At 48.6% G+C, this 72,089-nt stretch overlaps 1 long non-coding RNA gene across 1 annotated transcript; it reads right to left on the bottom strand.

Moving 5' to 3' along the window:
- Positions 1-29,232: 29,232 nt before the first annotated feature.
- Positions 29,233-42,372, bottom strand: LOC140904872 (uncharacterized). The gene is made up of 3 exons (XR_012156666.2): positions 41,808-42,372; positions 40,429-40,578; positions 29,233-29,422 (listed from the first exon to the last, which is right to left on the bottom strand). It is a non-coding gene; the product is annotated as an uncharacterized LOC140904872 (long non-coding RNA).
- Between the last annotated feature and the right edge of the window lie 29,717 nt (positions 42,373-72,089).

Below are 72,089 nucleotides of genomic sequence, written 5' to 3'. Positions count from 1 at the left end.
GCCCGGATACGTGAACGGACTGAGGATTGGAAAACGGCCCCACAGTCACAGGAAACTCCACTGGCCAACCTCCTCTCTCTGGTTTTATAGATGGCCGTTTTAGGAAGGGCCAGGAGGCGGTTAACTAGGAGATACTGTGACTTTGTGAGTCCACGGATGGGGAGTGCATAAATAAAAAGGTGAGGGAAAAATGCAACCAAAAACGTAATAGGAGATGTGTGAGGAGCCGGAAGAGGGGCTGCAGCCTGGCACACTCCAGATATACATGTGCCAGGGTTTTCCTCACACCACAAAAGGGACAAGTATCTGGGATGAGGGTGAACCGCGCCAAGTACATGCCTGTGCTCACAGCTCCGTGAAGGAGCCGCCAACTGATGTCCCTGATGGGCCTAGGAACCAAGGTGGTATATAGGCTGGCCCACTGGGGCCGCTCACCCTCCAAAGGTGGCAGAAGGTCTCGCCACTTTGTGTCAGGGTGGGACACTACGGTGAGGGCGTGAAGGGTGTGGAGCACGAGCGTGTATAGATGTTTCCTTGGCGCAGTTTGGAAGCGTACCGGCTGCAGTTCATGCAGCCAGCTCACAGTGAAGGGGTGAGGGGGTTGATTAAAAGGTCCAGCGGACCTGGGGTAGAGGGTGGGTGGGGTGTGCCCTCGAGCAGGACTCGCTCGTCAGAGGATCCAGCCAGTCTCCCCGGTCGTAATCCAGGAGGTCTCCGACTCTCGTGACTTCTGCCAGGATCAAGCTCTGGTGCACCAAGCGGGACTCCTCCACCTGCACATGGAGCTGGGGGCTGTGTAAGAGGGGATCCAAGAGGAGACCTAACCCCTCGGTGGCCGCCACGGACCTGGTCGTTAAAAACAGTTTCCAAGTCCGGAGGAGGTCCTGATAGAAGACCGGCAGCCCAGAGAGGTCTCACGGAAGACCTCCCAGACGGAAATAAAAGAGCTGCCAGTCATATCAGAGCCCTCGGATGAGGCGCAGGATAACGTGCGCCAGTGTGCTCCACGCCGAACTGCCTGAGCCATAGAGGAGCCTCTGTAGGGCCCGGAGGCGGAAGACATGGACCTGCGCATGTAGACACTTCAGGCCCTGTCCTCCTTCCTTCAGGGGTAGATGAAGAACCCCTACAGGGGCCCAGTGAGTTCCTGACCAAAAGAACCCCAGAATCGATGTCCGCAGGTTGGTCAGGAAACCCGTGGCCGGGACCAGGGTGTTGAGCCGATACCAGAGTATGGACAGGACTAGTTGATTAAGCATCAGCGCTCTCCCTCGGAGGGAGAGACATCGGAGTAGTCGCGTCCATTTCCGGAGCCGCTCTATCACCCCTCCCTCTAAATTTCCCAGTTCTCCGGCAGAGAGGGATGCGTGGCAAAAAGGTAAACGCCGAGGTAGAGCAGTGAACCCGCGCTCCACCGGATGGTCTGAAGCACGGGTGGGAGGGAGTTCGCCTGCCGCCAGTCTCCTACCGCCAAGCCAGAGCTCGACCCAGTTGACCCAGATGGAGGAGGCTGCTGAATAGATGGCCTGGCAAGCCTCCACCCGCGCCAAGTCACCGGGGTCCTGGATCACGAGGAGCATGTCATCAGCATACGCCGACAGGACCAGCTGCACCTCCAGCTCCCGCAGCACCAACCCTGTCAACCTCCTGCGGAGGAGACAGAGGAAGGGCTCAATCGCCAGAGCGTACAGCTGGCCAGAGAGGGGACGCTCCTGCCGTACTCCTCGCCCGAAGCTGACCAGTTCGGTCAGGGTCCAATTGAGCTTAACCAGACACTCTGCGGAAGTGTACAGCACCCGGAGAAAACCCACGAACTGGGGTCCAAAGCCAAACGCCTGCAGAGTGCTCAGGAGGTACCCGTGGTCCACCCTATCGAATGCTTTCTCCTGATCTAGGGACAGGAGGGCGAACAACAGACCGTCTCTACGCCCGAGTTCCAAAAGGTCCCGAACCATAAATAGGTTATCAAAGATACTGCTGTCCGGGACGGTGTAGGTCTGGTCTGGGTGGATCACGTCTACCAGCATAGACCCTAACCGGATCGAGATTGCTTTCGCTACGATTTTGTAGTCCGTGCTAAGGAGAAAGACGGGACGCCAAGTTCGTAAATTGTGGAAGTCCCCCTTCTTCGGCAATAAGGCGAGCACAGCTTGCCTGCACGAAAGAGGGAGGACCCCGCTCTGCAGAGACTCGGACCAGACAGTGGCTAGGTCTGGGCCGAGGACGTCCCAGAACACGCAGTAGAACTCCACAATCAGCCCATCCATGCCTGGAGACTTATTAGTGGGCATACGACGGAGGGCTTCCGAGAACTCGGCCAGAGTGAGAGGCAACTCTAGCCGGTCTCGGTCGCTCGCGCTGACCATAGGGAGCTCCTCCCAAAGCACTCTGCAAGTGCTAGGATCGTTCAGATCCGGGGAGAAAAGACTTGCGTAGACAGCTCGGGCCCTCCCGCACATCTCCGCCGGTTCCGTGAGGGGGGTGCAGTCTTCTGCCAGGAGGCAGGTGACGTGTTTCTTGCCCCCCCCTCATTTTCTCCAGGGCATAGAAGAAGCGGGAGCCGCGATCCATCTCCTGAAGCAGGCGGATGCAGGATGGAAGAAAGGCGCCCCGGGCCCAATGGTCCTCAAGGGCCAGGAGCTCCTCCCACTTCTCCCAGCATGCTCCGCAGAGGAGCAGGTCCTTGGGGCTGGCGGCCAGACGCCTCTCCAGCTCTAAGACCTCCTGTTCTAACTGCTCTATCGCCGCATTTCTCCATCAGCTGGTGCCCCGGGTGTAGTAGCGGCAGAAAAGACGGGCGCACACCTTCCCCAGGTCCCACCATCGCCGCGCCAAGGGAAAGGCACGCCTCTGACCTTGCCAGGCCAGCCAGAATTCCCGGAAGGACGTCACGAAGCCTTCACCCTCTAACACGCTGTTGTTAAAATGCCAATAGGCCGGCCCCAGCCTCTCCGTACAGAGGGAGGCTGTTATGGTGGCTAGATGATGGTCAGAAAATGGGGCCAGCCGAATGCTGGAGGAGTGGGCTCGTGAGAGATGGAAGAGTAATAAATAAATGCGGTCCAACCGGGAGTGGCTCGACCGATAGGCTTCCACCTGGACAAAGGTGAACGTGGAAGTGTCATCCAGGTGGTGGTCACGCCAGATGTCCACAAAGGAGTGGTGTTCAACTATCTCCCAGAGGGTGTCTGTGGCAGCCAGGCTCTGGTCGGTCCCCAAGCGGTCTTGCTCCTCGAGGGTGGTATTAAAAGCCCCTCCCAGGACCAGGCACTCGTGAGAATCTAAGGTGCCAAGGAAGGCGGACACCTGCTGATAGAATTGGAGCCGCTCCGGGCCCGATGTCAGGGCATAGACGTTAACAAAGTTAACCACGAGCCCCTCTATATGGACCCGGAGGTGCAGCAGGCGACCCGGCACGGCCTCGGCGACCCCTAGCACCTCGGGCCATAGGTTGGGGGAGAACAGGGTCACCACTCCAGCCTGTCGAACCGTGGAATGGCTAAAGTAGACCCTGTCCCCCCACTCCAGCCTCCAACTATCTTCGGCGGTCGGATCCGTATGGGTCTCCTGCAGGAAAATCACAGAGTACCCTCCCTTCCGAAGGAAGGAGAGCACCTGGGACCTGTGGACAGCCATCCTACAACCCCAGGTGTTCAACATTGCGATGGTGAGAGGTGTCATGGGGTGAGCTGGGGGGGGGATCCTCACTGGCAGGGATGCTCGCATCCCCCAGCGGGCAGCGCAAGAGTCCTTGACCCATCCCGTAGGTGAGTAATTGTTCACGGAAGACGCGGACCCGCCAGTAGGCTGCAGCATCCTGCTTCCCCGTCCCTTTACCTTCCCCCATGAGGGCCCTTGTGGCCCAGAGGATTTGAAAAAAGTCCCCCCATCGCTGGAGAGCAAGCTGTACCTTGTTGCAGGAGCCATGGACATCCTCTAAAAACTTCCGCAGGTTTCCTCGCAGCCCATGTGGGGGTTGGGTTACGGTTTCTCAGTTGTTACCCAGCGGGGCCCTTGGTGCAGCCCCGTGGCCCACTAAAACGGCCAAGCAGGGTGCAGACCCCCGACGGGGTGCCTGATGGAGCTTCAAGGAGCTTCTAGGCCCGCCTCAAGCCCTGGGGCGATAGGGGGCAGTGGAGGGAAAATAGCAGCCTCTAATGGGTCGGGGCAGGAGAACGCAAAGGCTGCTCCCTGGGGGTCATCAGTTGGAAAAGGGAAGGAGACAGCCCTGGGGGTGGCGATAACATCGCAGGAGATAGACTGGATAGGGGCAGGGGCAGGAGTAGAGGTGAGGTTCTGGATTTTGGGAGGCAAGCAGCTGGATGGTGGCGCCTCCCGATCAGGCTCAAGGGTTAAGGGGGTGGGGAGGGAGCTCTCAGTGATACCGGGTGCGGGCTCTATGGTGGATTTAGTGGCCACAGCATCAGGAGGTGGATTATCTTCTGTTGGGTCCCCACCCGGGAAGGAATTTGATTGCTCTGCACCAATCGGGCGTGCTCCTGGCGACTCATGTCCCGGCCGCGTGGCACCGGCTGTCACCTGAGCAGGCTCGATGGTCATCAGCGGAGTGCCATCAGCGGCCGGGTCGATGAAGGAGTCCAGCGGCTCCTCGGAGGTGGGAGCAGAAGTAGCAGTTAGGGGGAGGGAGCATGGGGAAAAGAGGGGTGGAGTGAGGTCGCCCAAAACGAGGTTTGCTGGCAAAAGGTCGTCCTCTCCCTGGGCGACCGGGAACAGATCCGCCTTGATCTCCTGGAACATGGAGGAGAGGACACTTTCCATTGCCCCAGGGTTCCCCCCGCTGGCACCCACCACGATGGTTGCCTCAGGTTTCACAGGGGCTTTGCGTAGCGTCAGGACAGAATGGTCCTCAAGGGTCTCGGAGGGGAGGGTCTCCCGTGGAGGGGAGACACTACCCTCCGGTACTACCACGTCTTTCCTGGCTGACACTGGTGGATGGGATGCACTCGTGGGCAAAGGAGAAGGTTTGGCATCGGTGCCCCCCTTCCTGGTCTTCCGGGGGGCCTCCACCTCGGGTAGATGAGGCGGAGCTCGAGCCTTCCGCTTGCCTCGCTTCCCCTGGACTAGGGCCCAGCCCTCCATGGCATCATCTGGGAGCTGGTTAGAAGGGGTCGTGTCAGGGGTAAAGGCGTTGGCTCAGGGGTTTGGGGGGGGGCGGTGGGGCAGCACAAGGGAGGGAGGATTCTCCCTGGGGCAGGCTCTCTCCCATGCTTGGTGTTACCTCTGCCACACCCTCCTCCATAGGCCCCGCCAGATAGTCAGGAGCGAGGGCGGGGCTCTCCCACTCGTCTGGTCGTTGTAGGGGAGGTGCCCCTTGGGCCTGAGCGGGAGAAGTGGTGGTCCGAAGAGGAGGGGGGGCGGGTTCAGGTACTGGGCGGCCAGGGGCGTCGGCAATGACGGGGCCGATGTCCTGCCGGGTCTCGGGGATCCCAGGTGCCCCTCCTTGCCGGGCTAAGGGGCAGTCCCTCCGGACATACCGCGAAGCCCGGCAGAGGTAGCACCGGGCTTCCCCCGTGGAAAAGTACAGCCGGTAACGGGCCCCCTGGTGGGGGACTAGGAAGGACCCCTCGAGAACCTCTCCGTCACGCGCCGCCAATGGCAGTAGAAGCTGCACTTGCTGGCGGAAGGAAAAGATGTGACAGAGGGTGGGGTCCTTGCTGCCCAAAGGGAGAGGGCTGATGACAGAAACAGGTTTCCACCTGCCCGGGTGGAAAGGGCAGGTAACAGGCCAGCATTGAGGAGAAAAGGAGGGACAGAGGTCAGGACCAGGCGGATGCCCAGGTCCTCTAGTGGCTCTAGGGGGACAAACACCTCCCCCACCGCCAGGCCCCTCTCCACTCCTTCCTGGGCGGCAGCCTCCGATGCTAAGAAGAAGACCACATTCCCATATATTTTGGAGGCCGCCACAAAGGCCGAGGGCCCCACCACCCTCGCCAACGCCCGCACGTAGGTCTCCACGTAGGGCGAGGCAGGCACCATAGAATCATATTATCATAGAATATCAGGGTTGGAAGGGACATCTAGTCCAACCTCCTGCTCAAAGCAGGACCAATCCCCAACTATATCATCCCAGACAGGGATGCTTTGTCAAGCCTGACCTTAAAAACTTCTAAAGAAGGAGATTCCACGACCTCTCTAGGTAACCCATTCCAGTGTTTCATCACCCTCCTAGTGAAAAAGTTTTTCCTAATATACAACCTAAACCTCCCCCACTACAACTTGAGACCATTACTCCTTGTTCTGTCATCTGCTACCACTGAGAACCGTCTAGAGCCATCCTCTTTGGAACCCTCTTTTAGGTAGTTAAAAGCAGCTATCAAATCCCCCCTCATTCTTCTCTTCCGTAGACTAAACATCCACAGTTCCCTCAGCCTCTCCTCGTAAGTCATGTGTTCCAGTCCCCTAATCATTTTTGTTGCCCTCCGCTGGACTCTTCTCAATTTTTCCACATCCTTCTTGTAGTGTGGGGCCCAAAACTGGACACAGTACTTCAGATGAGGCCTCACCACTGTCGAATAGAGGGGAACGATCACGTCCCTCGATCTGCTGGCAATGCCCCTACTTATACATCCCACAATGCCACTGGCCTTCTTGGCAACAAGGGCACACTGTTGACTCATATCCAGCTTCTCATCCACTGTAATCCCTAGGTCCTTTTCTGCAGAACTGCTGCCTAGCCATTCGGTCCCTAGTCTGTAGCGGTGCACTGGATTTTCCCGTCCTACGTGCAGGACTCTGCACTTGTCCTTGTTGAAACTCATCATATTTCTTTTGGCCCAATCCTCCAATTTGTCTAGGTCCCTCTGTATCCTATCCCTACCCTCCAGCGTATCTACCTCTCCTCCCAGTTTAGTGTCACCTGCAAACTTGCTGAGGGTGCAATCCACACCATCCTCCAGATCATTTATGAAGATTTTGAACAAAACTGGCCCCAGGACCGACCCCTGGGGCACTCCACTTGATCGGATACCATGCTTCCTTGTCATGGTGGGGAAGGGGCCGCTGTTGATGATGGCAGGGGTGGTTGGCAGGAGAGATGACGAGGCGGCAGGCAGGGGGGCTGCCACCGCCTGGGCATACGTCCTGGGGAGGTGAGGGAGGGACAGCCACAGAGCTGGTGGAGGGGGTAGTGGGGAAGGACACCATGGTCTGTGGCGGGGCCGCAGCAGTGGGGGTGGCCCCTGCCACGGAGGGCCTCATCATTTTAGCGGGGCCCTTCCCCATCTTCTTGCTCTGGCCTTTCCTGCTGGCTGGCGGGGGGGCTCCCCTACAGTCTGCCCCGGTGCCCTCCACTGCGGATGCCCCAGAGGGGGCGGTGGCAGGTGGGTAACAGGAGTTGGGGTCAGGTAAAAATAGACAGGCTGTGGGACAGGCACTTCAGGGGGGGCACATGAACCACCGTACGCTTGTCCAGAGAGTCCTGTTTGGTTCACTGGTGCTTCTGGCCTACACGGTGGAATCAGTGCGAGCACCTAAGTCCAGAGGCAAATGTTAAACAGCAATGACGATGGAGTGGGCAGTGAGGAAGATCATAGTGTGGGGGTTGGGAGGACACAGATGGCTCGGGGGGCAGCTCCGTGCCACACCCCCATATACCTACAAACAAAGTCAAGACACAGTCAAGGCTTCCCCCCACATGAGAGCACAGTTCAAAATTTACTCAATTTTGGACCCCCTCCATGGCGACTTGTAAATTCCCCAGGCACTGTTCCTCCGGTAGATGGCTGTTTCTCTTTCTCCCTGTTCCGGGCTTTCTCCACAGCTGCAACATTCCAGGGATGCCAGAGCAGATAATAAAAGTTTATCTCGGCCAAATACAGGTCTACAAACAAACAGCAAATGGTTGGGTCCCTCCACTCCCCCACTCCAGGGAAGCAGGCCAGCAGCCCCCCCCTCTTTTGGGGGGGCGGGTTTCAGCTGGAGCGGCAGCAGCATCCAAGGGCGGGGGGGGGGTAACAGCTGGCCAGCAGCTAGCCAGCACTCGAGCAACAGCAGAGAAAGAAAAAAAAACAACAAAAAGAAAAGAAAGCCGGGAGAATGTCTGGCCCAGTTGGCGGCGGGGCGGGAAGCTGATAGCAGGGGCAAAAAGCAAGGAAAGCCCAGGCCAGAGGGCATCAGCAGGAGAGTAGGCTCAGTAGGTCCCTTTTCCCTAGGTAAGGTAACAGGGAAGTTTTTTTTAATCCTTAAAACAGGTTTTATAGTTTAAAAACAAGGATTTTCTGGCAAGTCTGGCAAGACATGCAAAGAAAACACAGATATTACACATATTGGTCATTGTCACACATTTGGATTGCTTTTGTCAGAAACAGGCAGGCTTAAGGGTTGTCAGGTATCATGACAGGGTCAGGCCACATGGTTACAGGAGAGTGACAGAAGGCAGATATATTAGCCCCAGGTTGAGTAGGTCCCTTTTCCCTGGGTAAGGCAACAGGGAAGGTTTTTTTTTAAAACAGAAAAGAATTTTATTGTGTAACACTTACAAAGAGTTACCAGAGAAACAAAAAAAACTATGCAACAAAAAAACGCAAACAGAAGGTACAACACAGCAGCTTTCAGGAGGGAGAAGTGTTCAGGCTAGCCTGGGCCCAGAGCGGGGAGGCTTCCTCGTCACTCGTGGTCTTCCACCCCCTCGAGTTACCTAGTGCCGCGCCCAGTGTCACCGATCCTCCCTCTCCTGAGAGTGCCCGGCAAGATGGGCACGGCTGCGGGGTGGGTGGTTTGGGGGTGGGGGGGTAGACACCCTTGTATTATAGGACCCCTCCTAGATGACAGGAATGATGGTATCCACAGCGGCAACGGCTGGGGCTGGCGTCTCTCGCTCTTCCCCTCAATCAAAGGGTCAGAAGGAGGGAACCAGACGGGGTCACCAAGCAGAGAACCCCGGACAGCGCCCACTGCTCCTCGAAGGTGTCAAGGGAGTCAGTGGACGCTGCCCAGAGGAACTCCACCTGGATACATGAATGTGCTGAAGATCGCAAAAAAGGCCCTACAATCGCAGGACGTTTCATGGGCCAACCTCTTCTCTCTGATTTTATAAATGGCTGTTTTAGCCAAGGCTAGGAGGAGGTTGACCAGGAGATCCCACGAGTTTGTGGGGCCATGGATGGGAAGTGTATAGATAAAAAGGTGAGGGGAGAAATGAAGCCAAAAGCACAATAAAATATTTGTGAGGAGCCAGAAAAGGAGCTGCAATCTAGCACACTCTAAATATATGTGCGCCAGGGTTTCCTTCACATTACAAAAAGGGCAAGTATCCGGGATGGGGGTAAACCGTGTCAGAAATACGCCCGTGCTCACAGCTCCGTGAAGGAGCCGCCAACTGATGTCCCCGACGGGCCTCGGGACCAAGGTGGAATACAGGCTGGCCCACTGAGGTTGCTCACCCTCCAAAGGTGGCAGGAGGTCCCGCCACTTTGTATTGGGGCGGGGCAGCAGGGTGTGGGCATGAAGGGTGTGAAGCGTGAGTGTGTATAAATATTTCCGTGGTGCAATTTGAAAACTGACCGGCTGCAGTTCATGCAACCGGCTTGCAGTGAAAAGGTGAGGGGTTTGTTGGGATTGGCAGGGTAGGGGCCCAATGGAAAGGTCCGGCAGGCCTGGGGTAGAGGATGGGCGGGGTGTGCCCTCGCGCAAGGCTCGGCTGACATAAGCCCGAGCAGCGGGGGTCAAGGTGGCCCTCACCTCCTGAAGTACGCGCTGGGGGGTACGGGGGCTGGAGAGCCCCATGCGCCGAGCGAGCGTCAGGGGATCCAGCCAGTCTCTCCGATCGTAGTCCAGGAGGTCTCCAACCCTCGTGACTTCCTCCAGGAACAACCTCTGGCTCACCGAGCGGGACTCCGCCACCTGCACACGGAGCTGCACATGGAGCGGATCACTTCTGGATCCGTTCTATCACCCTCCCCTCTAAATTTTGCCAACTCTCTGGCGGGGAAGGATGCATGGCGGAAAGGTAAACGCCGAGATAGAGCAGTGGACCCGCGCTCCACCGGATGGTCTGAAGCGCGGGTGGGAGGGAGCTTACCTGCCGCCAATCCCCCACTGCCAAGCCAGAGCTCTTGACCCAGTTGACTCGGGCGGAGGAGGTTGCCGAATAGATGGCCTGGCAAGCCTCCACTCGCGCCAAGTCGCCCGGATCCTGGACCACGAGGAGGACGTCATCGGCGTACGCCAACAGGACCAGCCGCAGCTCCGGCTCCCGCAGCACCAACCCTGTCAACCTCCTGCGGAGGAGACAGAGTAAAGGCTCAATCGCCAGAGCGTACAGTTGGCTCAAGAGGGGGCACCCCTGCTGCACTCCTTGCCCGAAGCTGACCGGTTCAGACAGGGTCCAGTTGAGACTAACCAAACACTCCGCGGAGGCATACAGCACCCGGAGAAAACTCACAAACTGAGGTCCAAATCCAAATGCCTGCAGAGTGCTCAGGAGGAACCCATGGTCTACTCTATCGAACCTCGTGATCAAGAGACAGGAGGTCGAACGACAGACCATCTCTCTGCCCGAGTTCCAGAAGGTCTCGGACTAGAAAGAGGTTGTCAAAAATGCTGCGACCCAGGACAGTATAGGTCTGGTCTGGGTGGATCATGTCCGCCATCACGGATCCTAGCCGCAGCGAGATTGCTTTCGCTATGATTTTATAATCCGTGCTAAGGAGTGAGACGGGACGCCAGTTTTGTAAATCGCGGAGGACCCCTTCTTCGGCAACAAGGCGAGCACCGCTCGCCTGCACGACAGAGGGAGGACCCCGCTCTGCAAGGACTCAGCCCAGATAGTGACCAGGTCTGGGCCGAGGATGTCCCAGAACGTGCGGTAAAACTCCACGGTCAGCCCGTCCATGCCCGGAGATTTATTGGTGGGCATGCAACGGAGGGCTGTCGAGAACTCGGCCAGGGTGAGAGGCAGCTCTAGCCGGTCTCGGTCCCCATGCCGACAGTGGGGAGTTCCTCCCAGAGCACCCCGCAAGCGTCAGGATCGGTCGGGTCCGGGGAGAAAAGGCTTGTGTAGAAGTCACGGGCCCTCCCACACATCTCCTCCGGACCCGTGAGGGGGGTGCCGTCTTCCGCAAGAAGGCAGGTGATGTGTTTCTTGGCCCCCCTCGTTTTCTCCAGGGCATAGAAGAAGCGGGAGCCGCGGTCCATCTCCCGAAGGAGGCGGATGCGGGATCGAACGAAGGCACCTCGGGCCCGGTGGTCCTCAAGGGCCCGGAGCTCCTCCCGCTTCTCCCGGCACGCTCCGCAGAGGGACGGGTCCTCGGGATCGGCGGCCAGGCGCCTCTCCATCTCTAAGACCTCCCGTTCCAGCTGCTCTATCGCCGCATTTCGCCGTCGGCTGGTGCCCCGAGTGTAGTCACGGCAGAAGAGCTTGGCGCGCACCTTCCCGAGATCCCACCATCGCCGCACCGAGGGAAAGGCACGCCACTGCTCTCGCCAGGCCAACCAAAACTCCCGGAAGGACATCACAAAGCTCTCGTCCTCCAACAGGCTGTTATTAAAGTGCCAGTAGGCCGGCCCCAGGCTCTCTGCACGGAGGGAGACCGTTATGGTGACTAAATGATGGTCGGAGAATGGGGCCGGCCGAATGGCGGAAGAGTGGGCCTGTGAAAGATGGAAACAGGATAAGTAAATACGGTCCAACCAAGAGTGGTGTGACCGATGGGCCTCCACCCGGACAAAAGTGAACGTGGAAGTGTCATCTGGGTGATGGTCACGCCAGACGTCCACTAGGGAGTGATGTTCGACTATTCCTCGGAGAATGTTCCCGGTGGCCGGGCTCGGCTCGGCCCCTGAGCGGTCCTGTTCCTCGAGGGTGGTGTTAAAGTCCCCTCCCAGGACCAGGCACTCGTGCGAATCTAGGGTGCCGAGAAAGTCGGACACCCGCTGATAGAATTGTGGCCACTTTGGGCTTGTTTGCAGGGCATAGACGTTAACAAGGTTGACCACAAGCCCCTCCATACGGACTCAAAGGTGCAGCAGGTGGCCTGGCATGGCCTCAGTGACCCCTAGCACCTTGGGCCGTAGTTTGGGGGAGAACAGGGTCGCCACTCCAGCTTGCCAAGTCGTGAAGTGGCTAAAGTATACCCCGTCCCCCCACTCCAGCCGCAACCTGTCCTCGGCGGTCGGGTCTGCATGGGTCTCCTGCAGGAAGACTACAGAGTACCCCCTTCCCGAAGGTAAGAGAGCACCTGGGACCTGCGGAGAGCCATCCTACAGCCCCTGGTATTCAGGGTTGCAATAATGAGAGGCGTCATGCGGAGGGCTGGGGGGGTGGGGGTTTCTTATTTGTGGGGGTGTTTGTGGCCCCCGGTGGGTTGCACAGCAACCCGTGACCCATCCCGTGGATGAGTATATCTTTTTGGAAGCCGCGGGCCCGCTCGTAGGCCGCAGCACCACACTTTCCTTGCCCCCTGCCCTCCTGTATAAGGGCCCTTGTGGCCTGGAGGATTTGGTCAAAGTGCCCCCATAGCTGAAGAGCCAGCTGTACCCTATTGCGGGCGCCACGGGTGTATTCTAGGAACTTCTGTAGTGCATGCCGCTGCTCATGGGGGGGTGGGGTTACGATTTCCGGGGTGTTCCCTGGTGGGGCTCTTAATAAAGCCTTGTGGTCCGCTAAGGTGGGTAGGCAGGGTGCGGACCACCGGCGGGCGTCTGACAGGCTGGGGTTATTAAATCCATTTCATGCCTTCGGGTGGAAGGGAATGGCGGAGGAAAAAGTGCAACTCCTAATGGGTCGCAACTAAAAAGTGCAAAGGCTGCTCCCTGGGGGGGGTCTACGGAAGGCGGGAAAGAAATAACCCCAGGGGCGGCAATAGCATTGCAGGAGGAGGTGAATTGGGCAGGGTCGGGGGGCGGGGGGGCAGGGGAAGGGGCAGAGGTAAGGCTCGGGACTTCAGGAGGCGAGCAACTAAAAGAAGGTGCCTCCTGAGCAGAGTCGAGGGTTAAGGGGTAAGGGAGGGGGCTCCCAGTGATGCTAGGCGCTGGTTCCGTGGTGGTCTTGGCGGCCATGGCATCAGGTGGTGGACCACCTTCTGCGGGGTGCTCGCCTGGGAAGGCAATTAGGGGGAGGGAGCATGGGGAAAGGGGGGCTGGGGTGGGGTTACCCATATCGAGGCCAGCCGGCAGTAGATCATCCTCTCCCTGGGTTACCGGGGTCAAATCTAGGGCCTCAATCTCCGCATACACGGAGGAGAGGCCAAATCCTGCTACCCCGGGGGCCTCTCCTCTAGGGCCCACCTCAACGGTCGCCTCGGGGTCCGCGGGGGGTTCGGGTGGTATCCGGGCAGAAGGAGCTTCCTCAGGGGTCTCGGAGGGGAGGGTCTCTCATGGAGGGGGGATTCTGCCCTCCAATGCCAGTCTGTCTTCCCCTCCCGACACCAGCGGATGGATCTCGCTCGTGGCCATAGCGGAAGGCTCAATATCAGTGCCTCCCTTCCTGGTCTTCCGGGGGGCTTCCACATCGGATGGGTGCAGCGGAGCTCGAGCCTTCCGCTTGCCTCGCTTCCCCTGGATTAGGGTCCAGCCCTCCATAGCGTCGTCTGGAGGTTGGTTAGCGGGGGTAGTGTCGGGGGGTGGAGGCGATGGTTCAGGGGTTCGGGGAGGGGTAAAGGTAAGGCAGCATGAGGGACGGGGGGTTCTCCTTGGGGCGGGCCATCTCCTATACCCGGTAATATCTTGGCCACACCCTCCTCCATAGGCTCCGCCGGATTGGTAATAACAACGGCAGGACTCCCTTGCTCGCCTGGGCGTTGTAGGGGAGGTGTTTCTTGGGCCCGGATGGGAGCGGCGTCGGGTTGAGTAGGAGGAGGGTTGGTTTCAGGTGCCGGCAGCCGGGGGCGTCGGCAGCGACGGGGCCGATCTCCTGCCGGGTCTCGGGGGTTTCGGGTGCCCCTCCGCCCCGGGCCAAAGGGCAGTCTCTGCGGACATGCCCCGCTGAGCGGCAGAGGTAGCACCGGGCCTCTCCGGTGGAGTAAAAGACCCGATAGCGGGCTCCCTGGTAGGGGACTAGGAAAGACCCCTCGAGCACCTCTCCGTCACGCGCCCCTGGCGGCGGTAAAAGCTGCACTTGACGGTGGAACAAGAGGACGTGACGGAGGGTGGGGTCCTTGCAGCCCAACGAGAGAGGGCTGATGACAGAGACAAGTTTCCCCAGAGTGGAGAGAGCAGGTAACAGGGCAACATTGGGTAAAAAGGGAGGAACGGAGGTGAGGACGAGGCAAACGCCCAGGTCTTCTAGTGGCTCTAGGGGGACAAACACCCCCCCCCACCACCAGGCCCCTCTCCACCACCTCCTGGGTGGCAGCCTCCGAAGCTAAGAAAAAAACGACCTTCCCATACATCTTGGAGGCCGCCACAATAGCCGTGGGTCCTACCACCTTTGCCAACGCCTGCACGTATGTCTCCATGTGGGGCGAGGCAGGCACCAGGAGGCAACGGACACCGTGCCTCCTGGTCAAGGTGGGGAAAGGGCCCCGGCCGCTGGTGATGGTAGCGGAGGCGGGGGGGGCGAGATGACGAGGCGGCAGGCAGGGGGGAGCCTGTCACCGTCCGGGCATACGTCCTGGGGGCTAGGGGAGAGACAGTCGCAGAGCTGGTGGAGGGAAACGCAGGGAGGGGCGCCACGGTTGATGACGAGGCCACAGCGGTGGGGGCAGCTCCTGCCATGGAGGGCTTAGTGGTTTTAGTGGGGCCCTTTCATTTCCACCCGCCCTGGCCCTTCCGGCCAACCGGGGGTGGTTTCCTAGAATCTGGGGGGGCGGTGGGTGCAGCAGCAGCAGCAGCAGCAATCACCCTGGTGCCTCCTGCTACCGGTGCCCCAGCAGGGGGGGTGGCAAGTACCTTAACAATAGTAGTAGGGGGGGGACCTTGGGGGTTGGGCAGGGGTGGTGGTGGGGAAGGGACAACTAATTTTATTAAAGCAGTCTCGCCCCTCTCGTTCCCCGCCATTGTGAGCAGGGAGAGACAGGGAGACACCGGAAGGAGAAGGTGGGAGGGGGACAGGAAAAAAACCACTCCTCCCTGCTAGGCTGCAGGCGGGGAGGGGGGGAATGCCGAGGCGGTTGGACTGGGAGGGGGGGAAGAAACAAAATCGGGGTCTGGTAATAGGGGCAAGCTGTGGGATAAGCAATCCGGGGCGGGGGGTGCAGACCCACACACGTTTGTCCAAAGAGTCTCGGTTGGTCGGCTGTTATGTCCGGTCCAGAAGGCAAAATTCAAAGCGAACAGCTGGATCCGAAGGGAAATGGCAGGTTGCCAGCAGGGACAGACGGCGGGGGGGCCGTGACAGTTGTAATAATGATGGGGGGGTAGGGGCACCGATGGATCAGGGGTGGGGGTCTCCACGCCACACCCCCTGTGCTGCCACAAATGCAAATAACCGCAGTCAAACTCCCCCCCACGAGAGTATAATTCAGAAAATTACTCAGTCTTACTGCCCCCTTCACGATGATTTATAGCTCTCCTGGATTATTTCTCCTGTCTTCTGAAATCTTCTTCTCCGGCTGTGTTGGCTGTGTTCCAAGGCTTCCGGCATGCTGAGAATGTTGTAAAGTCCGAGCTGCTAGCAAAATGGCTGGGTCTGGGGGATTCCACTCCCCCCTCCGGACAGCAAAATCAGCAATCTTCCCCCCCCTCCTCCGGGGGCTCAGCTGAGGCAAATAGCTGCGCCCGAAAGCAGGCGTGGGGGGGGGTGCTGGCGGCAAGCTGAGGGCCGAAGCATGTAGACGGGAAAAAAAACACAAAAAATGAAAAGAAAACAAAAAAAAGCGTCTGGCCCGGTCGGGGGGGGGACTAAGGCAGGTTCAAAAAGTATGAAAAATCCAGTCCAGGGGGCTTTAGGAAAGAATAGAAAGCAGATAGCTGAGGAGCAAGCAAAGGACGTTCCGTTTCCCAACAGGGGCGTTTTTTTTTTATTTATTTTTTTTTTATTTTTGAAACAGAAAGAAAATTTATTGGTAACGCTTACAAAATTACCAAAGAAAACAAAACAACTATGCAACAAAACAACGCAATCAGAAGGTATAACACAGCAGCTTTCAGGAGGGAGAAGTGTTCAGGCTAGCCTGGGCCCAGAGCGGGGGGGCTTCCTCGACACTCGTGGTCTTCCACCCTCCTGAGTTACCTGGTGGCCTAGAGCGGGGGGGCTTCCTCGACACTCGTGGTCTTCCACCCCCTCGAGTTACCCAGTGCCGCGCCCAGTGTCACCGATCCTCCCCCTCCTGAGAGTGCCCGGTAAGATGGGCACGGCTGCGGGGTGGGCAGGTTAGGGAGGGGGGGGGTAGACACCCATGTATTATAAGACCCCTCCTAGATGACAGGAATGATGGTATCCACAGCGGCAACGGCTGGGGCTGGCGTCTCTCGCTCTTCCCCTCAATCAAAGGGTCAGGCGGAGGGAACCGGACGGGGTCACCGAGCAGAGAACCCCGGACAGCGCCCACCGCTCCTCGAAGGCTTCAAGGGAGTCGGTGGACGCCGCCCAGAGGAACTCCGCCCGGATACGTGAGTGTACTGAGGATCGAAAAACGGCCCCACAATCGCATGACGCTTCATGGGCCAACCTCCTCTCTCTGGTTTTAAAAATGGCTGTTTTAGCCAAAGCTAGGAGGAGGTTGACCAGAAGATCCCGCGACTTTGTGGGGCCACGAATGGGAAGTGTATAGATAAAAAGGTGGGGGGAAAAATGAAGCCAGAAGCGTAATAAAATATTTGTGAGGAGCCGGAAAAGGGGCTGCAATCTGGCACACTCTAAGTACACGTGCGCCAGGGTTTCCCTCACATTACAAAAAGGACAAGTGTCCGGAATGGAGGTAAACCGTGTCAAAAACACGCCCGTGCTCACAGCTCCGTGAAGGAGCCGCCAACTGATGTCCCCGACGGGCCTTGGGACCAGGGTGGAATACAGGCTGGCCCACCGAGGTTGCTCACCCTCCAAAGGTGGCAGGAGATCCCGCCACTTTGTATCGGGGCGGGACACCAGGGTGTGGGCGTGAAGGGTGTGAAGCGTAAGTGTATATAAGTATTTCCGTGGAGCAATTTGAAAGCTAACCGGCTGCAGTTCGTGCAGCCGGCTTGCAGTGAAAGGGTGAGGGGTTTGTTGGGATCTACGGGGTGGGGGCCCGATGGAAAGGTCCGGCGGGCCCGGGGTAAGGGATGGGCGGGGTGCGCCCTCGCACAAGGCTCGGCTAACATAAGCCCGAGCAGCGGGGGTCAAGGCGGCCTTCACCTCCTGAAGTACGCGCCGGGGGGTACGAAGGCTGGAGAGCCCCATGCGCCGAGCGAGCATCAGGGGATCCAGCCAGTCTCTCCGGTCGTAGTCCAGGAGGTCTCCGACCCTCGTGACTTCCGCCAGGACCAACCTCTGGCGCACCGAGCGGGACTCCGCCACCTGCACACGGAGCTGGGGGTTGTGTAGCAGGGGCTCCGTGAGGAGATCTGCCCCCACGGTGGCCGCCACGGACCTGGTTGTTAGAAACAATTTCCAGGTCCGGAGGAGGTCCTGGTAGAAGACCGGCAGCCCGGAGAGGTCTCGCGGAAAACCCCTCGGAGAAAGATAAAAGAGCTGCCGGTCATATCGAAACCCTTGGAAATGGCGCAGGAAGGCGTGCGCCAGTATGCTCCACGCCGAACTACTTGCACTATAAAAGAGCCTCTGCAGGGCCTGGAGGCGGAAGACGCGGACCTGAGTGTACAGACACTTCAGGCCCTGCCCTCCTTCCTTCAGGGGTAGATGAAGAACTCCAACAGGGGCCCAGTGCATTCCTGACCAAAAGAACTCTAGAATCAATCTCCGGAGATGGGTCAGGAAACCCGGGGCCGGGGCCAGGGTGTTGAGCCGGTACCAGAGCGTGGACAGGACTAGTTGGTTAAGCACCAGTGCTCTCCCTCGGAGGGAGAGACATCAGAGAAGCCTCGTCCATCTCCGGATCCGCTCTATCACCCCGCCCTCTAAATTTTGCCAGTTCTCCGGCGGGGAAGGATGCGTGGCGGAAAGGTAAACGCCGAGATAGAGCAGTGGACCCGCACTCCACCGGATGGTCTGAAGTGCGGGTGGGAGGGAGCTCACCTGTCGCCAGTCCCCCACCGCCAAGCCAGAGCTCTTGACCCAGTTGACTCGGGCGGAGGAGGCTGCCGAATAAATGGCTTGGCATGCCTCCACTCGCGCCAAGTCGCCCGGGTCCTGGACCACGAGGAGTACGTCATCGGCGTACGCCGACAGGACCAGCCGCAGCTCCGGCTCCCGCAGCACCAACCCTGTCATTCTCCTGCGGAGGAGACAGAGGAAAGGCTCGATCGCCAGAGCATACAACTGGCCCGAGAGGGGGCACCCCTGCCGCACTCCTCGCCCGAAGCTGACCGGTTCAGTCAGGGTCCAGTTGAGCCTAACCAAACACTCCGCGGAGGCATACAGCACCCGGAGAAAACTCACAAACTGAGGTCCAAATCCAAACGCCTGCAGAGTGCTCAGGAGGTACCCATGGTCTACTCTATCGAACGCCTTCTCCTGATCAAGAGACAGGAGGGCGAACGATAGACCATCTCTCCGCCCGAGTTCCAAAAGGTCTCGGACGAGAAAGAGGTTGTCGAAAATGCTGCGACCCGGGACAGTATAGGTCTGGTCTGGGTGGACCACGTCCGCCATCACGGACCCTAGCCGCAGCGAGATCGCTTTTGCTACGATTTTGTAATCCGTGCTAAGGAGTGAGACGGGACGCCAGTTTCGTAGATCGCGGAGGTCCCCCTTCTTCGGCAGCAAAGCGAGCACCGCTCGCCTGCATGACAGAGGGAGGACCCCGCTCTGCAAGGACTCAGCCCAGACGGTGACTAGGTCTGGGCCGAGAATGTCCCAGAACGCGCGGTAAAACTCCACGGTCAGCCCGTCCATGCCCGGAGATTTATTGGTGGGCATGCGACGGAGGGCTTCCGAGAACTCGGCCAGGGTGAGAGGCAGCTCTAGTCGGTCTCGGTCGCCCACGCTGACCGTGGGGAGTTCCTCCCAGAGCACCTCGCAAGCGTCAGGATCGGTCGGGTCCGGGGAGAAAAGGCTTGTGTAGAAGTCACGGGCCCTCCCACACATCTCCTCCGGACCCGTGAGGGGGGTGCCGTCTTCCGCAAGAAGGCAGGTGATGTGTTTCTTGGCCCCCCTCGTTTTCTCCAGGGCATAGAAGAAGCGGGAGCCGCGGTCCATCTCCCGAAGGAGGCGGATGCGGGATCGAACGAAGGCACCTCGGGCCCGGTGGTCCTCAAGGGCCCGGAGCTCCTCCCGCTTCTCCCGGCACGCTCCGCAGAGGGACGGGTCCTCGGGATCGGCGGCCAGGCACCTCTCCATCTCTAAGACCTCCCGTTCCAGCTGCTCTATCGCCGCATTTCGCCGTCGGCTGGTGCCCCGAGTGTAGTCACGGCAGAAGAGCTTGGCGCGCACCTTCCCGAGATCCCACCATTGCCGCACCGAGGGAAAGGCACGCCACTGCTCTCGCCAGGCCAACCAAAACTCCCGGAAGGACATCACAAAGCTCTCGTCCTCCAACAGGCTGTTATTAAAGTGCCAATAGGCCGGCCCCGGTCTCTCTGCACGGAGGGAAACCGTTACAGCGACTAAATGATGATTGGAGAATGGGGCCGGCCGAATGGCGGAGGAGTGGGCCTGTGAAAGATGGAAACGGGATAAGTAAATACGGTCCAACCGAGAGTGGTGTGACCGATGGGCCTCCACCCGGACAAAGGTGAACGTGGAGGTGTCATCTGGGTGATGGTCGCGCCAGACGTTCACTAGGGAGTGATGGTCGACTATCCCTTGGAGAATATTCGCGGCGGCCGGACTCGGTTCGGCCCCTGAGCGGTCCCGTTCCTCGAGGGTGGTGTTAAAGTCCCCTCCCAGGACCAGGCACTCATGCGAATCCAGGGTGCCGAGAAAGTCGGACACCTGCTGATAAAATTGTGGCCGCCTGGAGCTCATTTGCGTGGCATAGATATTAACAAAATTAACCACGAGCCCCTCCATACGGACTCGAAGGTGCAGCACGTGGCCCGGCACGGCCTCGTTGACCCCTAGCACCTCAGGCCGTAGGTTGGGGGAGAATAGGGTTGCCACTCCAGCCTGCCAGGTCGCAAAGTGGCTAAAGTATACCCCGTCCCCCCACTCCAGCTGCCACCTGTCCTCGGCGGCCGGGTCTGTATGGGTCTCCTGCAGGAAAACTACAGAGTACCTCCCCTCCCGAAGGTAAGAGAGCACCTGGGACCTGCGGAGAGCCATCCTACAGCCCCTGGTATTCAGGGTCGCAATAATAAGAGGCATCATACGGAGGGCTGGGGGGGTGGGGGTCTTGTATTGGCGGGGGGGTTCAGGGCCCCCGGCGGGTTGCGCAGCAACCCATGACCCATCCCGTCGGTGAGTAGATCGCTTCGGAAGCTGCGGGCTCGCTCGTAGGCCGCAGCACCGCGCTTTCCTTGCCCCCTGCCCTCCTTCATAAGGGCCTTTGTGGCCTGGAGGAGTTGATCAAAGTCCCCCCATAGCCGAAGAGCCAGCTGTGCCCTATTGCGGGCGCCACGGGAGTGCTCTAGGAACTTCCGTAGCGCATGCCGCAGCTCATGGGGGGGTGGGGTTACAATTCCCGAGGTATTCCCTAATGGGCCTCTTAATACAGCCTCGTGGTCCGCTAAGGCAGGTAGACAGGGTGCGGACCACCGACGGGGCGTCTGACAGGCTGGGGTTATTAAATTCATTTCACGCCTTGGGGTGGAGGGGGATGGCAGGGGAAAAATTGCCACTCCTAACGGGTCGCGACTAGAAAGTGCAAAGACTGCTCCCTGGGGGGAGTCTGCAAAAGGCGGAAAGGAAATAACCCCAGGGGCGGCATTAACATTGCAGGAGGAGGGACCTTGGGCAGGGGCAGGGGTGGGGGCAGGGGCAGGGGTAAGGCTCTGGGGTGCAGGAGGCGAGCAGCTAAAGGAAAGTGCCTCCTGAGCAGAATCAAGGGTTAAGGGGGAAGGGGAGGGGCTCCCAATAATGCTAGGTGCTGGCTCCATGGTGATTTTAGCGGTCACGGCATCAGGTGGTGGACCGCCCTCTGCAGGGTGCTCACCCGGGAAGGCAAAAAGGGGGAGGGAGCATGGGGAAAGGGAGGCTGGGGTAAGGCTGCCCAGCTCGAGGCCGGCCGGCAGCAAATCATCCCCTCCCTGGGTGACCGGGGTCAAATCTAGGGCCTCAATCTCCGCATACACGGAGGAGAGGCCAACTCCTGCCACCCCGGGGGCCTCTCCTCTAGGGCCAGCCTCAACGGCCGCCTCGGGGTCCGCGGGGGGTTCGGGTAGCATCCAGGCAGAAGGGGTGTCCTCAGGAGTCTCGGAGGGGAGGGTTTCCCGTGGAGGGGGGATTCTGCCCTCCAATGCCAGCCCGTCTTCCCCTCCCGACACCGGCGGATGGATCTCGCTCGCGGCCGTGGCGGGAGGCTCGATAGCAGTGCCTCCTTTCCTGGTCTTCCGGGGGGCTTCCGCGTCGGGTGGATGCAGCGGAGCTCGAGCCTTCCGCTTGCCTCGCTTCCCCTGGACTAGGGTCCATCCCTCCATAGCATCATCTGGGGGCTGGTTAGCAGGGGTCGTGTCGGGGGGCGGAGGCGATGGTTTAGGGGTTCGGGGAGGTAGCGGTGGGGCAACATGAGGGGCGGGGGCTTCTCCTTGGGGAGGGCCCTCTCTTATACCCGATAATATCCTTGCCACACCCTCCTCCATGGGCTCTATTGGGGTGGTACTAGCAAGGGTGGAAACCCCTTGCTCGCCCGGGCATTGTAGGGAAGGTATCTCTTGGGCCCGGACGGGAGCAGCGATGGGTCGAGTAGGAGGAGGGTTGGTTTCTGGTACTGGGCAGCCAGGGGCGTCGGCAGCGACGGGGCCAATGTCCTGCCGGGTCTCAGGGGTTTCGGGTGCCCCTCCCCCCCGAGCCAAAGGGCAGTCCCTGCGGACGTGCCCCGCTGAGCGGCAGAGGTAGCACCGGGCCTCTCCGGTAGAATAAAAGACCCGATAGCGGGCTCCCTCGTAGGGGACTACAAAGGACCCCTCAAGCGCCTCTCCGTCACGCGCCCCTGCCCGTGGTAGAAGCTGCACTTGCCGGCGGAACGAAAAAATGTGACGGAGGGTGGGGTCCTTGCAGCCCAACGGGAGAGGGCTGATGACAGAAACAAGTTTCCCCAGGGTGGAAAGAGCGGGTAACAGGGCAGCATTGGGTAAGAAGGGAGGAACGGAGGTAAGGACGAGGCGAACGCCCAGGTCTTCTAACGGTTCTAGGGGGACAAACACCCCCCCTACCGTCAGGCCCCTCTCCACCGCCTCCTGGGCGGCATCCTCCGAGGCTAAGAAGAAAACGACCTTCCCATACATCTTGGAGGCCGCCACAATAGCCGTGGGTCCCACCACCTTCGCCAACGCCTACACGTATGTCTCCACGTGGGGCGAGGCGGGCACCAGGAGGCAACGGACGCCGTGCTTCCTGGTCAAGGAGGGGAAAGGGCCTCGGCCGCTGGTGATGGTGGCGGAGGCGGGGGGGGGCGAGATGACGAGGCGGCAGGCAGCGGGGAGCCCGCTGCCGCCCGGGCATACGTCCTGGGGGCCGGGGGAGGGACAATCGCAGAGCTGGTGGAGGGAAACGCTGGGAGGGGCGCCACGGTTGATGACGAGGCCGCAGTGGTGGGGGCAGCTCCCGCCATGGAGGGCTCAGTGGTTTTAGCGGGGCCCTTTCCCTTCCACCCGCCCTGGCCCTTCTTGCGAACCGGGGGGGGGTTTCCTAGAATCTGGGGAGGGGGTGGGTGCAGCAGCAATCACCCTGGTGCCTCCTGCTACCGGTGCCCCAGCAGGGGGGGTGGCAAGTACCTTAACAATAGTAGTAGGGGGGGGACCTTGGGGGTTGGGCAGGGGTGGTGGTGGGGAAGGGACAACTAATTTTATTAAAGCAGTCTCGCCCCTCTCGTTCCCCGCCATTGTGAGCAGGGAGAGACAGGGAGACACCGGAAGAAGGAGGGGGGAGGGAAAAAGGCGGAATAGCCCCTCCTTCCACTGGCTGCGGACGGGAAGGGAAAAAATGCCGAGGGAGGGGGGCTGGGAGGATGGGGGGGAACAAAATCGGGGTCCAATAAAAGGGGCAAGTTGTGGGATAAGCAATCCGGGGGGGGGTGCAGACCCACACACGTTTGTCCAAAGAGTCTCGGTTGGTCGGTTGTTAGGTCCGGTCCGGAAGGCAAAGTTCAAAGCAAACAGCTGGATCCGAAGGGAGATGGCAGATCGCCAGCAGGGACAGACTGCGGGGGGGCCGTGACAGTTGTAATAACGATGGGGGGGTAGGGGCACCGATGGATCGGGGGTGGGGGTCTCCACGCCACACCCCCTGTGCCGCCACAAACGCAAGTAATCACAGTCAAACTCCCCCCCACGAGAGTATAATTCAAAAAGTTACTCAGTCTTACGGCCTCCGTCACGATGATTTATATTATTTCTTCTGTCCGATGGAATCTCCGTCTCCGGCTGTGTTGGCTGTGTTCCAAGTCCTCCGGTATGTTAAGAATGCTATAAGGTCCGAGCTACTGGCGAAACGGCTGGGTCTGGGGGTTTCCACTCCCCCCTCTGGACAGCAAAATCGGTAATCTTCCCCCCCCTCCTCCGGGGGCTCAGCTGAGGCAAATAGCTGCGCCCGAAAGCAGGCGTGGGGGGGGTGGCTGGCGAAGGACGTAGACGGAAAAAAACACAAAAAATAAAAAGAAAAAACAAAAAAGCGTCTGGCCCGGTCGGGGGGGGGGACTAAGGCAGGTTCAAAAAGTATGAAAAATCCAGTCCAGGGGGCTTTAGGAAAGAATAGAAAGCAGATAGCTGAGGAGCAAGCAAAGGACGTTCTGTTTCCCAACAGGGGCGGTTCCAGAACAATCAGGAACCTTCTGGAGACAATTAAGACAGGCTGATTAGAACACCTGCAGCCAATCAATAAGCTGCTAGAATCAATGAAGGCAGGCTAATCAGGGCACCTGGGTTTTTTAAAGGAGCTCACTTCAGTTTGTGGTGTGTGTGTGAGGAGCTGGGAGCAAGAGGCACTAGGAGCTGAGAGTGAGAATGTGGACTGTTGGAGGACTGAGGTGTACAAGCATTATCAGACACCAGTAGGAAGGTTCTATGATGAGGATAAAGAAGGTGCTGGGAGGAGGCCATGGGGAAGTAGCCCAGGGAGTTGTAGCTGTTGCACAGCTGTTCCACGAGGCACTCTAGACAGCTGCATTCCACAGGGCCCTGGGCTGGAACCTGGAGTAGAGGGCAGGCCCAGGTTCCCCGCAAATCCTCCCAACTCCTGTTCAGACACAGGAGGAGTCAACCTGGACTGTGAATTCAGAGAAACGGCCAAGCTGAGGGCTGCCGTGAAGCTCCAAGGCAAGCAAATCCACCAATAAGTGCAAGACCAACATCGGTAGAGCAGGAACTTTGTCACAGTGGTCATTGGACTACTATTGCCACCTGTTCAAATACTGCCAAAAAGGCCTATGGGTTTTCCTCAGGGCTCATTTTTGTCATTTTCATGGGTATGGGCAGGGGTACCTGGGATCGGAGTTATTGCCTCTGGAGGGGAAGCCCTAGAGCAGTAGTTCTTAACCTGGGGTGTATGAACCTCCTAGGGGTGCGAGATGCCCTGTTTGGGGGTGCGAGACGTGCCAGATTTTTTTAGAACGTAAATCATTGAAAACACAAATTAAGTACAACTATTTGGTTTCATCAAACCTATGTATTGATTAACATTATACATTTAACAATTACTGTAATATACAAACAAAAATATTTCTAGGTTTAAAGAACTGACCTACTTCAACGATTTTTTTGATAAGGGGTGCGAGAACATATTTTGACAACTGAAGGGGTGGAGGCTGCAGTAAAGGTTAAGAACCACTGCCCTAGAGGAACCCTGAGGCTGCATTAAGACCATGACTTGTTGTACTAGTCATTGTTCAGGGCACAACAGCAGGTGCAGGAAGTCCTGTACCAGCTGTTTCTGCTGGGTAGTCATTTAGTTCAGGGTTTGTTTTTTTTCTGCTGATGGGTGCCTATTACTGTTTCTGGTTCTCCATCCTCCATTTAAGCAGACACTCTGGGTCCATTTAAAAACCCTGCTCCTAAGCGACCAGAGGAGCTAGCGAACTGGAAGGGCTAACAATGGAGTTCTGCGAGGGAGTTCTCCAGGTGAAGAAGGAGTGATTACATGACCCTTCGGCTAAGTTTGTTCTCTGTAGTGTCTGTGTTTGTAGTGTTCTTGCTGTTTGGTTGGGGAACTGTGTGCTGACCGTGTGTGTGTGCTCAGCTGAGTGGCCAGATAGGCAAGGCTGAAAACTTCTTAATGAGGCTTTGATCCCTAAGCCTTTTAGTACCCATCAACTCTTAACCAGGGGGCAGGGATACTCAGGAAGACAAGGGCTTTAAAAAGCCTGCACCTAAGCGACCAGAGGAGCTAGCGAACAGGAGTGGCAAACTGGGGAGTTTTGTGAGGGAGTTGTGGGGGCAGGGGGCTGGATAAACTTAACATTCTTTAAACTTAAAGCCCAAAACACCACCTGATAAAAACAAAACAACAAAGGAACAAGCTTCAGGAGTAAAAAGAGAATGCAGGTAGAAGTCCAGCAACAGAGGGGGAGCTATCCAATTTATTGCACCCCACGCAGCATGTATGATTACCTGCCCTATGTGTGTATTTGATGCAAGGAGTTCCTGGCCCTCAGAGACTGTGTACAGGCTTTAGAGACCAGAGTGGCTAAACTGGAGGAGCTAAGGGAGACAGAGAGATACACAGATGAGACTTTCTGGGACACAGTAGAACAGTCCCACTCCTGGGCTGACAGCCCCTGTTCTGTTGAGGAGGATGAAAGTCTCAGGGAAGGAGAACATCCAACTGGAGCACAGAGGGAAACAATCCCATACTTGGGATCCTCCTTCCGGATGATGTTGTGGCATCCTCTTGCACCGAGGATACCTCTCTGGGGGAGGGAACTCCAGTTACTAGGAAGAGACAGCTATTAGTAATGGGCAATTTGATCATTAGAAACTGGGTTTCATTAGATAGCTGGGTTTGCGATGACCAGGTAAACCACATGGTGACTTGCCTGCCTGGTGAAAAGGTTGTGGATCTCTCGAGACATCTATATAGGCTTATGTGTAGTTCTGGAGAGGAGCTGGTGGTTATGGTATATGTAGGAACCAATGACATAGGGAAGGATAAGAGAGAGGTTCTGGAGGCCAAATTTAGGCTGCTAGGTAAGAGACTGAAGTCCAGGACCTCCATGGTAGCATTCTCAGAAATGCTTCCAGTTCCACGTGCAGGACCAGTTAGACAGGCAGAACTGCAGGGTCTCAATGCATGCATGAGACAATGGTGTAGGGAGGAGGGACTTAGATTCATTAGGAACTGGGAAAATTTGGGGTGGAAGGAGGAGCCTATATAGAAAGGATGGTCTACACCTAAACAAAAATGGAACCAGATTGCTGGCACTTAAAATTAAAAAGGTCGTAGAGCAGTTTATAAACTAAGGGCTGGGAAAAAGCCGACAGGTGTAAAGGAGCATGTGGTTTGGACAGACACATTCCTTAGGGGAGTATATATTAATGGAGATGCTCTATGTCCTAATAAGGAGGAGAGGATGGAAGATGATAAAATACAGATAGGATCTGATGAGAAACAGTCAAATGAAAAAAGTCCCATTCTATTACATCATGTAATGAGAGATGGTTAAAAAGTGACAAGTTCTTAAAGTGTGTATATACCAATGCTAGGAGTCTAAATAATAAGATGGGTGAACTAGAGTGCCTCATATTGTTGGAAGATATTGACTACTTCTTGGAGCAGCTAGTCCTCGAACCCACAAGAGGAGAGGCGATTCTTGATTTAGTTCTAAGTGGAGCACAAGATCTGGTCCAAGAGGTGAATATAGCTGGACTATTTGGTAATAGTGACCCCAATAAGATTAAATTTAAACATCCCTATGGTGGGGGAAACACCACAGAAGTCCAACATTGTAGCATTTAATTTCAGAAAGGGACAATATAGAAAAATGAGGAAGTTTTTGAAACCGAAATTAAAAGGTACAGTGCAAAAGTGAAATCACTGCAAGCTGCATGGAAAATTTTTAAAGACACCATAATAGAGGCTCAACTTAAATGTATGCCCCAATTAAAAAAAAAACATAGTAAGAGAATCAAAAAAGAGCCACCACAGCTAAACAACAAAATAAATGAAGCAGTGAAAGTCAGAAAGGCATTCTTTAAAAAGTGGAAGTTAAATCCGAGTGAGGAAAATAGAAAGGAGCATAAATTCTTTCAAGGGGGATCCAGTGAATATAGTGTACTTAGATTTTCAGAAAGCCTTTGACAAGTCCCTCACCAAAGGCTCTTAAGCAAAGTATGCTGTCATGGGATAAGAGGGAACGTCATGGATTGGTAACTGGTTAAAAGATAGGAAACAAAAGGTAGGAATAAACGGTCACTTTTCAGAATGGAGAGAGGTAAATAGTGGTGTCCCCAAGGGGTCTGTACTGGGACTAGTCCTTTTCAACATATTCATAAATGATCTGGAAAAAGGGGTAAAAAGTGAGGTGGCAAAATTTGCAGATGATACAAAACTATGCAAGATAGTTAAGTCCCAGGCAAACTGTGAAGAGCTACAAAAGTATCTCACAAAACTGCATGACTGGGCAACAAAATGGCAAATGATATTTAATGTTGATAAATGCAAAGTAATGCACATTGGAAAACATAATCCCAACTATATATAAAAAATGAAGGGGTCTAAATTAGCTGTTACCACTCAAGAAAGAGATCTTGGAGTCATTGTGGATAGTTCTCTGAAAACATCCACTCACTGTGCAGCGGCAGTCAAAAAAGCTAACAGAATGTTGGGAATCATTAAGAAATGAATAGATAAAAAAACAGAAAATATCATATTGCTTCTATATAAATTCATGGTACACTCACATCTTGAATATTGCATGCAGATGTGGTCGCCCCATCTCAAAAAGATATACTGGAATTGGAAAAGGTTCAAAAAGGGTAACAAAAATAATTAGGAGTCTGGAACAGTCTTCTGTCTGAGGAAAGATTAAGAAGACTGGTACTTTTCAGCTTGGAAAAGAGACGACTAAGGCGGGATATGAAAGAGGTCTATAAAATTATGACCGGTGTGTGAAAATAAATACAAAAGTGTTATTTACCCCTTCTCATAACACAAGTACTCGGGGTCACCAAATTAAATTAATAGGCAGCAGATTTAAAACAAATAAAAGGAAGTATTTTTTTCACAAAATGCACAGTCAACCTGTGAAACTCCTTGCCAGAGGATGTTGTGAAGACCAAGACTATCAGAGGTTTAAAAAAAGGACTAGATAAATTCATGGCCGATCAATGGCTATTTGCCAGGATGGACAGGAATAGTGTCCCTAGCCTCTGTTTCTCAGAAGCTGGAATGGTCGACAGGGGATGGATCACTTGATGATTACCTGTTCTGTTCCTTCCCTCTGGGACACCTGGCATTGTCCGCTGTCAGAAAACAGGATACTGGGCTAGTTGGACCTTTGGCCTGATCAAGTATGGCCATTCTTATGTTCTTATTCTTAATATGTGAGAGTGGGAAATGCTTCTCTAAGGGTCTTATGTGAAACTGGTCCTCTCTTCCCTCAGGGAGGGACCTTGAGGCAGCTGTGAATGGGAGAGATCATGCCTTCCTCTCAGCCCTTTCTTCAGGAGCTGCAAGATAAAATTCCTTTTTCTTTCCTGACCTGCACACAAGTTAGCTGTTCTGCTCTCATTTAACTCATCCAACTTGTGCATCTCTTACAGACATGGAGGGGTACAGCTGGCTGAGCCCCGAGAAGCTCCTTAACCCTTTGTTGCTCATCATGCTCATCCTTTGGAGAGTTTGGCACTGGTCCTGCCACTAACCTGTGTGTTATCTCTCACCACAAAGAGAGCAGTTGTGCCAAAATCCTATGTGGGTTGCAGTTGTGAGGCTTTTTGCAAGGAACGGTACAATTGTTACGTTCCCCTCTGCAGTTATCCAGACTGGTGATCTGCTAGGCCACTCCAATCCTTGATATCAATAAATTGATATGTACCAGGATTGTTATCGCAAGCGGAGCCTCTGACACATTTCAAACCAAACACACTGCTTCAGGTAGAATAAACAAACGGATTTATTAACTATAAAGATAGATTTTAAGCGATTATAAGTCAAAGCATAGCAAGTCAGATTTGGTCAAACGAAATAAAAGCAAAACACATTCTAAGCTGATTTTAAAACTTTCTATGTCCTTAAAAACTTAGATGCTTCTCACCACAGGTGGCTGGTTACTTTTCAGTCAGGCTCTCCCCTTTGATCAGCGTTTCAGTCGCTTGGTGGTGGTGGTGGTGGTGTCTGTAGATATAAGTGTAAGAAAGAGAGCATGGCAAAATCTCTCTCCCTTTTATCATGTCCTTTATTTCCTCTTGGCTTTTCCCCCTGGCCCCTACCTTCAGAGTCAGGAACCTCATCACAGTTCCAAACTGACCAAAGGAAGGGGGCGACTCTGTGGAGGATATAACAGATTCTTTTGTTGTTGCCTAAGCCAGTGTCCATTGTTCCTGTGAGGCTGGGCTGGGTTTGTCCCATCCATGCCCTGATGAGGTGTGAACTGCCTCTCTGTTCTTGGAGAGTTTTTGCATGGGCTTGCTTTAAGCCATGAGGATACATTTTCAGCCTCATAACTATATACATGAAATTATAACCTATAACCTCACTATAACAATTACTATGTCACCACTATAACAACCATGCTCGGTGCATCATGAGCCTTCCAAAGACACCCATCATGACAAACTTTGCACTGGATACCACACAATCATTTTATAAAGATGAACATGGGGGTGTAAGATGTCCCCCTGAGGTACAGAATGTCACAATGACCTAGCCCACATTTTCTTTTGGACAGATTTTGATCTCCTTACATTTGCTGAGCAGCCTCTCATTCCACTGGACAACATATGTAATAAGGTTATCATATTCTGTACCTATGTTTCCACAGAAGTGCAAATTTGCCATGGAAACCTACAGTATGCTTTGAAAGGTTTTTCATATAATTGTTGAAAAGATGAAGAGTGGTGTTAGGGGGCTTATTCCTTCACCCACTTACTTCCCTGGTCCTTCTCACATGAACAGAGAGCAACAATACCCGAAGTCCAAAGGTGCAAACAATTTGATGTTTATTGGGGTGAATTTCCAGCAAGCATGATTCCAGTTTCCTTCCTTAGTATCCTCCTTCCCAGCTCTGACACCACAGAGCCTTACACCCGTGTCCCTGTTCCCATTCCTACCCTTAGCCAAACATGATTCCAACTTCCTTACTCCCATTCCCTGTTCCCATTTCCCCCTTTAGCAAAACATGATTCCAATTTTCTTACCCCCATTCCCTGTTCCCATCTCCCTCCCGCCCCACACACACCCCCACTTCCTCATTTACTATATAATCTGTAGTCAAACTTGAGTTCTGCTTAGCTATACCTTAACCAATCATTTTCCTGAAATTTAACTAACCAATCCTAACATATTGTAACATGATTATGTAACCAATTATATCCCACCACCTTAATTAGTTTATACCCAGCAAAATTAATTATACAGCAGACAGGAACAATCACAGAACCAGAGAGATTATACAGACAAACAATAGCAAAGTGAAGGAGTACTTGTGGCACCTTAGAGACTAACCAATTATTTGAGCATGAGCTTTCGTGAGCTACAGCTCACCACAAGTACTCCTTTTCTTTTTGCGAATACAGACTAACACAGCTGTTACTCTGAAAAGAATAGCAAAGTGGGAACTATAATGACAAAGCAATACAGAAGTGAGGATTTCACATCCCAGCTATTGATAAGTGAGTTCTTGCCAGACAGGATGCTATCAAATTAAGTTTCCTTTTACATTTTCTAGGCACTTCCCTTTCTCTGGAGGTGATAGGAATACAATCCTGTCCTGATAGTGCCTAACAGCCCAATAGCACCTTATTTCAATGTGATTAGTTTGGAATGTGAGGATGTGACTGTTCGCTTCCTAGCTTATGGCTGCCTCTGCTGCTTAGCCAAAGGCCTTAGCCTAAGAACAGGGCCTCAGACTGTCACAGTAAGAGAAGGCCCTTACACCAGCAGATAGTGATTTTGAATCTTTCTTTTATACCTCTATAATTAGCCAAGTGATAAGAATACACCTAAATTCTTAGAGTATAGGCCTTTACAGACAGGCCTGAATATCTATATCCTAACAAGTGGAATATACTGAATGGGGAAAACTCAGTGACATTCACCTCGAGATTTCTAATTATGACTAAACAAATTGTAGCTCTACCTTGAATGGGCCAAGATGTTGAGTAACATCATGAAGCGCGTCTCAATGATATGGCATTATCACTGATGTCAAACAGCACAAAGAAAATTATAGTCTGTCTATGGATTCTTGATGTCTTAAGTGTTTCTTGGAATTTTTTTAAGCTTTGTAAACCAGGACTGCTTCAAAAGACAGAAGAAAACTTGCATTTGACATTTCATAGATTTTTAAGAGTATGTGGCAATAGTTTAGCATTCATAGGTTTAACCTTTTGATAAGTAATTTATAGGGAGTATTTTAAACCTATTTTAATAGGTAATACATTTTTAAAATATCTCATTTACCAAATGAATGAATTAATAAATCTTTCAGGGCAAAAAGAAGCATAAATCATTTCAGGGTTAAAATAGGTATAATGGGGTGAAATAATTTTAATGAAAAATCAAAGCTGATTGAAATTCCAAATTATTCAAGGTTTGTTACAAAATTAAAAAAGAGGTGCCATTTTTCAGAAAATTTGGGTAATATAGACCAATTGTTCAAGCAAAACTGAACTTTTTTTTTTTCATCAAAAGTTGATCATTTTCCAGAGAAGATGACTTTAACGTCCAAAAAGTGAAATTTCACATTTACACAACTTTGATGCAAAGACATCCATTTTGCAAGTAAACAAAAGGGTCATGAGACCCAAGCCCACAAGAAACAACATGACCAAAACTTTGGAAATTATTTATCAAGAATCTTTCTTGATCTCTGCAGTCATCCACATATGAAAATAAAGAGAGTGCACTACAGTACTTGTATTAGATTAATTGAAAAATACTATTTCTTTTGTTTTTTTACAGTTCAAATACTTGTAATCAAAAATAAATATAAAATGAGCACTGTACACTTTGTATTCTGTGTTGTAATTAAAATCAATATATTTTAAAATGTATAAAATATCAAAAATATTTAAATAAATGGTATTCTATTCATAGAATCATAGGGTTGGAAGAGACGTCAGGAGGTCATCTAGTCCAACCCCCTGCTCAAAGCAAGACCAACACCAACTACATCGATAAACTAAATATATTATTATTGTTTAACAGTGCAATTAAATGCATGATTAATCAGAATTATTTTTTTTAATTGTTTCACAGCCCTATTTTTTACCTTTCTCTGGATCTCAAACTTACCGGTCTCATCTAGTATGACAAATTCCATGATTCTGTGCTATGTTCTTTGTTTTGAAGATTGAAAATATAGATAACTGTTTCTTTCCTTATCTGAGGCAAATCCATTCTCATCTTAAATTGCTTATTATAATATAGGGTCAAATCTTTTAGTCATTACCCAGTCCTCTTATTAGCATGTTTCCATTGAGTTATCTAGTAAGAACTGCAGTACTTGTCTCTAAGGGCACATTTACTTTAAAAAGAAAGATGTAATCCACACAAGCCTTTTCTCTTGACACTTATAAAGATGCATCCCTTTCTCTCTGTAACATCTAAGCAATTTTCCCATTCTTTTGAATAAGTAATTACATCCCACGCTGGTCAGGGGGATAAATAAAATAAAATAATTTATTTTCACTCCCCATTTAAAAATGTTGAAAAGAACCTCAGTAAATTTTATATATTGTGTACCGATTGTACAGACTCATAAATTATGTAGACTAACACACAAATGTTGACATGCAGTCCTTACTATTCAGTGTTACCCACATATAATTTCATTCCTTGTTCGGTTACTCGTTTAAGAGGGATTTGGCATTAATATTGTATAGTACTTCAGTCTGCAATACAAGCAATAATTATGCAAGTCATTTTAATTATATTTTATAATCTTTCCTCTTCTTGTTTGTCATAGATGCAGCTAATCCCTGACTAATAATTAGCAGGTGCTATAAAAGTGTTTTTGGAAATCCTCTTTTTTAACCAGGAGTTGTAAACATCTCTTACATTGTTTTATAATTCTTTAGAAATAGAATAAAAATGAAGGTATTACTATTTTCCAAAATTGCAAGTCAGCAAATACTGCAAGTCCATTCAATGTTTCTAACTTACTGGCACAAATTCTGATTGCAAAGCATCTGCTCACGGAACATTTTCCAGTGCTCTTTATATCCATCATAAAATTATATAACACTACAGTTGCACCCATGTATTCATTTTGTATGGCATTGTGTATGAGTCAGTACAGCAGGATTATCCATTAAGAGTTCCTATTTTGTTCCCTTTTTTCCATTTTGGATCCCAATAACAAAAGCTATACAGATACTTTATGCACAGTATATATGCCTATATTATGATGACATATGGTAGAGTAACTATAGTTTGAAAGCACGTTCAGCATTCCATTATAAACCATTTTCAGGTTTGTTTTTCAGCTGTTTCAAATACTGTAGAATCATTTTAAAACTGAGCACATCAATTAACTTAGATTAAGCATGTGTTCAGTATTAAGCAATGAAATGGAAATTCTTCCCTGTTCATGCTTCCCCAAATTAGCAGCCTTCTTTTATGCTTTTTAACTATTGTGATCTCAGATAATTTTTTTGGCCTTTTCCATCTTCCTGATGCACCCCTCACCTTGGTGACCTTCTCTTGTAGCCATTACACTGCTCTCTACTTTTCACTGATAAAATAATGCTTTTATTCTAACATTATTTAGCAGGTTAGACAAAACCCTGTCTGAGATGGTTTAGATAATCATTAGTCCTGCCATGAGTGCAGGGGATTGAACTAGATGACCTCCAAGGACTTTCCAGACCTATGATTCTATTATTGTAATTTTATGTTTCCACAATTACCTTCAATATTCTTTTAGACATTTTGAATCAAATACATTGCTCCCCTAGACCTCTTCAGTTTTCTTCCCACTATTCCTTGTTGTTTTAATTGCTCCTCTTGTCATAAAGAATCTGGTGTTTAAAAATAATTCATATTTCATAACAAATTAAAAATTAGCAAGATCAATTTATGACAACACAACCTCCCTAATGGAGGGGATCACACAAGCCCTCTGCTATATCTTCCAGATGTTTCCCCCAATCTTTCCAGATTGAGTTTCAGACAGCTCACTTGTAACTCAGCTTCTTAGTTCTGATGTCAGTAACAGTGACTCATCTGTAAACTTCCTGCACCATTTTTAAAAGGCATGCCAAAAGAAACTATGTAGCCAGAGTTCCTTTGGACCACTAAGACTCTAGTGGAAACCCCTCCACTGAGCCATGTGGTCCTATTGGAATCCAGGAAGTGGGTGGGTGGAAGCTCGCCCACTGCCAAAGGGTCCCCCACCAGCCTAAGGGGGGGGGGGGGGGCACAGGACCTGGAAGCAAAGTGATTTTGGGGGGAAAACTAATAAAATAACAGAAACAGGAGTGTGGTCAAAGGGTCAAACAAAGGGAGCCTGATGGGGACAGTGAGCAGAGAACCATGGACAGCGCCCACCGCTCCTCAAAGGCATCAAGGGAGTCAGTGGATGCCACCAGAGGAATTCATAAGAGAACCTAAACATATAGAACTGTTTAAAATAAATTAACTATCACACTGTAAATTAGATTCAGTAACATACTGTTTGTGCCTGCTTAGCAGAACAATTACCATGTAGTACATAGAAGCTAGATTACTCTACAATTACCTGGTAATTGCAGTTCCTAATTCTCATAGTAACTTTTCCCCCCTCAAACGTACACCCATAACAACATCATGTTCTGTTTTGTGACTTGAAAGATAAAATACTACATAAAATTTTGAGAGAGAAATCAAAACCTCTAGAAAGTTCCACACATACCTTTCACATTGAAAAAGTGAATGCACTTAGCTAGCACACCAATAAACAAACAGTAAATACACAACTCTCTTCTATATGGAAACACAGAGTCTGTTTGTATTGTTTGCATTTCTAGGATACCAAGGGTAAGGTAATAGCACATAAGGTATTCATCAGATATATTATGTAGTGAATTTCACTGGTATTTTTCAAAGAACATATTAATCAAGTGGTATTACATCAGCTGCAGAGCTGTTGAATACCACACAAAAGCATTAATTGAAAGCATTCATTGAACAAATTGTCTGGTGCTCTCATTTGTGATTCCCTCTTCAAATACTTTTGCAAAACCACATACTTGTACTGCTGTTTGCATAGAGGACACATATGTGTAGGTGTAATGTCTTACACACAGAATTGCTTGTCATCTGAGTTCACTCCGGGGGGGAATAGCCTCCATATTGCACAGTATGGCTGAGACAGTGGGACGCTGGTAAAGTAAACACTGTCCATGCTGGTAATAACAAGTATTGGGTAGTGGCTGAAAAAGACTGGTATGGACTCATAGAACGTTATTTTAATTGGATTATGCTCTATTTCACTCCTAAATTTCCTGTGGTAATAAATGGAAATATTTGTGTCTTTTTACCATTTTTTAAATAATGTAATTAAACTATAAAGGCAGAGCAAAGCTACACTGCGGTTCGTATTTTAAGCTTAATATTTATGGTGGTTCAAATAATTACCACTATTGTGGTCTTGAAAATGTGTTCTTGGTAATAAATTTTTTAAAAAGTAGTAACAAAGATATGAATGCAATACAAGTAAAACTCCTCCAAAACTCTTCCCATTGCTATCTGCTCTGGGGAAGGAGAAAATGAGCACAAAACCCCCTCTTGCTCTTATGCTGCTGGTTCCAGCAACCAAATAGTCCATACAGAAATGTAAAGAGAGATTTTTGCTCCCATTAAATCCTTGTGGAGTCATATAATCTGGGTCGCAATCTAGGCCTTGATGAATGCCAGTGATATTAAGCAAATACTGTGTTCAAATGCTATTCCACCAGCCTTACCATAAACCTAATTCGAATGCTGCATCTGATTTTTAAATAATAAGACAAAGTATTCATGCTGCTTTGCACTTCACATTAGTTAGTTATTATCCCTCATAACATCTCTTTGAGGGACACAAGTCAGTACTATTATCTATATTTTTCAGCAGGGAAAACAGGAGTAAGGGTTGAAGTAACTTCCCCAAAATGTAGGTGTCAGATCCATGATTAGAATTCAGGTGTTCCTAACTTCCAACCCTCACCTTTTTTGACTATTCTACTTCTCAAGTAATTTAGACAGCTTCCCCATTGTGTGCCACTACAACAAGTTACTGGTGCAACAGAACTTGTTTCTAAAAGACTTAGAAAGACAAGGTAGTTGAGGTAATATCTTTTATTGGATCAGTTTCTGTTAATGTAAGAGACAAGCTTTCAAGCCACACAGAACTCTTCTTCAGGTCTGGGAAAGTGTCAGAAAGTGAGAGTGTCACAGCTAAATATTCCAGAAAAGTTGGCTCACGTATGAAAGGTTTGCATGGCTAATTGTTTTTTATATGTATACATTCTGGCCACTACTACTCTGTGGTAACAAAAAACCTTATGTGCATATTCTGCAAACATATGTGGGAAGTGGGAGATATCGTATGAGATGAGAGATTGAAACACAGAGGTATTTTATATTCCAATACCCAACATAACAGAATGCAAGACAGATAACTCCTCAAACTATCATATATCATGAAAGACTTCTCATAAAAAAGTCATGAGAAGAAACTGCCTGATCATGGAAGAAAGGGGAGAGATGGCAGTGAGTAACAACCTGTCACTTGCTCAGGATGGAGGCTGTTGACAAATAAATACAAGGGCTCCAACTACAGATACTGCATAACCTTGTTCTGGGTAGGTATAACCATGGCAGATCAGCCATAGGACCGGATCATAGTGCATGATGGTAGGTGTAGGACAACAGAGTTCTTCTATTTTGAAGGCGAGATAGCGAAGGCAAAAAAAGCGCCCATAGCCCAATCACTTTCCCTCATATTCTTGGTCAAAAGGACACAGACAAAGGTGTCCTCTCCCAGTGAATTGTGTAGCAGAAGGCTAAGATGGACACACACATACCAGGAGAGAAGAAAAAAGAGACAAGGAGGAAATGTGAGTTGTTGGAGGGGGTGATGGCTACAAGTATTTATCTGGCAATATTTTGAAGTTAAAAGTGGGAGTGCATATGTACAGTTCGAGATTTGTTTTTCCCCCAATGTGCCTGATGATGAATAAGTATTCATTACTTGCAGAGATTAAACGGGAAGTCAAAATCAAAAAAGTTATTTTCTTCAGTTCTCTTCCTAAATGGTCTTCCGCATCATCATTAATGTAAACCTCTAATATTTTAGAAGGCTAAAAGCTGAGACAACTTTCCAGAAACTCCCAAAATCAAATCTACCTTCACTAATTAATTTCTGACAGATTATAAATAAATAAATCTACAATGTAATGTACTTTCAATCAACTAAAAAAACAAGTTTTGGGTTCTTCCACAAATAACACTGTTCATTCTTCAACTTGATTCACCCAAAATAAGTTATAATCAGCACTCCAGAACATAATGATTTCATTGTGCAGTGAGTTTTTCTTCCATGATCTCCAATGATATTTCAAAAGATATAAAATAGGGACATGAAAACAAATGTAACAGTTTAGGCTGGCACTTTACTGTGAATCAAATGATAGGAAGTAACATTAGGTTGGGTTTTGTTTGGTTAGTTTTATAGTTTGTTGTGTTGCCTAAGTATCAATGCAAACAATTTCCTCTATTTCAGTAGTTTTGATGGTTAAAATTAGGCTTTCTGCCAAAATATGAAACTTGTTGAGGTTCACAAAACAACTTCCACTTCCATAATGACATATATCATCTAAAACAAATGGGACTACATATTTGTGCCTGAATGACTGGCTGTTTTTAAATATCATTCCCAGATATGACTCTCTATATGAGCAATTATTTTTTTGGATCAGTTGAATTGGAATGTATGGGTCTCTAGCTATCTCTTTTGTCTTTAGTAATTACAGCTTTTGAAATAATATTTTGAACCAGCTGACCTAACTAGCTAGGTTACTCATTATTTTGACCACTTGAAGTAATTATGTCCTCTCAGATAATCATCTATTTTTCAGGGTATCACTATGTCTGAGGACCATTCAGATTAAAGAACTGAGAGACAGAGAGAAATTTAAACTAGAAAATTATTTTGTATTAACTACATTCAAGGTACAAATTAGCTATTATTGCTGTGATTTGTTTGGTTTTAAAAAATAAAAAAAAGACAACACAGAACTGAAGTAACTCCCAGACATAAATAACCTTTTAAACTAGTTAAATCATTATTTTTACTTAGTGCAATACAAAAAATGTACAATGCCACTGATTATTTTTTGTCACTTAGATTTAAGAGAGTGTTTTATTTTTCATCATGGATTTTGGTAGAATTGGGGCCAGGTTTCTTTCTGATTTGGCATTTAGATCTTAGTACTAAAAAGTGAATGGATTTTTTTTTTGCAGGTATCTAATAAAACATTACTAGGAAGTATTTACTTAAATTAAAATGTGTGTGTGTGTGTGTGTGTGTGTGTGTGTGTGTGTAATTTAACATCTCATGAAATCAGCCATTTTGCTTCATGAATAGGGCCCTGCCAATTTCATGGCTGTGAAAAACATGTCGGGGACCATGAAATCAACCCTTCCCAATGAAATCTGATCTCCCCTAATGCTGGGAGCCTGGGGCTCCTAGCTGCTAGTCCAGCCACGCTGGGGAGGGGCAGGAGTTGTCCTTCCCCTGGATGGCTGCCATTGGTGGGATTGGATCCACCTCCAGAGACAGAGCAGAAATGAGGGTGCTACACCCTCACTTCTGCCTTGCAGCAGCCCAAGGGCTGGGCTCCAGGCTTCCGTGTGTCCCCCCCCCCACCCCGGCCACCTTTGTGGCTCCTGCCACAGCTCCAGGTCCAGGCACAGAGCTTGTGGCTTCCTCCCACAGCGGTTTCTGCTGGGCTGAGGGGGCTTTCACTCTTGGCTGTTGCAGCTGGGGCAGCCCAGGCTCAGGGCTTCTGTGCCCTGCCCTCACTGATCCTGCTGCAGCTCTGGCACCGAGCCCTGTGCTTCCTCCCTTGGGGGCTTCCGCTCCTGGCACTACAGCTGGGATGGGTGCAGTCCAGGCTTGGAGTTACCACATCCCAACAACTGCTCCAGCCGGGGCTCAGTGCAGCCCAGGCGTGGAGCTTCCGCCACCTGCGATCCAGATGTGGGTCAGGGCAGTCCGGGCTCAAGGCTTCCCAGGCTTGAGGCTTCTTCCCCTGCGGCTCCTGCCAAGGCTTGGGGTTACCAGATAGGGGTTTCCACCCTGGAGCTTCTTCCAGGCCTGCGGCCTCCCAGATTGGCCGGGTGCCCCTGTCTAAATCTGTCTCTAGAGAGGACTCGCAGCTAGGAGCCCCTGGCTGGGGTGCTCCCAGCAGGATGGGGGAGATCCTACCCACTTTCACCTCTGGGAACCTCCTCTAACTGCAGGAATCCAGGAGGTGCTGCCTTCAGAGCCCAGTTCTGAAGATAGCACAGAAGTAAGGGTTGCACTCTTGGGACCACCCTACAGCAACTTTGCAATTCCCCTCCTACCTCTTGGTCCCATTTTGGTCAGGACCCCATGGCTACAACACCCTGAAATTTCAGATATACACATCCGAAATAGTGAAATTTACCAATTTTAAAACCCTCTGACCGTGAAATTAACCACAATGGACCATGAATTTGGTAGGGTCCTATTCATGAATAATATAACTTTTTCCCATGAGAAAAAAAATTGAGCCTTACTCTGTCTGAAATTTGCAAGAAGTCAATCTCCTTTCATCCACTAGCTGTGAACTTCTGTCAGCAGAAATAACATGTAGAAAGACTAATGAAGTAGGAAAGCTGTAATGAAACTTAACCCTATTGGAATGTTTATTTGTTTGTGTCTGCCATTTTGTTGAATCACCACCTTGGATTCATACAAGTTGTTGCGTGGACTCCATTTTGAGTGTCCTTCTTGTTAGAGCATTGGTGGCTTTTTCTCTAAACAGCAGGAAGAAAGGGTGGGGAAAGGACACACGATTAGACTGCATAAATAGCCCGTGAACCCAACACAGAGTGCTGTGCATCTGAGAGGCAGCTTGTGTCCTGTTTATTTGTGCGTGTATCATGAGTCAAGATCCATCGCTGTTACTTACCTGAAAGACCATCTCCTGTAGCCAGATCCATGTTCCTCCTGTGTCCCATCAGAGTGCAGTTGAAGGTCCGGGTTTGACTGGTAACTGTGGCAGATCTGAGACACATCCAGCTTTCTGTTCATCTCCATCCATGCAACAGAAATCACCTGCCTACAAGTAAAGTTCTGTCAGTAAGTCCATAGTGATTAAGGGTTTATAGTGGAACCATGGCATCATTGCCTAGGAGAACAATGGTGCTATTTCACTCTTTTCCTGTTATACTGTTGAATTTGCCTTGTCTCCTAAATTTGTTTGCCTTGTTTGTCCAATAAATCCCTTTTTGGTTTTACACCTTAACACTGAGTTTGTGTTACTTACCTGCAACCAAGGTGATAGAGATACTATTCCTGAGTCCAGAATTTAGCATTCCATTCAGTTTAATTTCCCTTAACAACAGTATGACTTCATGCCACAGTCTGTAAACTGCTTGTTATAAAATCAGGAACTGAAAATGACATAAAATAACCTTAATAAAATCAGTGCAAATGATTACATAGTGCTGATTACAATAATCTACTTTAACTTTGTATAAAATGGTATAAAATAGTGTGCATTTTGCTCTTTTAATTTGTCACTTAGTTAGCTGAAGGTAGCTAAGGTGTCACCATTTTATAACATATATATAAGAGGTAATGATGCTTCAGTGAAGAGTAATAGCAATAATGGGGAAATTGATCTGGGAATTAAAACAATATATATGAAACATAAATGCTATATTTTCAAAAGGATATACTATAAAATATGTTTTGTAAGCTGGATGTTAATTAGAGCTCAGCAAGTTTTGAAAATTCCCACCCATAGCGTGCAATGTGTCCTACGTACTAATTTTAAGCCCAAACATAGATACCACATGAAAAAAACAAAACACAAAACAAAAACAAAAACAAACCAAAAAGTACAAAACCTGATCTAGATTAAGTCATATCACGGTCTATAATGCCTAAAGGTCCACTCATATTAATGTGGCTGGTGTCTCAGATTTTATATTATAATATTATTATTAATTATTAATTATTATTATTATATTGTATTTCTAGACCTCATGGGTGCAAAGAAAAGCTTGAAAATATGCCCTGAGCATAACTGACATAGTGGTGTTTATCCCAACACTGCAGCATCTAGCTACTGAATAACAACAAGAAAGTAAACCTAATCAAGCTAAAACTAATAAAATAATAATAAATTATTAATAGCTTTCCCCTTCGATCTCAAATTATTAAAGTACTTTTAATCCAGATCCAAATAGGCAATAGGATATTTGGATGTGGGTCTCCCTCAAAAATAATTAAGTGTTAATTTGGCAAGAGCATCACTCTATAGACCAATGGTAAAGCATTCACCTGAGAAAGGACCCAGATTGTTGTTCAAATCCCTTCTATTCATCAGGCAGAGGGAGAACTTGAACTGTGGGTGTCTTACATTTTAGGTGAGCCCGTCTTAACCGGAAACTGAATGTTATAAGGGAGAGCGACCTTCTCCTCTTGTCCACTGTTCTGTTTTGTGTAGAGCTAAGTGGTCTCTGAGCACGTCTACAAGATTGGCTGCCAAAGACAAATTAGGTAGATCCTGTTCACAGGCGCCGGCGCCGTGGGTGCTCCGAGTTGAAAAACCCACGGGGAAAAATTAGTGGGTGCTCAGCACCCCCCGGCATCAGTCAAGTGTTCGCAGGACCCCATCAGCTGTCGGGGGGGAAGCAATCAGCAGTTTTTTTGCAGAGCCGCCGCTGATCAGCTGTTTCCGGCTCTGAGCTGCTGTGCTGATCAGCTTGGCCAGAACAGCTCTTCCCGGCAGGGCTGTTTAGGGGGCACCAATCAGCGGTGGGAACTCTGCTCCTGGGGCAGGGGATGAGTGACCCCCACCGCCCCCGCCTCGCCTTGCCTACTTCTCGCATCTTGTGGGCGGCAGGCTGCTTGCTGAGCAGCTCCCAGCCTCCCTTCGACCTCTCAGCCAACTAAAGGCAGTAGCAGCAGATGAGTGCATTTCAAATGGGGGTCCTGGGGTGAGGGTGGCGCGGGGGGGGGGGGACTGAACCCACTTCCCAGGTGGCTGTGCTGAGAGCTGGCTGCTGGCGGGGTGGCCGTCTGCAGGGGGGCACCGGCTACTGCCCAGCTCTCTGCATCTGGCAGGGGGCTCAGTCAGAGGCGTCTCCAAAAACATCCCCCTGGACCCCCGCAGCACAGAGAGACTGAGAGTGCCAGCCCCCGCCGGGTAGCTGGACCGGGACGGGCATGGTGGGTGCGGGGGCGTCTCCTGGGCTGCTGCAGGGTGCGGTGACCCCCCTGCTTGCCCTCCCTGCCCCGGCAGAGACACCTGCCTCTCGGGCCATGTTCATGCAGTGCGCTTGGTCCCCCTCCCTGGAATCTGGGTGGCTGCCTCTTATGGGGGTGGGGTGGAAGGGGGAAGGGATGGGGGGGGGGAAATCAAGCTATCGGGGAAAACCTTCCAAGCAGCCTAATCTCTGCCTTGGGGTGTGGATGGAATAGTCTCCCAAGGGAAGGGCTAGTGTGTGACCCTTGGGGTACAACCTGGGCTGGAACTATCTCCTGTTCAGTCCATGTGCTCTGGCAAACATAAGTCCAAGCATCATGTTGGGGGGAGGGGGGCATTGCTGAGTCCCAGGGTTGAGTAATTCTCTGGTGATGATCATTGAATTGCTAATTGTCATTCACTTGCTGCACAGTGGCTGGTGATGGTTGTGTAACATCCACCCAGCCATTTGGTCAAGTGCCTTGTTGTTTCTGGGGAGTTGCCTTCTGGGCTACTCCCAAATTTGCAGCATATTTCATTAACACCATACAGCACAATCTCATAATGTCATACACTTCAGTGATGTACATATTTCGACAGTACAGTGGATTTCAGCAAATCATAACCTTTCCCATGATACTTTCCATGGCATGCTTTATATAAAATATACAAATGGTGAATATGGGGCTTACAGAGCACAGCACACCACTCCCCTGCGGTATAGAGTAGTGGCTCTCAAACCTTTTTACTGGTGACCCCTTTCACATAGCAAGCCTCTGAGTGTGACCGCCCCCCTTATAAATTAAAAAAAAAAACACTTTTTATATATTTAATATTACCTTCAGTGTCATCTCATCTATACCTATCGGTCCTGCAATACAGTAATAGTGATTTTGCCTTTGTCATTTGACCGGGAGCATGTTGTGAATGTGGTCTGGAGTTCGAAAGGGAATGTACAGTCCTGGTATGAAAAGAGCTATATTTTCTGTGACATCTTTAGATCTGCACAGAATTGCATAAGTTGTCTTCACACTTTGAGTCTCTATTTTTGTACTTTGAACTTCAGTATTGTTCCCTGTAAAATCAAGAGTAAACAAAGATTTAAAAATATTTTATATGTGTAATTTACATCAATGCCAAACTATATTTTGCGTCTCAGGCACTGACTCAAGTAGAAATTGAATTGTTGCTGAAAACTATTCTTATCAATGATTCTCCTGAACCGACATTTAAAATGGTGCCAATCTAGACCAGGAAAAAAAATCAATACTATTTTTTAAAATGCGATTGAGACTGCTTTGTAACAGAGGGTAGAAAATAGTCTTATCTGGGCTACTCTAACACTTGACCTATTTTCAGTACCAGGCTGCGTGTAAATGGTTCCATGTACTATTGCAGACTGGCCCGCAATTAAACAGCAAGATTTTTCACACAAATGAAGAATAATATGAAAGTCCTGGTGAAGATTATTAAATACCTCCTTGCTGCTGGACTATAAAAAAGAATGCATGTTATTTTCCCCATTAGAATACATAAAATTATTTCTGATACACTTTCACTTGTACGAAGATTGAAATTTAACAGTAAAATATACTTAGATACCAAGGATAACTTCTTTTTCTTTTCTTTTTCTTTTTTTTTTAAGATCAGCAAACTATTGTGTTTTGGGGAATTCTCTGAAATTGATTAATTTCTTATACATGGAAGAAAATGCAATGTCTGTCAGTTTTCATAATTAATTTTTCCCCTCACCACAGAGCAAAGCCATCTTGTTGAGCTGGACTTTGGGGAGATGATGGACTGGGGGATAAGGAGTTATGTTAACCCATGTGGTGGAGAATGTGCACAGGGATTCTGAATCACTTGAGCCCTGAAATAAAATATCTGAACTCTGCCTTGATCTCAATTATATTCTGCTTAGGTTCTTTCATTATGCTGATCATCATAGAATCTGAGTGCCTTCCAGTAATGCAGTAGGCAACATGACTAACATCTGTCATTGGTTTGTTCTTTCATCCTTTCTCCAGAGGGAGAGATGCATTCAGTAGAGAGTTTTGTACTGCTTTTTTTTTTTTTAACACTTGTAAAATTTAACAGCCACTTCATACCCTTTTACAACCTCTTCACACTTGCATATAGGAAACCACCTAAATATACACTTTATTATATTATATTATATTTATTATCCCCGATTCATTAGTTATATTCACAAATTGATCTCATATCCCACCTCACTACTGACAATACCCAAGACAAGAAGAAGCCAGTGTCCTGACACTGATACAACCTATACAATTCTGTATTGAAATGATGCAGAAAGGAATTTCAAGGTCTGTATATACCTCTTTCCTTTGAGAACACACACAGGCGGACTCAGACCCAGATTTCCTCATATCACAATCACAGCTCTTCCAAGCTGCTCCAACTTACTTCTCCTCCATTCTGCATCTACACCTAACATAGTGAATTCAGGGAAAGTGCGTTCAGATAATGTCCAGTGGCTATTGCCAGCTCCAGGCAAGGCAGAGTTAAGGTTGTGTGGTCATTTATTTTTACTCTATTTCTTGGTTGTCAGAAGTTTGAGTTTTGCTGAACTCAAAGTTTTGGAAGGGCACAAGCTATCTCTGGGCATCCTTAACTTGTCATTAACAAAGATTTTGTGTTTTTTTTTATTTTATTTTATTTCTTTTACTGTTATATAACACATGCACACATTGTTACGGAAAGCACGGTCAAAGAAATGCTCCTTGCACTTAGAGCAGAAGGTGTGAGGTTTGTAATGGTTCTTGTGGGAGCCAGCCCTCAGGAAAGTGCTGTCTCCTGTACAGACATGCTTTACCCTTATTTACTCCTTGGGGAAATCAGTGCTACTGCACAATGCAGAATTTGTGCAGAATTAATGATCGCCACAGATTTTTTTCCCACTGCAGAATCTGACAGGGAGGCTGTGGAAGGGCAGCAGTCCTGAGTACACGTGACAGTTCGGGTGTCAGGAGCAGCCGAGAGAGACATAAATCACCATCTTGGGAAGAGGGGGTGGGCACTGGGTACTTGTGTGAGACTGTCCCTCTTGTTCACTATCACAATTCACCTGCTACTGAGGGGCAGAGCCCAGGGTGTTTCTGAGGCAGGCTTGAGGCAGGCCCATCCTTTGTGCTGTGTCAGGGTCAGGTGCAACCTCACTAGCAAGTCTGTGTCACAGTAAGGAGATGCAGGGTGATCCCCCAGCTCCATGCAGCCAGTGGCCTGTGCTCCACACTGGAAGGCAGCCCCAGTGTGCACCCCTTGCCCCGTCACTGTACCTGCCCTGCAGAGGTGTGGTGTTGACAACAAGCAGCTGTGGGGAAGCTATGGGGATACCTGGCCAGCCCCTGCCCTTGTCTTTAGTCTTGCATGTCATCAAGTTGGGATCCGCGCCGAGCCTGGCTTACCCCAGTTGGGCAGTAGAGCAAAGGAGCCTTCCCATCTTGCTTGTCTGAGCCAAACCAGCTAGGTCCTGAACCAATGTAAAACCCAGCTGCATAGGGGCCTACCTTGTTCAGATGGTCAGTTGCCTTTTAAATAGTGCTTGGAAGGAAGGGGAGAAAGTTCTTAGTTGACAGATAGGGACAATGCTATGTTCTGCCTCCCCCCTCTCCAACTTTGGGTCTCAACTATTATTAGTGTGCTTTCAAATTTAGTAACTTCATTTATTAGAGGAAAGAAGCAGGAGGCCTGAAACTAATCTGATGGGAAATTGAACAGATTTGCTATGCTATGCTAATGTTCAACAGCATTAAATTTATCTGTTGATTAAATTGGTTTGTTGGTAGTTGGAAAAATAGCTAGCCAGAATTACTGGGTTTGAGGTTCCAAAGTACCCATTTTTCCTCAAATGCTAAAAAAGAACTTGACTGTTGAATGCCCTACACAACCCCCATCCTCCACCACCTCCACATACTGTGAATATGGGCCTGATGTTTTCACTGTCTGAAAAATATAATGTGCCAAATTCAAGATGTATGGTGACACAAATCCCAGGCATTGTCTTTACATTTATTAAGTTGATTTGCTTCTGGGAATGGCCTTTCAACACTAGTACAAATAGCTTTGTAAAATTGTAATAAAAATTAACCTGCCTAGGCATGCCATATACATGACTTTTAACAGGAACATTCATAATGAAAAATATTTTACTTACCCATTTAAAAAAAAAGACTTTGAGGACAAATAAAATGTTAGAATTATTAACTTGAATTAACTTTGATCTTTTCCCTCTTTACTTTATAAATGTCGGTAAGACATATTGTTTGATCTTTTCTTACTTAGTGGAGTAACTAAAGAGATGTGACCTATTCACATCCATGGAGGTTGTGCATATAAGGTGGGTGACTTTACAGGTGGAAGTACAGGGAAAATTCATCTTAATAAACTTGAATAACTATAAACGCTTTCAGAACTAGCTTTTCTGTAAAAGAGAAATGTAGAATCTTCATACTTACAACAGCGCACTAAGCTAACACAGTCTCTCAACTGACTAATCTGCTCTCTTCCTTACTCCCCATCTCTCCTACCTTAGGGTAACTTATATCTTGATCCTGCGGTGAGGATACACATGGGTGTAGGAGTCTACCCACCTTGAGTTCATGCCATCATCAGGTCTATCGTGTATACGGCACTTCATGTAAAGTGCACTAACATGTTTTGTGCTCATCATCTTTGGTAGGAAGAACTGAGAATTATAACTACAGTTTTGGGGTGCTTACCCAAAAAGTACTTGTGGGGTGGTCACAAGGTTATTGTAGGGGGGTTGTGGTACTGCTACCGTTACTTCTGTGCTGCTGCTGGCAGCGGTGCTGCATTCCGAGCTGGGCAGCAGGAGCGTGGCAGCTGCTGGCTGGGAGCCAAGTTCTGTAGGCAGAGCTGCAGCCAGCAGCAGTGCAGAAGTAAGGATGGCATGGTATGGTATTGCCACCCTTACTGCTGCCTGCGCAGCTCGGCCATCAGTGAGCAGCCACTGCTCTCCAGCTTTCCGTCCCTGAAGGCAGCAGCGCAGAACTAAGGGTGGCATGGTATAGTATTGTCACGCTTACTTTTGTGCTGCTGCTGGCGGGGTGATGTCTTCAGAGCTGGGCTCCTGGCCAACAGCCGCCACTCTACGGCTGCCTACCTCTGAAGGCAGTGCAGAAGTAAGGGTGGCAATATTGTGACCCTCCTAAAATAACTTTGCAACCACCCTGCAACTCCCTTTTGGATCAGGACTCCCCAATTGAGAAACGCTGGTCTCCTCTCTGAAACCTGTATAATATAGGGCAGTGGTTTTCAAACTTTTTTTCTGGAGACCCAGTTGAAGAAAATTGTTGATGCCTGTGACCCAATGGAGCTGGGGATGAGGGGTTTGGGAGGGGCTCAGGGCTGGGGCAGAGGATTGGGGTGCAGGGGTGAGGGCTGCCCTGGGGGCTGAGAATGAAGGGTTCAGGCTGTGGGAGGGGCCTCTGGGCTGGGGCAGGAGGTTGGGTTGGGGGAGGGGTTCAGGGCTCTGGGGTGCAGACTCTGGGATGGGGGCCAGGATGAGGAGTTTGGGGTGCAGGAGGGGGATCTGGGTTTTGGGGAGGTTAGAGCTGGGGCATGGGGTTGGGATGTTGGTAGGGGTAAGAGCTCTGGGATGGGGGTGCAGGCTCTTGGGTGGGGCTGGGGTTGAGGGGTTTGGGGTGCAGGAAGGGGCTCCAGGTTTGAGGGTGGCTCAGGGATGGGGCAGGGGATTGGGGTTCAGGGTTGGGGTTGGGGTGTGGGCTTTGCTCAGGCGGCTCCTGGTCAGCTGTGCAGCAGGGGTGCTAAGGCAGGCTTCTTGCCTGTCTTGGCAGTGTAAACTGCACTGTGCCCTGGAAGCAGCCAGCAGCAGGTCTGACTCCTAGGTGGAGGCACGCAAGTGGCTCCATGCGGCTCTCGCCAGCAGCCCCCGCTCACATCCCCCCCACTCCCATTGGCCAGTTACCGGCCAATGGGAATGTGGAGGCAGTGCTCGGGGCGAGGGCAGCATGCAGAGCCCCATGATCCCCCTGCCTAGAGCTGGACCTCCTGCTGCCCGCATCCGGGGCGCAGCACAGTGTCAGAACAGGTAGGAACTAGCCTGCTTTAGCCAGGTAGCACCGCTGATGGCACTTTTAACGGCCCAGTCGGCAGTGCTGACCAGAGCTGCTGCGACCCAGTGACTTACATTCCATGACCCAGTACTGAGTCGTGACCCGCAGTTTGAAAACCACTGGTATAGGATAAAAGCACACAAAAGGTCGGATTTCACGGTCCATGATGCATTTTTCATGGTCATGAATTTGGTAGGGCCCTAACTATGATACACACAGCATAAAGAGTTGCCCAAAGTTACACAAGAAAGCTGTGATGGAACCAATGACAGAACCTAAATCTCATGTGTCCTACTGCAGTTGCAGGCCAGTTGCGTACATCAGAGTAGTTTTATTTTATTTTATTTTATTTTTTTTTCGGAAGCTGCCCAGGGATGGCCAGCAGTGCAAGGATTAATTAACATGTCTAGCCAGTCAGGTAGCTGGTAAGACGGTGCCATGTGCAATTCCTCCAGCTGTTACCGAGCGACTATTTTATTCACAGAAAGCGTTAATGATGCTAACCTTCATTTCATATGCAACAAAAATCCCACTCTCTAGTACGGGTGACACTGGACCTTTGCAATAAAAGGATGCCGCATTGCCATGCAATTGACAAATATTGCTGTATAACAGAGGGGATGCAGTCAAGGTTATGTCTAGGCCAAGAAAAAAAAATCCCTGAGGTACATGTAACACTGGGGAGGAGAGGGAGGACTAGGAGGATTAGGCAGACCTAGAAAAGCTTGCATAGGAAGCTGAATGGGACTCTACTGCAACCAGATTCAAACCATCCCTGACAGTCACTTTTCCTTTCTGCACAGAGCTCTTGCTAACTTCAGTTGCCCTGCACTTCCTTCAGTTGAAGCTTTACTGATCTCCAGCAGTGTAGCCAATAAAGCAGGAAGTCAGACTTTGCAAAACCTAAGAGTCCTCTCAGCAGCCTAGAGGAGCAGCGTCTCGGAGCTTTTGCACCCAAGCTTTTCTCCATGCTGCTGCTTGAAGCATCCTTCAGGGCACCAGCATTCCACTTGAATGCCAATACTTTGATGCACATGGCAGGCAGGGTAGTGTTGGAGGGCCGCAGTGGTACTGCAGGCAAGAGACAGCAGTCAAAGACTGAACAATGACGGCCATGGTCAGAGCCTTCTTTCATATTTTAACTGGTAAAACACTAAGTAGAGTGACTTGGCAGAAATTCTCACTACCCCAGAGATCTGTCTGTCCAGCAAATGACATAGAAATATGGTCTCGATTTTCTTTCCTTCCTTCTTTCTCCTGGCAGGTGCAGTTTCATTATGTTTTACAGCTTCTTAGCATTGCAGGGAAAACTAGTTTTCAAACTGAAACCCATTTAGAGCAGCTTTTTAAAGATGCTGAAAGGCACTCATCATTGCCATCGAAGTCAATGGGACAGCTCCTCTGCAAATCTGGATATCATACAATTTTTTCTCAACAATTAGATTGATGTTTCCAGTTCTAAACTAGTTGCTGCTGGAATTCCCATCTCCCTGGGGCCACATATTAAATAAGCATCTGCAATTAAGATCATTCTATATGAGACTGATATGTCCAGTTCCAAACTAACCATGGCTGCAATTCCCAGCTCGCACCTCCCTGACTGCTGCAGTCACACACTTGAATCAGAAGAGATTCTTAGAGAGAGGCCTTAACTGCTGATGCTTGTTAATTCTGTGGCCCCTATTAAGCCCTTCAGGCTTGAAATAAACATTTTTTTCCAGTGCCTAGCAAAGCTAAACACAGTATTAAGCCTCTGTTCCCAACTGATTCCCATTTTAAATTCCCCTCTAACATTGCTTTTTTGTTTAGTTTGCTTGCAAACACCAGGCACTTTACTTGATTGCATGAGGGAAGTGTGCTGATGCTGGAAGAACCGGTCTTCCTTCTGGCTTCATTTCCCTAGTGGTCACAAGCATCATTTCAAGGCAGTTGCCAGCCAGGCTGGTGAATACAGGCTACAGGGCTTTATGCTGGAGATTTGTAACAGCTGTGAAAGGCAAAGGCAAGTTATACACAGTCTGCTTCTTTGGAGTCACATTGGCGAATGCTTCCAGTAGAGCTTGTGACAATGCAGGCAATTTCCACGCGGGTGAGAACAACAAACCCTGCTGGGCGGCATGGAAACCAGCTTCTGTTCCTCACCTCCATTGAGAGCTTCCAAGCCTGACACTGGCCACTGGATGAATAGTTTTCTGTTCCCTGAGTGACCAGAGCAGGGGCTGTGCTAGAGCAATCAGGAACCTGCTAGAACCAGTTAAGACAGGTAAACTAATTAAGATACCTGGAGCCAATTAAGAACATACTAGAATCAGTTATGGCAAGCAGACTAATCAGGACACCTGGTTTAAAAAGGACCTCCCATCGGTCAGTGGGGGGCACGCAAGGAGCAGGGAGTGAGAAGGCATGCTGCTGGAGGACTGAGGAATACAAGTGTGATCAGGCTTCAGGAGGAAGATCCTGCTGTGAGGATAAAGAAGGTGCTGGGGGGAGGACTTGGGGAAGTAGCCCAGGGAGTTATAGCTGCCATGCAGCTGCTACAGGAGACACTGTAGGCAGCTGCAATCCACAGGGCTGTAGGCTGGAATCTGGAGTAGAGGGTGGGCCTAGGTTTTCTCCATCCTCCCCAACTCCTTATTTGATATAAGATGAGTTGACCTGAACTGTGGGTCCCACCAGAGGGGAAGGTCTCTGGCCTGTCCCCAACCCACTAGGTGGCCAGCAGAGACTGCGGGGATTGTTCTCCTCCTTTTCCCCATGCTGGCCAGTGATGAGGTTAGTTGAGTGAATGGCAGGTTTGAGCCACTGGCAAAAGTGAGGAGGAACTTTGTCACTATATATATATATATATATATATATATATATATATATACACTGTTTTCCTTTTCCTTCATAAGATGTACTGTGACCAGGGCCGGCTCCAGGCACCAGTGTTCCAAAGCAGGTGCTTGGGGGCAGCAGTTAGAAAGGGGCAGCAGTGTTTCTGTGGCGGCAATTTGGTGGCAGCTCCTCTGTCCCATGGGCCATGACGGCAATTCGGCGGCAACTTCTCTGGTCCGCCGGCCGCAGAGGCAAATTGGTGGCAGCTTCTCCCTTTTGCCATCCGTAGAGGCAGTTTTTTTCACTGCTTGGGGCAGCAAAACTGTAGAGTCAGCCCTGACTCTGACTATTCTGGGACATATATATATGACAACAAGGATCCCAGAATAGTCCTAGTAGATCTTATGAGGGAAAAAGAAACCAGTAAAATCTCAAGAGGAATTGTAGATATGACTAACTTCATTGCAGCTAAAGGCTTTTCATTGAATAAAAATGAAGAATTTATTAATGCTTATCTAGAATGGCTTGAAATTTATTTCCTCTTTAATGGAGGTAAGGACAAAAACCTGTAAGGCAATATTTTGTATTATAATAGGAAAAAAGCTCAGATGTATTGACAGCTTTAATGTCACCACAAAAACCTAGTAAGAAGAGGGTTTAAGGATTTAATTGAGATTTTAAGGGGACAGTATGTTCCTGGAACAAACTGTTTGTAGGATAGTAGATGCTACTGTTGGAAGATCAGCAGAAAGAGGGAATATGATCAAAGAAACTCAGAAAATGAAAAGATAGAAATATTGTAGGAATAGTGTTAAGTGCCTGGAATATGTTATACTTTGTTTACTTACTTTAATCAGATCTCAGTAAAAATGGTTTACTAAAATCTGTATCTCCTCTTTTGACCATGTGCATCTAGCAAACTGAAAGGGATCTCCTATACATTTAGGGGACTATATTTGCCATCTGAAATATAATAAAAATAATAACATAGCCCAACATAGATTTTTATTCTGGTGAAATGATACAAACATAGGCTTATAATTTTATTGAGGTGAAACACCATCATGCCAGTTAATAACTGTTTGTTTGAAACAAATTAAGATAAGAATTCAATGTGAAAAGAAGAGAATAGTATTTAAACAAAACATTCCCATCAAAATACTGTTTTGAAGAGGTAAAATTTTGCTCCATAGAAATTCTATATTGCTTCGTGAGCAGTCAAATAAAACTGAAAATTCCTTTTACATTCAGCATTGAACATGAAATGGCTGATAGCAACAACAAAGAAACTAAAATGCATGTATTTCAGACACAAGCAACAGCTGGTATAAAGTAGAAATAAAAGCAACTCTGCACACAATCCATAAATAGGAGCTGTCAATTGGCAAAATCTGCAGATGCTCTATAAGAGTGGTAAAGGCAAATGGTGGGATTTATACAATTTCCTGAGCCAATCATAGAATGAGTTTACTCCTACACATGGATAACTGTTTGTTTGTGTTTAGTACTTGGAGTCTTGCTTTAATAATTCTGTCAATGTAGTTCAAACCGCAAATGGACTAGGCTTTCTCATGCTGTTTAGATGAACCAAAACATGACAGCAATGTATCTAACCCATACATTAATGGATTCAAAGACTATGAATACAGCACTGAATCAAGCTTCCAGATCACAACAAAAGAAAGAAAACCAAACATGTCCTGCAGTCCTGCCTCTTGAAAGAAGAAAGTAAAGACACAAACAAATGTAGGAATTTACTTTGCTCCATTTATGAAGTGTGATAATGCTTTAATTCTTTCTTAGTGTGAAGAAGTTTTCTAAGAGATCAGTCCATTTTACAGTTGCTTTATAATTAAGTCAAAAAGAACTGCTAAAGAACCCGATCTTGCTTAAACCAATGGGAATTTTGCTACTAACTTCTTAGCATCCCATCACCGGCTCCCCCTTCTCTATCTCACATACATGAGCTACTCGTCTTCACTTTGAGGACCCTTAACAACCTATTCTCATCCTACCTGTCACCTCTCATTCAGTATCAGAAGGTCAACTCCCACCTCCAATAGGCCAATAGTGCCCATCTCCATCACCTACTTGCTACATTTTAAAACAAGCACCTTTTGTGCTTTCCCCCATGCTGTCCCTCACACCTTAACGAAGCTCCCCATAAACATCTGCAAAACTAACTCATTATCCTCCTTCAAAACCCTCCTTACAACGCTTCTTTACCCATGATGACTACATAATACTTGACAATGGTTAGGCCGTTGCTGTGCTGAAACCAATGCCTGTCATGCTGACTAGTACTTTCTTCTGCTTCCTGCTCCATCTGTATCCATCTGTTGTCCTTTGTTTTATACTTAGATTCTAAGCATTTTTGGGCAGGGGCTGTCCTTTTGTTCTGTGTTTGTCCTGGTCCATGAGTAGCACCCCTAGATGATATTGCAAATAATAAACAACAATAACTGCTTAAGAAAAGTGATCAGGACCAAAGGGCCTAATCCAAAGAACACGGAAGTCAACGGAAAGAATTCCATTAATTTCACCAAGCTTTGGATCAGATCCCAAATAAATAAATAATTATTGTGTAAAACAGTGTGGTAGGATTTGGAAGATCAGGAGAGAGACGGTGGCTGTGGGATTTCAGTCATTCTGTAATAAAAAGGTAGAGACTGGAATAAGATTACACTTACTTAAAGGCATCTTATTTTATTTTCCAGCTTGACTTGTTTCTTAATTGTGGAAAAAGCTTTGCTGACAGTATTTCTGAAGAAGTTATTCATTTCCTTTTCTTGTAGATTCCGGCTGCTGGCTCTTTCAGGACACAGGAGAGGGATTAATTGAGAGAAGAAATGGGTGATAACCACAGAACACGCAATGTTGTTAAATTGTAGTTTTTAAGAAATATACCTATATTTAGGAATGGCACTCATATGAGCACTACATTTCTGTGTGGCAAACGTATATTAACCCCACATCATAAAATAAGAAGTAATCTGATCAATAAAACAAAAAATAAGATATGTACTTATTTCAGTATGGTAAGCAAGAAGAACTGCAATTACCTTAGCAAAGCTTGAGTGAAATAATGGAGTCATTTCTGGTCTTTAAAGAAATGGTGGATCACCATAATCTGACTATTTTAGAGTTCAGTAAATGTACTATACTTAGGAAAGCACAATGCCACTCTGGATATAAACCATTAGGACACAATAAGCCAGAGTCATCCCTGAAGTTAATTCATTGAATTTGCGTGATTTACCCTCGGGGTGAATTTGGCCTGATATGTCACCAGTTAGGGGCCAGGCTGAACTCATATGAAAAGGGCAAAGGAACATATAACATCTACTGTTAAAGGGAGATCTTTTTCTTGTCAATGTGCTTGAATCGACAAGTAGAAATGCTTTGAGTGAACATTATTTACAAGTGACACAGGGGAATGTTCAATCAGTACAAGGCACAGAAATAGAAATGAGTACATAGTGTAGCAAGCAGAGTCCACTGAGCAGTGAAACAGGAGGAAAAGGTTAGGCAGTAATAGCAGGCAGAGAATCAGAGGGTAGTGTAGTTGATTGTTAATGTGGCAGCAGAGACCTGCAGCAGGGTCACAGGGAGAGAAAAATGCCTGCTAGACATATTAACATCTTATTAGTATTCTAAGTGGCCAGAGGCAGCCACAGGAGTAGGAGGGGGAAGAGCTAAAGTACTATTACAACAGCTAATAATGTTTCTGGCACTCTTTGAACACTGGTTTGCTCCATAGTACTGTACATTAGTGATCATAATGCACAGTTGTCTCTCAGTTTAATCCTTGTGAATCAGGTTGGCTCCTATATTAAGCCCAGGGTGATGTAGACTCACTTCAAAATAGAGGCATAATTTCCAGCTCTAGAAGACATACCCACACTATCTCTGATTGAGTTACTTGACTACAACAAGAGGGTAGCCACCCCAATACCTACCTGTCTGAGACATTACGCATGTGTAGCCCCACCCAGCATGCATGCTGCTGTGGCTGCACTCTGTTATTAGTGTGCTAGCTGTATCAGAGCTAATGCATGTATGTTTCCTCCCGCTGGGAATCACATTTTCCAGCTTGAGGTGTAAACATATTTTCACACTCCTGGACCCCCAACAAGCTGTTGAAATGTTCAGTTGGTTCCTGAAATCTGGATGTCAGGCTGCTCCATGGGTCAGTAATTATTCTGCTTAAGCCTGTGGCCCATAGTCTGGCATTAGCAAGAATGTCCAGTTTATGACTGGGAGGAACTTAACCCTTCCTTTTCAAGAGGCCAAGCAAAGGAGGTTTATAGTCAGCAGGATTCATTGCACAGTGGCTTCCCACTAAGAATCTCAGAATGATTCAGGAGGTCTCAGAATAGTGACTGTAAATCCAACAATGCACTGGGCTTGGCTTCCTCAGCCCAGTCAGGTCCTCCATGGGCAGTTTGGCACAAGCTGCCTCCTGAGGCTTAGGAACCCTAGGAGAAGCAAGGGACTATGGCATTTGAGTCTGTGAGATAGGAGCTGGACATAGTCAGTAAGCTTGGATGACATGAGGCATAAGGGATATTCTTGAAACCTGCAAAAATGGGGAAGACAAAAGCCAAGACCCCTGTTAATATACTGACCAGAAACATCTGGAAGAGAGAGGAGATTATCTAGAACTAGTAGTTCTGTCATGCTGCTCAGATGGTTGAAGATTCCTCTGTCAGAGGTGGGTTTCTGCTCCAGACTGTAGGAGCTGAAGAGGGGAGCCAGAAATGTCATGCCATCATAGAGGGAAGCAGATGCTACTCATTTGGGAGAAGAAGTAGGGGGGTCTGATCCAGAGAGCCCATATCAGCATTAGAAGTTTCATTAATAGCAGGGTAATAACTTAGATGGATATCAAGCATTTTTCCCCACAAAGGATCCTCCTGGAGTCACTTAGTGACTGAAATGCACCATTATCAGGGGAAAGGGGAAATTATAGTCAAAGACAAAAGTGCTATTTTCTTATAAAAAGATACCCTTGGGATCTTTAACATCTAGGCAAAGCAGTTACAGGACCCTGTTTTATAAAAAAGTATCTCCACTATGTAAAATGATTCTGTAACGGTTAACACCAAAGGCTCCAAGTTCACCCTCTCTTTAATTACAAAACAGATCTGTCCTCTTTAGGAATATGAACAGGTTTTTTGGTTTGTTTTTTTTTTCTACAGAAACAGCACAAACTTGTCCTTCAAACTGAGAGTTAATCTGGTACTTTCTGATATATGCAAAATCCCCAGTAACCCATGCATTGTCAGGACTTCAGTTTGGCATTTCATGCCAAGGAGAGCACTTTGAGAAGTACAGTTCATGCTAGAACTATGCTATTATACTATTTGTACTAGTTTAGTCCTAATTCTGGGGGAGAGAGAGCAACTGATGGAGGACTGAGTTTCCTGTTTCCTTTCATACAAATACTGATTTAGACCATCCCTAGCTGATACCTGAGGGGCATGATAGTTTCTGAAAGTGACCTTTTAACAGTGTCGGGTGCTGCTAGGTCCAGTCAGACCTTACTTCTAAGATATGTTCAACAGTTCCTGAAAGGAATGTCAAGCGTGTGAAGTTCTCTTCGTTATCCAGAGTATGTTAAATTATCTCTACATGGAGATAATATCACTAATAGCAGAACCTGATAAAGACATATTCGTAGCAACCAGCAGACTCTAGGTTAGGCATCTGTACACACATCTTCTGGCTTCAGCAAAGGGTTTGTTTGTTTTTTTTCCAGGAGAAAGGGGGCATGGCCAAGAAATCCTTACACCAGGGAAGTCTCCAGCTGCTGGAACAGCACTTTAGGAGCTGCCGTCCTGCCGCATCCAGGATTAGGGAGTCACAAAAGTAGCTTAAAGCCACATTTACACCTCTTCATCCAAACTGAGCAAAACGCTGAAATTAATTCCTGTAATTATGGCCCATAATTTTCACTATACACTGTTCTAGTAGCAAGAGCATTGGTTTGTGACATATTCCTAATCTTATTTACCAGCATAAATCCAGAATAACTCCAGTGATTTAATTGTCATCCATGAAAAGGAGAACAGGATTTGGCTCATTATTAGTACCTTTGAGGTTGCATGATGCCACTTTCACTAGTTATGTAGTTTACTTGAGAGATATTTAGACATGCTGAGAACAGGGGCGGCGAGTTATATCTCCACGTGGTGCCTTAGCACCAGCAATATTCAGAGCCCAAGGGCCCAGCTCCACCAATATTTGGGGCCGGGTGTCGTCCACCCCCCCCGGCCTACTTGCTGCCCCTGTGCGCCTTCCCAGGCCCTGGAGCAGAGTGTCCCTGGTTGCCTCTTCCATCCCTGGCTGCCTCTTCTGAGGAACTCCATGCTGCCCCCCATGCTGCCGCAGGGTCCTAGTGCCCCCCTCCGTAGGCTGCCATGGCAGACTAACTCTGAGCCTGCCCTTCCACCTCAGACCCTTCCCTTCCCCCCTCCCCCCCGCACCCACAGTCACCATTCTGGGCAAGGAGGCAGCCCTATCCCTCACCCCCAGTGAGGCTACAGTGAGGGGCACCAGGAGGGGAGGAGGTGCACGCAGCACCCCCTGGCACCCACCACAGGGAGGGCGAGGGAGATTCCTGGACCTGAAAGGGGCCCTAGGAGCATGTGCAGTGACTGTGGTGGGGGTGAATGTGCTGCTAGGGTGGCGGAAAGGGGGGCTCCTCCCCCAGAGCTCTCTGCTGCTGGAAGGGAAAGGGCTGGGGGGAGTCCTCTCTGGCCCCTGTCCCGGAGTAGCCTGCCTGCACCCCAAACTCATCCTCAGCCCTGCCTCAGCCAGAGCTTTTGCCCCCCCCACACACCCTCAACACTTTACCCTAGCCTTGATCGCCTCCAGCACCCCAAACCCCTTATCCCGAGTCCCAGTCAGAGCCCTCATCCCCCCTCCACTTCAACCCCCTGCCCCAGTCCTGAGCCCCTCCAACACCACAAACTCGTCATCTCCAGCCCCAGACAGAGCCCTCATCCCCCTCCACTCCAACACTCTGCCCCAGCCCTGAGCCTCTCTAACCACCCAAATCCCTTAGCCCCAGACAGAGCCCTTACCCGCCACACTTGTACTCTTACCCTGAGCCCCTCCCACAGCCCTCACCCCTACACTTTCTCTCTCTGCACCCCCTCCCATCCCCAAACTCCCTCGCAGAGCCTGCACCATGCACCCCAATCCCCTGCCCCAGCCTAGGACCTGCACCCCAGACCTCCTCCCCCACCCAAACTCCCTCCCAGAACCTTGGGCAGGTGGGAGGCAGTGTTTGGGGGGGTGGAGTTTGGGCAGGGGCGGGTACTGGGCACCTCCAAAAATTATACAAACCTGCCGCCTCTAGCTGAGACTGTTTTTATGGGGAATAGGTAAAAGTCTGTTTTGAGACAGGAATACCTTATGTTTTCCCATGTGGACTATACATAAATCAAGTGGAACCATTCATCCTTCCTTTCTTCTGCGCACTGTCTTTCTTCTGAGTTTTTCCCATTAAACAATTTCTAGCAATGGTCATTAACAAAAAGTTACCTAATACAAGAACAACATCTTTCTTGTTATGTTATGTTCTTATGTTATGACAACATCTTTTGTTCAAACAGTGATTTTAATTGGCCAGCATGTTTCCTAACATTCTATTTGGTTCAGTGTTCCTGTGCATTTAATACTCACCTGACTATTCAGAAACACAACACTGACATTTTTTAAAATATATTTCAGTGCCCATATTGCCCTAAGCACTGTTCTGAATACTAAAGTTCTCTTGGCTGTTCCATTACAGTCAGTTCAGACAAATGATCTGGCAGCACATGATTGTTTTAGTGTAATCTGGCATTTAGCAACACTGAGGACAGGGGCTGGCATCCTTTGTTTTGAAACAGCATTTGATTTAACACTGAGCTAGCTCCATTTGCAAGTTTAGTGAAGTAATACAGAGAGCATTTAGGCCCCAGACAGCACCCAGAATGTGGATGCCCTCCAAAAAGATCAAAAGAACAAACGTCTGATACCTTGTGGGGAATATTTTGGGATTGCTGTTGGTGAGGAGGGTGTTTTCCTCTAGCTGACCTCTGAGTACTTGGGGGGAAGGTATTGTGTCTAAGTGGGCTCCCTTTGAACTCTCTAGTGGACAGCCTCTGTTGGGACCAGAGTGTGACCCTGAGAGGGGGGAAAAAGTGTCATGGCTACAAAAATCAACTCAAGATTACAAAACAATAAATCTTTAAAGTATGATGAAATAATAGATGCAGGTTTTAAAAACATAATGTCTACAATATACCAGCAACAAATATCTGGTCTGGATGAGACTTCATCCAGAAAGAATGCCAAAGTCAGACACCACCAAATTCGAATCAAAGATCTGAAGTCCAAAAGATCTACATATGCCTCACAATCACTGGCACTTTGCTTTCATGCTTTCTTTTTGCTTGTTTAAATACCAATTCTATTTTCATTTCTGCATGGCTAATTATAACACAGAGTGGATGCACATTTATCTAAACACAAATACTTCACAGTATCATTTGTACATGCAAGATGCTAAATACTATTAAGGCATGATTTTTATAAAAAAATGTTAATCAAATAATTTAAAACTATATGGGTAAATGTAAATGCATGGCAGAAGAGCCTGAGGTTTTTCCTTGATTTGTCCACTCTCTGCTAAGCCTTGGGACAACCTGAGGCTGAAGAATACATTCTAAGGCCAGTAGGGACCACTATTATCTTCTAGTTTGACCTGCTGTATAAAGCAGTTCGGAGAACATAAATTTATAGACTACTTCTGAAATGAAAAATATTTCAGGAGGATGTCAATGAAGTTATTTTTGTTGTTTTGTTATATGTTTGTGGAATACTGTCTACATTCCAACTACATAATTATCTTGTAGTACTTATACGATATTTACTAGCTTTTGTATTAATATTAGGAGTGATAATCATTTCAGAGAATTGATTTCTAGAAATATGAATATGGAAAAATAGGCAATGTCCTACAGACAGAAGCTGCATGAAGTCAAGGCAATCCTATTTTCCTTTACAAATATTTATTGGGACTATGAAAAAGTAGAACAAGAAGAGCTGGTAGCAAAACTTGTTCATAGGAGTGGTATATATTTACAAGGTTTGTATTTCATAACGACTGCATCGCTTGAATTTCCAAAAGGCAAAAATTGATTTTAAAAAATGAACTTGATCAGAGGAAATGTATGCAGTGCTCATTTTACAGTTTCATTAACTATTTGGAACATAGTACCAATATACTACATAAAAAGTGAGTACTAGGTACTGAAATTTACTTTGGGTTAACAGAAAAATGTTCCTGAACATTGTTTACAATCAATAGTGTACAACTTGACTTGCTTGCTTTCAAGTTAGCTGTAAGAAATGTAGGAGTATGTCACAGAACTGTACATGAAGGAGACAGATTGGACAAAGATTTTTAAGGCTGCATCATATACAGAGGGGGCAGAATTATGGTTTGATGGGCTACCATAATATGACATTTTTTTAATTTTCAAATGCTTGTCTTTTCAATTTAAATAATGTACTTTTAATATCGATTTTTATATGTAACTTCCTAGGTACCCTAAAAAAAGGTAAAATCAAATTATATTACATGCAACTATAACAACCCCCCCCCATGCATCATCATGATTTAAACTCTGAACCTTCAGCATTGAAACACAAACTGCTACTATTTAAGTTACAGAATTAACTACAACAAGGGTCATCAGGAGAAGACTTTATTCCAGGGTGTGTGTGTGGAAAAACAGATTGGGGCCATGTTCTGGGTCCAGGAAATGGGGATAATCTATCCCAGCTCCCCACTCTCTCCCTTGGCACAGCTGCTTTAGTAGCAGCCAGGTTGTCTGCTTCTGTGGTTCCTTGTGAAATATGTAGTCACCCCAGGCCCAGCCTTTAGAAAGTGCACATTCAGTTATTATTTGGGGATGCTGCCAAAATTTTCCTGAGTAATTCAACTCATAGTGAGGAAATGGCAATTTTCAACAGCTTATATTTATTCAAAATCTGAGCAGAATTTCATGCCATAAAGAAAAGGTACTTCTCTAGCCTGAAGGCTTTCTCCCTGCTGAATTTCAGAAGCCAGTTGCACAAAATGAAGTGTAAGAACTTTTCACAAGAATATTATATAATGCAGCCCATGTTAGGTAAACCATGTTAACACACCCAAATATATCACTACCAGCGTCCCCATAATAGAATACTTACATGGTAACTTTGTATCATTTCCTACATAAACAGTGACTCATTGACTGTGCATTGAAGTGGATGAAATATGTACAGTGTTATATGAAGACAGTAACCAGTAGACAAACTACTGTAACTGATTTAGTTAAACAGAAATACATAACAATTAAAACACAAAAGGTTTTGTGGTCACAAATATTTATGATCTGTGTGGCCCTTTCACCTTTTTTTCAATGTGGCTTTTTAAGAGGTTCCAAAAGTTATGTAGCAGATGCAGTATTTTGTGTTATACAGTTCCTTCGTGTCTTTTATTGCAACTAGCAACTGCAATATTATAATTATTCTCTGATATCCAATACAATGCACTTTACTGCAGTACAACCCAAGTAAAACAAGTTATTTATTTATTCCAGTATGTAAGTCTTCAATGACAAAAAGCTAATACCTATACAGGAAAAATGACATGTTGTGCAATACACCACCTATATCACATTGTGGAGCCATTACCAGGACTACAGTAATCCTATACACTCTCAGAAACAATCAGTGAAGCTAGAGCTTCCAGAATTAGTCTACATGTTCTCAGAGGGAAAATCTATAGCACATGGAATTGGGAGGGTCTCTATAAGCAGAGCAGCCACGTTTTATCATCTTCATCCTGGCCCGGGAAGATGATGAGAAAAGTTGTGTCTGAGATCAGTTACATGCTGGAAAAGGATGTAGAGGGCAGTGACAGCTCCTTGATAAACTGCCATCTGCCATAGTGATTTGAGGATGATCTCTACCACGGATTTACATATGGGTCCTGAGATGACTCAGGACTCCGATCCTGGAACTGCAAATCTGCCCATAATAGCCACAGACATTTCATGATAGGTCAGCTGCCTGCTAGGAGAATATTCTTTCTTTTTCCTTCCTTCTCTCTCTCTCTCTTTTCATCTTCGAGGGCAAGGCGCTTCTCCTCAAAGCTGCCCACTGCCTGATTGAGGATATGGCGCCATTGGGGTCTGTTGGTGGCTTGCTCCTCCGAGTTTGTGATCTCCATATCAGTTTTCTTAAGATATGCTTTCAGTGTGTCTTTATAGCGTTTCCTCTAACCACCATAGGATCTCTGGTCATGGGTGAGCTGAGAGCAGAGGACTTGTTTTGAGAGGCAAGAGTCTGGCATCTACTCACAATGTCCACCACAGTAAAGTTGGTGCATGAGGATCATTGCTTCAATGCTGGTGACATTGGCTTCAGCAAGGATTCTGGTGTTAGTGCAACGATCTTGCCACTTCATGCAAAGAATCTTCCAGAGGCATTGTTGGTGGTACCTCTCCAGACTCTTGAGGTGCTGTTGATAGATCACCCAGGTTTCAAATCCATAGAGGAGTGTAGGAACAACAATTGTCTTATAGACCTGGATCTTGGTATCCTGCCATAGGTCATGGTCCATGAAAACACGTCAGAGCAATTTCCCAAAGGAAGCACCTGCACACTGAATCCTGTGCTGGATCTCACTGTTGATTTTTGCATTTTGAGAAAGTTGGCTACTGAGGTAGCAAAAGTACTCAACTGTCTCCAATGTCTGACCCTCACTGGTGATTTGTGGTTGGTCATGTGCAAAGCCTGAAGCAGGTTGATAGAGCACTTTAGTGTTCCCAGTACTGAATGAGAGTCTGAGGCATCAGTAAACTTGTGCAAGAAAGTGCAGTATGGACTGAAGGTCATTCTCAGTGTGCATGAGGATGACACAATCATCAGCATACTGAAGATCAGAAATGGATGCCCTGAAGACTTTAGACTTTGAGCAGAGACATCAAAGACTAAAGAGCCACCCATCTATTCCATATTGAATGTCACCTCCATGGAGAGATGATCTTTAAAGAGGACCCAAATGACTGCTAAATAGATGGAGAACAGTGTTGGGGCAATAACACATCCTTGCTTAACCCCAGTTTTAATGATGAAAGATTCCATCTCAAGGCCATTACAGAGAACCATGGCAGTCATCTGATCATGGAGAAGCCTTAAGACCTTAATAACTTTTGGAGGGCAGCCAAATCTGGCCATCACATTCCACAGGGCTTCATGACTGACAGAGTCAAAGGCTTTTGTCAAATCAATGATGATGATTTAGAGGTCCTGATTTTGCTCCCGAGACGTTTCCTGGATTTCATGGGCAACGAAGATCAAGTCATTTGTCCTGTGGGAAGGTCTAAAACTGCACTGAGATTCTGACAATATTTCTTTAGCAAGTAATCAGTTTAAGAGGATGGGGCAAGAATTTTCCCTGCTGCAGATAGCAAGGCAATGCTTCAATAGTTTCCACACTCCGACTTATCTTCTTTCTTAAAGATTGTAACAATGTTAGCATTTCTCAAGTCTTCTGGGATCTTCTCATTATATCAGATATGAAGAAAAAGTTTGTGGAGCTTCCTTATCAGTTCTTCACCATGAAACTTGTAGACTTAAGCCGGTATGCCATCTAGACCTGCTGCCTTGTTGTTCTTAGTTTGCATAATGGCTCATGTTACTCTTTCAAGGGTTGGGGGGTCAGCAAGAGACACTCTTTCGGGTTGTTTAGGTATCGATTCAATAGTGGGATAAGAAACAGTTGTCTCAAGTTTCACGAGTAACTCAAAATGCTCCTTCCATCTGGCTTTGATGGCTTCACTGTCCTTAAAATATGTTGACCCATCTTGGGTTTGGAATTATGTGGATCCATGGGAGTATGGACCATAAATGTCCCTTATTGCCTGAAAAAAGACCCTCCTGATGTCATGCATATCAGCGTAAAGCTCAGTCTCCTCAGCCTTTTCTTGCCACCACTTATTTTTGATGTCACAGATTTTCCTTTGGGCTTCAGACTTGAGTTGCTTGTTTGACTCTTTCTTCTGCTGGTGTGATATGTCGTTTTGCCACATGCAGTGAGCTTTCCTTTTCTGGTCAAGCAGGCCCTGAATCTCAGCATTGTTCTCATCAAACCAATCTTGATGATGGTGAGTGACATAGCCAATGGACACAGCACATGCTGAGAGAATGGCAGTCTTTAATCCCTTCCAGAAATTTTCATTATCATCATCAGCTGTAGCATGATAGCAAACTTCTCTTGGAGACACTGCTGAAGATTCTCCCGAGCCAGTATGTCTTCAAGAGACTTGATGTTGAATTGCTTTCCTACTGATTTTGCCTGCTTGTGATGCCTTGAGGTGATCTGGAAATTCATGATTGATCTAACAAGGCTATGGTCTGTCCAACAGTCCCTTTTTGGGGACTGTCACCATCTACCATAGCACTGCAAATAGGGTTACCATACATCTGGATTTTACTGGACATTGACTCTTTTTTTGAGGATCCTTCCTCCAACTGTGGGAATTTTTCAGTTAACAGGAAATGACCTGGATTTTTGTAGAGCATATATTGTAGCTCAGAAAGAGTTCTGATTGGTCTGTTTTCAGATTGGTCCCTCCCCTGCATCTATAACTGATTGGCCCATTCCCTTGCAGCCAAAGTTGCTGGATCCAGCCCACTTAGGCCACAGCTTCCAGCCTGGGGATGGGGTCCCACAGGGAGGTGCTGACTGATGGCTGTCACTGCATCCTGTGCCAGCCATCCTACCACCATGACAGGGAGTGACACTGCCTCTCACTTCCAGTGAGTACCCCCACCTTGAGCACACCCAACGGTATCCCTGCTCCAGCTTCCCCTCTCTCATTCCCTCCATTCCCCCCGCCCCCATCCCCACCCGGGCAGTGTTCTCTTTTGGGGAACCTGAAATATGGTAACGGTAACTGTGGGGAGGATAGGAATAAATTCTCTGCTTCAAAGGGTATGTCTACACTACGGAATAAGGTCGAATTTATAGAAGTCGTTTTTTTAGCAATCGGTTTTATATATTCGAGTGTGTGTGTCCCCACAGAAAATGCTCTAAGTGCATTAAGTGCATTAACTCGGCGGAGCGCTTCCACAGTACCGAGGCTAGAGTCGACTTCCGGAGTGTTGCACTGTGGGTAGCTATCCCACAGTTCCCACAGTCTCCGCTGCCCATTGGAATTCTGGGTTGAGATCCCAATGCCTGATGGGGCTAAAACATTGTCGCGGGTGGTTCTGGGTACATATCGTCAGGCCCCCGTTCCCTCCCTCCCTCCGTGAAAGCAAGGGCAGACAATCATTTTGCACCTTTTTTCTTGAGTTACCTGTGCAGACGCCATACCACTGCAAGCATACAGCCCACTCAGGTAACCGTCACCGTATGTCTCCTGGGTGCTGGCAGACGCGGTACGGCATTGCTACACAGTAGCAGCAACCCCTTGCCTTGTGGCAGCAGACGGTACAGTACGACTGGTAGCCGTCATCGTCATGTCCGAGGTGCTCCTGGCCACGTCGGCTGGGAGCGCCTGGGCAGACATGGGCGCAGGGACTAAATTTGGAGTGACTTGACCAGGTCATTCTCTTTAGTCCTGCAGTCAGTCCTATTGAACCATCTTATGGTGAGCGGGCAGGCGATACGGACTGCTAGCAGTTGTACTGTACCATCTTCTGCCGAGCAGCCATGAGATGTGGATGGCATGCAGTCCTTCTGCACCGTCTGCTGCAAGCCAAAGATGTAAAAGATAGATGGAGTGGCTCAGAACAAGAAATAGACCAGATTTGTTTTGTACTCATTTGCTTCCCCCCCTCCCCTGTCTAGGGGACTCATTCTTCTAGATCACACTGCAGTCACTCACAAAGAAGGTGCAGCGAGGTAAATTTAGCCATGTATCAATCAGAGGCCAGGCTAACCTCCTTGTTCCAATAAGAACAATAACTTAGGTGCACCATTTCTTATTGGAACCCTCCGTGAAGTCCTGCCTGAAATACTCCTTGATGTAAAGCCACCCCCTTTGTTGATTTTAGCTCCCTGAAGCCAACCCTGTAAGCGCCCCTCCCGGCGTCAGAGCAATGGCAAACAATCGGGCATCTGAGAGTGCTGTCCAGAGCAGTCACAATGGAGCACTCTGATGGGGCTAAAACATTGTCGCGGGTGGTTCTGGGTACGTATCATCAGGCCCCCGTTCCCTCCCTCCCTCCGTGAAAGCAAGGGCAGACAATCATTTCGCGCCTTTTTTCCTGAGTTACCTGCGCAGACGCCATACCACGGCAAGCATGGAGCCCGCTCAGGTAACCGTCACCCTATGTCTCCTGGGTGCTGGCAGATCGGTACGGCTTTGCTGCACAGTAGCAGCAACCCATTGACTTCTGGAAGCAGACGGTGCAATACGACTGGTAGTCGTCCTCGTCGTGTCCGAGGTGCTCCTGGCCATGTCGGCTGGGAGCGCCTGGGCAGACATGGGCGCAGGGACTAAATTTGGAGTGACTTGACCAGGTCATTCTCTTTAGTCCTGCAGTCAGTCCTATTGAACCGTCTTATGGTGAGCGGGCAGGCGATATGGACTGCTAGCAGTCATACGGTACCATCTTCTGCCAGGCAGGCAAGAGATGAGGATTGCTAGCAGTCGTATTGTACCATCTTCTTCCAGGCAGGCAAGAGATGAAGATGGCTAGCAGTCGTACTGTACCATCTTCTGCCGAGCAGCCATGAGATGTGGAGGCATGCAGTCCTTCTGCACCGTCTGCTGCAAGCCAAAGATGTAAAAGATACATGGAGTGGCTCAGAACAAGAAATAGACCAGATTTGTTTTGTACTCATTTGCCTCCTCCCCTGTCTAGGGGACTCATTCCTCTAGATCACACTGCAGTCACTCACAGAGAAGGTGCAGCGAGGTAAATCTAGCCGTGTATCAATCAGAGGCCAGGCTAACCTCCTTGTTCCAATAAGAACGATAACTTAGGTGCACCATTTCTTATTGGAACCCTCCGTGCAGTCCTGCCTGAAATACTCCTTGATGTACAGGCACACCCTTTGTTGATTTTAGCTCCCTGAAGCCAACCCTGTAAGCCGTGTCGTCAGTCGCCCCTCCCTCCGGCAGAGCAACGGCAGACAATCGTTCCGCACCTTTTTTCTGTGCAGACGCCATACCAAGGCAAGCATGGAGGCCGCTCAGCTCACTTTGGCAATTAGGAGCACATTAAACACCACACGCATTATCCAGCAGTATATGCAGCACCAGAACCTGGCAAAGCGATACCGGGCGAGGAGGCGACGTCAGCGCGGTCACGTGAGTGATCAGGACATGGACACAGATTTCTCTGAAAGCATGGACCCTGCCAATGCATGCATCATGGTGCTAATGGGGCAGGTTCATGCTGTGGAGCGCCGATTCTGGGCTCAGGAAACAAGCACAGACTGGTGGGACCGCATAGTGTTGCAGGTCTGGGACGATTCCCAGTGGCTGCGAAACTTTCGCATGCATAAGGGCACTTTCATGGAACTTTGTGACTTGCTTTCCCCTGCCCTGAGGCGCATGAATACCAAGATGAGAGCAGCCCTCACAGTTGAGAAGCGAGTGGCGATAGCCCTGTGGAAGCTTGCAACGCCAGACAGCTACCAGTCAGTTGGGAATCAATTTGGAGTGGGCAAATCTACTGTGGGGGCTGCTGTGATGCAAGTAGCCCACGCAATCAAAGATCTGCTGATATCAAGGGTAGTGACCCTGGGAAATGTGCAGGTCATAGTGGATGGCTTTGCTGCAATGGGATTCCCTAGCTGTGGTGGGGCTATAGACGGAACCCATATCCCTATCTTGGCACCGGAGCACCAAGCCGCCGAGTACATAAACCGCAAGGGGTACTTTTCGATAGTGCTGCAAGCTCTGGTGGATCACAAGGGATGTTTCACCAACATCAACGTGGGATGGCCGGGAAAGGTGCATGATGCTCACATCTTCAGGAACTCTGGTCTGTTTCAAAAGCTGCAGGAAGGGACTTTATTCCCAGACCAGAAAATAACTGTTGGGGATGTTGAAATGCCTATATGTATCCTTGGGGACCCAGCCTACCCCTGAATGCCATGGCTCATGAAGCCGTACACAGGCAGCCTGGACAGTAGTCAGGAGCTGTTCAACTACAGGCTGAGCAAGTGCAGAATGGTGGTAGAATGTGGATTTGGATGTTTAAAGGCGCGCTGGCGCAGTTTACTGACTCGCTTAGACCTCAGTGAAACCAATATTCCCACTGTTATTACTGCTTGCTGTGTGCTCCACAATATCTGTGAGAGTAAGGGGGAGACGTTTATGGCGGGGTGGGAGGTTGAGGCAAATCGCCTGGCTGCTGGTTACGCGCAGCCAGACACCAGGGCGGTTAGAAGAGCACAGGAGGGCGCGGTACGCATCAGAGAAGCTTTGAAAACCAGTTTCATGACTGGCCAGACTACGGTGTGAAAGTTCTGTTTGTTTCTCCTTGATGAAACCCCCTGCCCCTTGGTTCACTCTACTTCCCTGTAAGCTAACCACCCGCCCCTCCTCCCTTCAATCACCGCTTGCAGAGGCAATAAAGTCATTGTTGCTTCACATTCATGCATTCTTTATTCATTCATCACACAAATAGGGGGATGACTACCAAGGTAGCCCAGGAGGGGTGGTGGAGGAGGGAAGAAAAATGCCACATAGCACTTTAAGCACAGCACTTTAAAAGTTTACAACTTTAAAATTTATTGAATGCCAGCCTTCTTTTTTTTGGGCAATCCTCTGTGGTGGAGTGGCTGGTTGGCCGGAGGCCCCCACACTGTGTTCTTGGGCGTCTGGGTGTGGAGGCTATGGAACTTGGGGAGGAGGGCGGTTGGTTACAGAGGGGCAGCAGTGGCAGTCTGTGCTCCAGCTGCCTTTGCTGCAGCTCAGCCATACACTGGAGCATACTGGTTTGGTCCTGCAGCAGCCTCAGCATTGAATCCTGCCTCCTCTCATCACGCTGCCGCCACATTTGAGCTTCAGCCCTGTCTTCAGCCCACCACCTCTCCTCTTCAGCCCGCCACCTCTCCTCCCGGTCATTTTGTGCTTTCCTGCACTCTGACATTATTTGCCTCCACGCATTCGTCTGTGCTCTGTCAGTGTGGGAGGACAGCAGGAGCTCGGAGAACATTTCATCGCAAGTGCGTTTTTTTTTCTTTCTAAGCTTCACTAGCCTCTGGGAAGGAGAAGATCCTGTGATAATTGAAACACATGCAGCTGGTGGAGAAAAAAAAAAGGACAGCGGTATTTAAAAAGACACATTTTATAAAACAGTGGCTACACTCTTTCAGGGTAAACCTTGCTGTTAACATTACATACATAGCACATGTGCTTTCGTTACAAGGTCGCATTTTGCCTCCTCCCACCGCGTGACTACCCCCTCAACCTTCCCTCCTCCCTGTGGCTAGCAGCGGGGAACATTTCTGTTTAGCCACAGGCAAACAGCCCAGCAGGAATGGGCTCCTCTGAGTGTCCCCTGAAGAAAAGCACTCTATTTCAACCAGGTGACCATTAATTATATCTCACTCTCCTGAGGATAACACAGAGAGATAAAGAACGGATATTGTTTGAATGCCAGCAAACATACACTGTAATGCTGTGTTCTACAATGTTTCCCGAGTACGTGTTACTGGCCTGGAGTGGTAAAGTGTCCTACCATGAAGGACGCAATAAGGCTGCCCTCCCCAGAAACCTTTTGCAAAGGCTTTAGGACTACATCTAGGAGAACCGCAAATGCCAGGGCAAAGTAATCCTTTCACATGCTTGCTTTTAAACCATGTATAGTATTTTAAAAGGTACACTCACCAGAGGTCCTTCTCTGCCTGCTGGGTCCAGGAGGCAGCCTTGGGTGGGTTCGGGGGGTACTGGCTCCAGGTCTAGGGTGAGAAACAGTTCCTGGCTGTCGGGAAAACCGGTTTCTCCTCTTGCTTGCTGTGAGCTATCTACAACCTCCTCCTCATCATCATCTTCTTCGTCCCCAAAACCTGCTTCCGTATTGCCTCCATCTCCATTGAAGGAGTCAAACAACACGGCTGGGGTAGTGGTGGCAGAACCCCCTAAAATGGCATGCAGCTCATCATAGAAGCGGCATGTTTGGGGCTCTGACCCAGAGCGGCTGTTCGCCTCTCTGGTTTTCTGGTAGGCTTGCCTCAGCTCCTTCAGTTTCACGCGGCACTGCTTCGGGTCCCTGTTATGGCCTCTGTCCTTCATGCCCTGGGAGATTTTCACAAAGGTTTTGGCATTTCGAAAACTGGAACGGAGTTCTGATAGCACGGATTCCTCTCCCCAAACAGCGATCAGATCCCGTACCTCCCGTTTGGTCCATGCTGGAGCTCTTTTGCGATTCTGGGACTCCATCATGGTCACCTGTGCTGATGAGCTCTGCATGGTCACCTGCAGCTTGCCACGCTGGCCAAACAGGAAATGAGATTCAAAAGTTTGCGGTTCTTTTCCTGTCTACCTGGCCAGTGCATCTGAGTTGAGAGTGCTGTCCAGAGCGGTCAGAATGGAGCACTCTGGGATAGCTCCCGGAGGCCAATACCATCGAATTGTGTCCACAGTACCCCAAATTTGAGCCGGCAACGTCGATTTAAGCGCTAATCCACTTGTCAGGGGTGGAGTAAGGAAATCGATTTTAAGAGCCCTTTAAGTCGAAATAAAGGGCTTCATTGTGTGGACGGGTGCAGGTTTACATCGATTTAACGCTGCTAAATTCGACCTAAAGTCCTAGTGTAGACTAGGGCAAAGGGACCACTCCTTCTCTGGGTAATTCTAAAAGATCCCTGCCAGAGATTACAGTCATGGGGCTCATGGAAATATTTCTGAAAAAGCAAGTGATTTACTTTCCAACTGCAAGAAATAGTAATTTAATTTAAAAAATCTCAGGAGAGGATACAAGTTGCCAACCCTGATGATTTTTTTCATGTTTCACAATATTAATTTTTTTCTTAAAGCCCCAGCTCCTGTGGTATTATATTCATTTATTTGTTTTTGGGTATAATCCAGAAACCCCAATCAGGACTCAATCAAAATAGGCATTGTGAAAAAATAGAGGACAGCTTCTGTCCCAAGGAGCTTACAGTCCAGAAAGACGAACTAATCTACAGATCTAGACAAACAAATAAGCAACTTGTCAGAAATTATATGAGGCTAGACTGTCTAAAGGAGTCTGTGAACGTTGCTGGACAATTATTGTGATTATGAAATGCATCTAAAAGCAATACTCAGTTGAAAGTCAGAGATCACATTATCATCTTAACAGATGAAGGTTATATGGTTATCTACATAAATAAAGCAGAAGGGGTTTTATGGTGATTGAATTATTTTTGGGGTATGA

This window comes from Lepidochelys kempii, chromosome 1 (assembly GCF_965140285.1).
Source record: "Lepidochelys kempii isolate rLepKem1 chromosome 1, rLepKem1.hap1, whole genome shotgun sequence".
NCBI lineage: Eukaryota > Metazoa > Chordata > Testudines > Cheloniidae > Lepidochelys > Lepidochelys kempii.
This window is presented reverse-complemented; position numbering and strand designations above follow the sequence as displayed.